Here is a 72,089-nt window from a genome sequence, read left to right on the forward strand (position 1 = left end):
TTAAAATATTTAAAAGGTTCAGAAAAGACAAAAAAATTAGCTGAAATTGAGTACAGATAAGGTGGACACTAGGGTAATACTATATTTAAATAAAAATGTGTCAATAATTTTATTACACACAAATGACTAATTTCCAAATTCTAAGTATGGTATAAATAATTATTATTGAGCTTTAAAAACCCATTACTACCACTTTTAGCTGTGCAAACATGGGGAGGTTATTTAAAGGTTAAAGAACTAAATATCAACTTTTTAATCTGATCTCAACTTTAAAATGAATGATTGCTGTATTAAACAAAATTAATAATTAAACAACTGCGTATATTAAAGCTCCCATTACAGTGCTTTGCACCTATACACATTTAAAAATTGTCACTGAATAATAGAATCAAAGGCTGGAAAGTGGCATCCATATTTTGCCACTTGATCTGTAGTTTCTCAGAGCTTTTTGCTGCCAAGTAATGGCAGATTATCCTCTCAATCAGGGGTCAGAGTTGAGCATGTTAGAACATCTTTTATGTGATTTGGAGATTTCTAATCATGGGCTTCCAAAGATATTTCTTCTCCCTTTGTACCATAATCACGGTACATATATTTTTGCACAGTACTGTTCATAAGGGTGTTGCTACTTTTAAAAACTGTAATCTCTTTGTTAACAATAAGCCTAATTTGAGTGAGAATTACAGTTATAATTCTATATAAATAGAAGAAAAATATTAGAAAACAGGAAACGCAACTTCAGTCCTAAGCATTTCTGTCTTACATTATCTGCACAGTGGTCTTGAGCAAAGAATTTTTTTTTTTTACGTTGTTTAATGGCTTGAATGGGGATCACTGACTAGGTTGATAGAAAGACATGGTTTTATCTTGACATTACATAGAATTTTCTGGTGACTCAAGCTGCGAGACAATAGAATGAGCTGTGTTAGTATTTAATAATTTCTTTGCCAGTGGACTCTTCTCAAGTATAATCTGGCACATTCTTTAAGACGAGATGGGAGGAAATATCAGTCACTGCTTTTTAGCCTGTGATATTCCACAACGTCATTCTCCCGTCTCTTCAAGGACAGTTTTGCTATATAGTTTTGGGTATTTAAAACAGAAATAAATATTTCAAGTTGATTGGATTCTAATGAAGTTAACATTATTTCAGTGATTACTATAAGCCAGAAGCCACATTGTAGGAGCTTTTACATTATTGTCACCCAGGCTGGAGTGCAGTGGCACCATCTCAGCTCACCGCAACCTCCACCTCCTGGGTTCAAGTGATTCTCTTCCTCAGCCTCCTGAGTAGCTGGGATTACAGGCGTGCACCACCATGCCAGGCTAATTTGTATATTTTTAGCAGAGACGGGGTTTCATCATGTTGGCCAGGCTGGTCTCAAATGCCTCAACTCCATGACCTGCCTGCCTCATCCTCCCAAAATGCTGGGATTACAGGCACGAGCCACCATGCTCGGTTAATTTCTGTATTTTTAGTAGAAATGGGGTTTCACCATATTGGCCAGGCTGGTCTCAAACTCCTGACCTCAGATGATCCAGCTGCCTTGGCTTCCCAAAGTTCTGGGATTACAGGCATGAGCCACCATGACCATCCTTTTACATTTATTTATTTAACACTTACAATAACCCAAAAGATATTATTTTCACAATTTTATAACTCAATGACTGCAAACACGTTCATGATGTAATGTTGAAAAAAACAATACAAAATATTATGTATGATATGTTTCCAATTATGGAAAACAGTGATTCATCACACCTACTCATCTGTGTGTCCACACTACACACACATACACAATCACCACACACAGAAAAATTGTCAAAATTGTACACACTAAAATGACCATTGTGGCTATCTCTAGTTTCCTAATTATGAAGACCTTGTAATTTCTTTCTTGGATTCTTCTGATTTTCTGCATCATCTACAATAACAAGAATTACTTTCATAATTAGAAAACAGCTACTAGATTAATGTTTATATAACTATTTAGAAAAATATATACTCAAGATGACAGAGAAAGTAACTGGCAGAATTCAGCAATGTTTCTTAATGTGGTAGTTGAAGGGAGGGAGTGCACTCTTACCTAAAGCCCAGAATTTTGAGTTGTTTTTTGTCCCATTATTTTCTTCTAGGCAAGTTTCACTGCCATTGCTATAGGGCAGGAGAAAGAATGGCCCATTTGTTTAGTGATGACAAATAGCAGCTTTGGTCCTCACCTGGGAGGCTGTGTTAACCTGGGCCTGCCTTTTGTGTGTGCCTATGGGCAGCAAGTAGGAATTCGGTGTGGTAGCTGGAACCTGGCTGGGCTCCAATTTGGCGTGTGTCTAACATTGTTTGGGGAACACTTTGTGCCTGCTGAGGCGCACTCCTCTCTCAGTGACTAGAGCTCAAAAAACAAAAGCTCCTAGTGCCAAGGCTACCGGCCTTATCTATAAATCACTTATTCTTTCTTCCTGTCTCTTCAAGGGTAGTTTGACCTTAGCTCAGTGCCTGTATAGGCACAACTCATCAATTTTCCACTGACAAGTTAAAAGACCAAGTGCAAATGGCTTCTCTGATTCCTGAAACAGTGTCAGTCTTACATATGAGTACCTTTTTTGACCTATGGGTGACTGGTACCTCCAAGAATATGTGTGTACGCATGTACATGCTTGTGTGTATGTGTTTACCACTCTGTATACATTACCATTAATCAAATGTATATAAGAATTCATTTTACTTTTTGTTTGTTTAAGAAATCAGAGTTTCAACAATAGCCAATTCATTCCTGTCTGTATCTCTGAATACCAGGATGAAATTTTGAAACAAAGAGAAAGAAGGATAATAGGACTTTTGTTTCTAATTTTGATTTTTAGTGGAGAAAGTCATTAGTGATTACATAGCTTTACTTATACACTTACAGAGGTAAAAATGAAGAACAGAGAACAAAAGAAGCACTTGAGGTCATAGAGCTAATTCACTGCAGAATACACTAACGCCTTAATCTCTTAAGTTTAACTGAGTACTCTTTACACTAAAATTTTCAGGGATGGTTATCTTGGTATCATGAAGCACTTGCAAAATGTGATTATATGATCCATCATTATTAGAATCATAACTTCCTTAGGAAAAATGACTGGAACCACTAACAAGGATTATCTTGTGGAGTAAGATTGCTGGTGATTTTATTACTTTTGCTGTTATCCGAATTTTCTAAAATTTCTATAGAAATATTTGTTACCTTGGTGATAATATACATTTGGCATTTATATTAGCCTTCATTTTCCGAGTATTCTGCTAGGCACTTCACATGGATCAGTTTTGTTGCTTAATTTTTATAAGCCATCTCAATAATAGGTTCTTGTAAATGTGTATTGAACATAACAGAATCCAAAAGTAACACGGCCAAAAGGTTACTCTAAAAATGTACCCTTTCTACTCCTACAATTCTTCTTGAGATGTCTGCTTGACTTCAAGTGCAATGTTCTCCTAGTAACAACAGGTGATTCCAGAGAGGGCTCAAACTTTAATGCTTTTCTAAGAAGCCACATTAAAATACGAAGAGGAAAGTTTCTATTCTGAATGGGTCTAGATTGCTCTCAGGTCACTGACCAGGAACATTTACCCCCCAGAGTCAGCAGAGAGGCAGCTGTTCTGGTTGTTTTTTAAATCTGTACAAATAAACAAAGACTTAAAATGATCAATTATATCTGTACCCATTAAAAACTAAACATGAAAGTCTTCAAAATGAATAGTGGAAGCGGAGGAATTTGGTGGTATGTTTTATGTCTCCTTTTATTTACTAAGATGCCCCCACCCTTTTTGGCTTGCTGTCTAACACAGGACTCAAAGTTGCAATTTAAACAATAGACATCAGCTATGCTTTGAGGACCCCCAGCTTGCAACCAGTGTTAATAACTAACCATGAAGACTAAGCATCACTCACACAGACCTTTAGAAGTAACTCTCTGTTTCTGCTCCAGCTCCTACTTTGCAGTAATGACTTTTGTGTCCAGCACTGGATGTGCCTTACATGTTTCTCATGAGTTAAAATCCCCAAACTCATCTTGAATGCCTTTCTGGAGCAGAATAAGATTTAAGGAAACCTACAGGTAGGAGGCTTCTCTTGTAGAATTTGCAGCTCTGGGCTTCAGGATGCTCACCCCTGAATGCACATGGAAGTTGCCAGCGTGTCTTTTGGCCTGCTTTTGTCTCCTATAGCTTTTGGGTCTAGAAACAGATATGGCTGTAGTCACTGAGAAATCAAAAAAGCTGTCCAGAGACACATGAGATAATTCGCTAAGCACTACACTCTGACCCTGTGTCTCCTCACTTTGGAGCCAGATCAGTGAGTGTTGTCTCTTGTACTCTTCCAGGAACTCAGAGTTATCTCCTGAGTGGGGAAGGCTGCTGACCATCACTAGCGTCTTCCCTGGACCTGCTCCCTGACAAATCCACATGCTCTCTGGATTTTGAGTGGCTAGCAAAAAATAAAATTCCACCTCTGCCCCCAAAGAATTCAAGTGTAATGTTAGAGTTAGCAGCCACTGCTATCATCACTGTCAGGAGTCAGAGGTGATAAGAGCTGTTTATGGTTCAGAACCAGATTTATGGATCCATAAACTCTCTGGTGTAGCCTAGAAAAAGTAAGGGAATACTTCTCACCTTTGATATGCAGCCGAAATCTCCAGTCCTTTATTTACTGAGGAGGGTGGCTATTTTTGACCACTAACACCATGACTCTGGCTTTGCTGCCTATGACGAGAGTTCCAGTTTCTACCTGTGCCCAGAGCCCTGATTACTGCTTGACCATCCCCTTCTTTGATCTTCATGACAACAAACCCTTATGCGGGTGGCTAGCATTTACCTGTCTCTGGACCCTGTTTTTAGCCTACTACTCTTTTTCTATTACATGTAACTGGCTTATCTTTCATGTCTACCTGTCTCCCGTGGACATCCAAATAACCATCTCTCTGTTTCACCCCTGGTGGAACAAACATGAAAATCCATGTTTGTGATCTATTATTTGTAAGTCAGAGAGTAGCTTTGCTACCATCAAATGCTATATTTTTATGATATTGACATCCTATAATCAGAATCATTCTTTGGAGCACAGATCAAAGAGAAAACAGAAAGCCACAACAGTTCCCAGTACTGTAATAACAAAACAAAATAAACAAGCAAAACATACGTTGGGAGTTTCATATATTGGGCTACCTGTTCAGTATCAATGTGATACCATGACTAAATTTTTGTTGTTTCTATTTTGGTCATCAATTTTCTTACCTATAAAAAAAGCCAATTGCACTTACTGTTCTCAAGAGTCCTTCTGAGCACAACTCACCTAAAACCCCCTTTTTAAAACATTAAACTGTATATTAACAGCTAACCTTAAAAGAGAAGACAGGAAAACCAAGTGTGTAACTGTGGCTTGGAGGACAGGATAAGGAGTTGCCCCAAACTGTCCTGTGCTTCCTGTCTGTAAAAGCTTCGGGTGAGTGCAGAAGAGACTGACTGTCTGTGAACACTCACATGGATGTTTTGATTACTTGGTGGTGAGCACACCTCTTTCAGGTAGGACAGGCTCTTTCTCTGAGTCACTGACCAGCCCTTGTTGACTGTAATCATCAGAGGAATGAGAATATTATCCACGGAAAAAGGGATTATTGTTTTTTCTGAGGATCGCAAAGAGACTTGTAAATAGTCTTTTAATTCCATTTGTCTCAACTCAAGAAGATATGACACTTGTAATTCCTGCCTGCAACACAGCTCAGATTGAATTGTCCTGAAAAGTGCCATCTGATTTCAGTAGCTAACCATGACTACTAGCGACACTCGTATGTGTTTAGCCCTTCACTGATGTTTTCACATTATCTCACTTTATTCACAGAATAGCACACCAAGGCAGGTGCAAGAGATATGAACATTTAACCGATAAGGAAACTGAGACTTACAGAAGTAAAGGCACTTGTCTGAGTCGCACAACTAAAATCCGGATTTTCTCACTCCAAATGGTGATTTTTCTTCACAATCTCAAATATGGAGATATTTTATGTTCTTCCTGATGTCACAGTGCCATCTGTATTCAGTAGCTATTGACCACATATTGTAAGTTCAGATATTATAGTCCATTACATGCCTCTAATAGTACACGCAAAAGCAAGTATGTCATCCCGGCGTTCCTCTTTATAATACAAAGCCACTCAGGTGCATCTCTAATAAACGGGATGGTTTCTCGCGGTGGCTTTTGCTACAATTTCCTAATATCATCTAGTCAGGGAAAAGGTATCCAGGGCAAGCACTAAACCTGTGCTTCCATTGGAAACAAGCCTAAATTTTTGTGCTCGTCCGCTATTGATTCCTAATTATCGCCAGGAGATGGCGCTGTGCATCAGTAAACATCCGGCTTACAGAAGTACAGGGTTTCAGGCAAAGAATCACTGGGGAAATGGTAAATGAGACAAATGTTTGTGAGGGAAAAAATGTTGAACAGCTGATGCAGGACAAAGGCACATTTGTGGGATTTAGAAGATGGAGTATAAAATTGTGACTTTTTAATAAGGCATGTAAAACAATTATTTCGCTGTTACTTAGAATATTGCTGGAGAGTCAAATCAAACACAAATTGTTCTATTCAACGCAATGGATAGGTGCTCAGTAATACAGGGGAGTGTTTGCAGTCTGTTGACATCAACCTAGCTCTAGAAATGTTAAATGATTATCCAGTTATTTCCCAATCCGAGAGTTCTTTCTTCTTTGTCCAAACTGCTTACTCCAAGCTGTTTCAGGTATGAAAGTAACCTTTGTCTCTTATGATCATCCTCTTCGTGCTTATTTTTATATGTAAAAAATTTTAGCCTCATAGTTTTTTAATGAATCTAAGAAAAAAATTTGTTCTTGTTTATGCTACTGTTTCAGTGAGAGTGAAGGGTTTTCACATCTTGCAGACTTGGAGCCCCCTCGATTTCATCAAGGTCTTGCAGTCTGAGGGTCTAGCAGTGTTGTAGTTTCAGTTTCAGATATACATCTAAGGTTTTTTGTTTTTGAAATCTTATAATCTTGCAGTATTCATTCGTAGGTTATTACTTAAAAGAAAGTCCCAAACAAGCGGCCGAGAAATTTAAAAGAAAGTTAAAATGAGTCTAATTAAAGTTGAAATTAATGAAAATTCTGATAACATCAAAATTTTAGCATTTTGGTGGCCCAAAGTATTCGGGGACTGGGCCAAAAAGAAAAGAGACAACTACTTTGATTCCTAGTGATTCCATTCTAAGCCCTGACAGATAGATTAAAGTCACAACATCTCTACAAACATTTCAAATTCTGCTTGAAGCAACAAACTGATCAGTCCTTTACTCTAGCTAATGGAGGAAAACAGGAAAGTGGATCATTTCTTAGAGAAAAAGAAACAAATAAAACTACATATATAAAAATATATGCAGTATATATATATTATGTATAATATGTATTTTATATATATTTATATATTATATAGTATATATACTATCTTACATATATGCTATATATAATAGTATGTAGTACATACAGTATATATGTAGTATAGTATATATACTACATATACTATATATAATATATATACTATGTATTACTTTAGTATTTCCTTTTATACAGTATATTAGCATAAAATGAAAATTATAAAACATGAATAAGTAGGAGAATATGACCTATGACAAGGAAATATTCAGTAAATAAAAAGACATTTAACAACCAAATGTTTGAATTATTAGACAAGAACTTTGAAACAATCATATAACTATATTAAAAAATTTACAGGAAAGGACAGATATGATGAGTGAGAAAATAGGACATTTCAGGAGAAACTTGAAAGCAATTAAGAAAATAGAAAATCTAGAACTAATAAATACAGTATCAGAAATAAAATTATTGAATGTGATTAAAAGCAGATTGAACATAACAGAAGAATGTATCAGTGAACTATTTGTTGAGTCAATAGAAATCATCCAATATAAAGCACCCAGAGAAAGAAAATATAGAAGAAAATGGACAAAGTCTCAAGCACTTCTGAGAAACTATAAATTAGTCAAACATATGTATAAATGGAGGGCTGGGAGGACAGAAGAGAGGACACTGAACAAAGCAACATTTGAAGAAATAATGGATACAAGTGTTCAAATATGATTTTTAAAAACACAGTTTATAGATCCTGGAAGCTCCAAAGACAAACTCCAAAGACAGTGAGTGCAACAAACAGAAAAAACTATACTTAAAAATTTTCTAGGAAAGCTGCTGCAAACTAAATGTTAAAATAATACAGTCATGCATCACTTCACCATGGAGATACATTCTGAGAGATGTGTTGTTAGGTGATATTGTCGTCATGCGGACCTCGTAGAGTGTACTTACACAAACCTAGATGGTATGTCTACTATACACCTAGGCTATATGGTGTAGCCTGTTGTTCCTAGGCTGCAAACCTGTACAGCATGTTACTGAACTGAATACTGTAGGCATTTGTAACATAATGGCAATTATTTCTGTCTCTAAACATATTTAAACCTGTAAAAGGTACAGTAAAATACAGTGTAAAAGGTTAAAAAATGGCACACTATATAGGGCACTTGCCATGAATGGAGCTTGTAGAAGAACTGGAAGTTGCTCTGGGTGAGTCAGTGAGTCAGTAGTAAGTAAATGTGAAAGCATAGGACATTACTGCACACAAGTGTAGATTCATAAACACTGTACACTTAAGCCACACTAAATTTATTAAAAATGGTTTTCTTTCTTTGATAATAAATTAACCTTAGCTGACTATAACAGTTTTACATTACAAACTTTTTAGTTTTTTTAACTCTTTTGTAATAACACTGAGTTTAAAAAACAAACACATTGTGTAGCTATATACAAATATTTTCTTTCTTTATATCCTCACTCTTTGTTTCTACTTTTAAATTTTCTTTTTTAAAACTTTGTTTTTGTTCAAAACAAAAAATAAACACATATATTAGTCTAGGCCCACACAGGCTCAGGATCATTATACCACTGTTGTCTATCTCCACATCTTGTTACACCGGACCGTCTTTAAAGGCAGTAACATGCATGAAGCTGTCATCTATGATAACAGTGCCTTCTTCTGGAATATCACCTGAAGAACCTGCCTGAGACTGTCTCACAGGTAACTCTGTCTATATATCTCTATATCTCTATATCTCTATATCTCTATATCTCTATATCTATCTATCTATCTATCTATCTATCTATCTATCTATCTATCATATCTATCTATCTTCTATCATATCTATCTATCTATCTATCTATCTATCTATCATCTATCTATCTATCTTCTAATTAGAAGGACTACACTCTAAAGTAACGGTAAGTGTAGTATGGGCCAGGCGCTGTGGTTCGTGCCTGTAATCCCAGCATTTTGGGAGGTAGAGGTGGGTGGATCACGAGGTCAGGAGATCGAGACTATCCTGGCTAACAAGGTGAAACCCCATCTCTACTAAAAATGCAAAACATTAGCCTGGCATGGTGGCACGCACCTGTAGTTCCAGCTACTTGGGAGGCTGAGGTAGGAGAATCACTTGAACCTGGGAGGTGGAGATTGCAGTGAGCTGAGATCACACCACCACACTCCAGCCTGGGTGACAGAGCGAGACTCTGTTAAAAAATAAAATGTAGTATGATAAATACATAAACTGCTACGTAGTCACTTATTATCATTTTCAAGTGTTATGTAGTGTACAAAATTGTGTATGCTGTATACCTGGAAGCAGAGTTGTCTTCATTACCCTAGCATCACCACAAACACAGAAGCATAGTATTGTGCTGTCGTGTTACAATGGCTATAAGGGTTGGTCAATAAGTGATAAAAATTTTTCAGTTCTATTGTAACCTTATGAAACCATCATTTTATATGTGGTTTGTTCTTGACAAAAACATTGTTATATGGCACATGACTATATTTTAAAAGAAACTAGAGAAAAAGAGACATTTATATAGTAGAACAATAATAAGAATGACAAAATCTCATTAGAAACAGTGGAGGTTAGAAGACAATGACAAAAATATTTAAAGTGCTGAAAGAAAAAAAGAACTGTCAAACTCAATCTCTATGTACAGAAAAAATAATTTTATAGATAAAGTTGAGGCATTTCACACAAAGAAAACCTGAGAGAGGCCGGGCACAGTGGCTCACACCTGTAATCCCAGCACTTTGGGAGGCTGAGGCGGGCGGATCACGAGTTCAAGAGATTGAGACCATCCTGGCCAACACGGTGAAACCCCGTCTCTACTAAAAATACAACAAGTAGCTGGGCATGGTGGTGCACGCCTGTAGTCCCAGCTACTCAAGAGGCTGAGGCAGGAGAATTGCTTGAATCCAGGAGGTGGAGGTTGCAGTGAGCTGAGATCGTGCCACTGCACTCCAGCCTGGTGACAGTATGAGACTTTGTCTCAAAAAAAAAAAAAAGAAAAGAAAACCCGAGAGAATATACTGCAGTAAAACTAACACAGGAACATAAAAAGAAATTCTTCAAGCTGAAGAAAAATTATATTCAGATGAAAGTCCAGTTCTGTAGAAATATATGAAAATAACCAGAAAGTATACATATGTAGATAAATAAATCTTTTAACTCTATCTAAACACACACACACTTTTTATAATACCTATGTTTATGCAAAAGTTATTTAGGAGTCTATAACATATAGAATTGAAATACATGTTAACAACAGCACAAAAAATATGAGGGGCAATGAAATTATATTACTGTAGGGTTTTTAAAGTGTTTATGAAATAGTATGACATTATTTGAGGGTAGCAGTGATCAGTTAAAATTTAGAAATCTATACCAAAACAAGTCATGATTCACCATAAAGAAGACTGGACATCAGGATCAGACATATTCAGAAAACAGGTGAAATACTTTTTAAAAATCCAAGATGGTTAAGATGGTAGACTTAAAAAATATGCTGTGGTTTGAATATTCTGTGTGAGAGGCAAAGATTGTTAAACTGAATATGGAATCAAGGACAGTGATACGTTGCTTAGAGAAATTACCTTTTAAATACAAATGCAGAGGCAGGTTAAAAGGAAAAGTATGAGAGATAATATACCATACATATTCAAATATTTTAAAAGGTGGCATTTCCATATTAATATCAACCAAAATAAATTTTAGAACAAGAAGTATTACCAAAATTAAGGAAAGATATTTCATAGTGATGAAAGAATCAATTCATCAAGAAGACAAAACTGGCAAAACTGAAGAGAAAAATAATCTATCATCATAATTGAAGATTTGAACATCATTTTTAGTAATTAATAGAATAAGTCTAGAATTAATAGAGCAACACTTTTAATCAACTTAATCCTGCTGAAATGTATATGGAGCTTCATCAAATAATAGTAAAACACACATTTATTTTACAGTTACTCTAGTTATTTTAAAGTCAATACTTGTGTGGTGTAGACAGCCTTCAAAGATGTGTACACATTCTAGTACCTTGAACCTGTGAATGTGTTATGTTGCATGGCAAAGAGTTATTAATGTTGTTAATCATCAGAACTTAAAGTAGGGATATTATCCTGTATTATCTGAGTGGGCTCAAATATAACCACAAATGTTCTTAAAAGTGAAAGAGGGAGACGGAAGATTTAGTGTCAGAAAAGGAGTGACAATAAAAGCAAGATTGAAGTGGTGTAGGTTAAGGACTTAACCTGCTATTTCTGCCTTTGAAGGGAGAAGGGAGACATGAGCCAAGAAATATGGGTGCCTCAAGAAATAGGAAAAGACAAGGAAATGGATATCCCCCTAGAACCTGCAGAAGGAACTTAGTTATCATTTAGAGTTATGAAAATAAGGAAAAATACATTATGCGTATCATTTTATTTGTTTTATTTCTAGTACTCTTTGTTTTTGTGTCTATGTGAATATCCAGTTTTCTGATTCTATATTTCTTCTGTCTGAAGAATTTTCTTTAGCATTTCTTGACAGCATGCCAGGAATCTTGACAATCAATTCTCTCAGTTTTGGTTTCACTGAGTAAGTCTTTATCCATTTTAAAAGAAATTTGCTTGAAGTATAGAATTCTTGGTTGATAATGATTTTCTTTCAGTGCTATTAAGACGACACTCTATTGTCTTCTGATTTGCACAGCTTCTAATGGTACATCTACTGTAATTCTTGTCTTTGTTTCTCTCTATATAATGTGTCTTTCATTCTTTAGTTGTCTTAAAAATGTTCTTTTTCCCTTTGGCTTTCAGAATTTTGTGTCTGGACTGTTTAAGGTTATATGAGTTTGTGTGGTGGTTCTACTATTCTTGCAGCTCAATTACATATATAGTTTGTCGTTGTTGTTGTTGGATTTTGTTTTGTTTTTTGAGACAGGGTCTTGGTCTGTCACCTAGTCTGGAGTGAAATAGTGCAAATATAGCTTACTGTAAACTTGCGCTCTTGGGCTCAAGCAATCCTCCTGCCTCATTCTTCCAAGTAGCTAGGAATACAGGTGCACACCAACACATCTATTTAATTTTTAAAAACAATTTTTGTAGAGGGGGGTCGAACTCCTGTCCTCAAACAATCCTCCCACATAGGCATCTCAAAGTGCTGAGATTATAGGCATGAGCCACCGTGCTCAGCTCAATTACATATATGGTAAACCTTTAGATGGTTCCCACAAATTCTGAGAGGCTCCATCATGTTCTTTATTTAAGCAAGCAAACAAAACCAAAAGGTTTTATTTTCTCTCTTTGCTTTTCAGCTTGTGTAATTTCTGTTAACATACCTTAAAGTTCATTGATTCTTTTTTTGACCATGTTAAGTTTACTGATAAGTCCATTGAATAAATCCATTATATCTGTTACTGTGTGTTTTACTTACAGCATTTCCATTTTATTCTTTCTTTTGTTTTCATCTATCTGCTGAAATTACACATCTGATTGTGCATAGTGCAAACCTTTCTATTACAGTCTTCAGTAGAATAATCATGTTATTTTTTCTGTCTGATAGTTCCAACATCTGTGTACTATTTGAGTTTGGTTTGTTGATTGCTTTGCTTTGTAACAGTGTGTTGTTCTTTCTTGTTTATTTGTACACCTCTTATTTTTGTTTTTAGGCTAGACATTTTTGCAGAGCACTAGAGACTGAATTAAGTTGTTTTCATGCCTGGAAATGGGCATGGTTCTCCACCTTTTCAGCTTTTGATTACTCAACCTGGTGAGAAGTAGATTTGCTTTTGGGTTTTTCAGTTGCTATGGCTACTCTTAGTGCAATACAGGCTTTAAATTCCTCCAGTGTTACTTTTCATTTAGAATGGAGATGAGTTTTCCAGAGGGTTTTCTTAATATCTATTCTACTCTGAGCTTTGTCTTTTTTTGGGCGGGGGGTGGTTACTGTACGTCAGAGAATGCCTTCATTCATGCTCTTTCCCTCTCCCAACAGTAGACAGCAGTTACTTGTTATCCAACTCTTACTAGCCTGGTTTAGAGGAGGTTTGAAAATATTCTCTGTTTTTAATTTCCCTTAGTCTTAGGCACTGTGTTTCTGGGTCTTATTAGAGGTGCTATCTTCTCAGTGGTTGTAAGTGCATTATAAATCATAGGTTTGACCTCACTAAGTATTTATGACCTTCTCTCAATGAGAAATAGATTTTTTTCTTGTGCCCTTATCCAGCTACAATAAGTTTCCACCAATGTCTTAAGCTTAACAGAATATATTATCTTTCTAACAGTGGTATAAGTATTTTGTTCCATAGTAGAGTTAGAGGAGAAGAATCTAGGTGGGCTTTGTGCTTTCCCTGCAACACCTGTAATCACCCTTCCCCATATCTGCATCCACCCTTCCCCATATCTTCATCATATGGAATGATTTCTCATATTCCTTGCCCTGCTCCAATCTTTCTTGCTAAGCACCCACTTAGGTCTGTGGAAAAGAGCCTGTGAGTGAGTATTAAATTTCTTCACAGGTTTTATTTTTTTATGTTTTGCTACCTCACACTCAGCCTTTAGCAAATTTATGTTAACGAATTTAGCCAAATTTTTCTCACTATGGCCAGGAAGATTCTGCCTCAGGTGATCTCTGTTGCTGCTCAACTTTTCTTATATTTTTGGTTAGTTGTTTGTCCTAACACATGAACTGTCTGATGTGTTTAAACAAAGTTGGGAATTTGAAAATTGGCCACTTTTTGCTATTCTTATCAGTGTAGGAGTAATACCCTTTTAAGCTTTTTACTTCCCTAGCAGAAGCTGAGATTTTTATGTATTTATTTAAAGTGCACATGAAGCATCTATCAACATTGATGATAAACTGGGTCATAAAACAAATCTTACTAAATTTGAAAAGATTGCAGTCATATAGAATATGTTCTTTGATCACAACAGAACTAAGTTATGAAGTAATAATAACAAAATATCTATAAAAGCACCCAATACTTAGAAATTTAACAACAAAACAACTCACCACTACCAACAATAAAAACACACACAAATAAATGAAATAATAATTTAAACCAAACCATGATAAAAATTTAACACATCGATATTTATGAGGTGCACATAAAGAATGTCAAAGGAAAATTTATAGCATTAAATACTTACATCAGAAAGTAAAAAGTATTAAGGCCATAAAATAAGGTTGCAACATGGTTATATAAAAACAAGAGTAAACTTACCTGCTTGATCCTGCTGGTAACAAAATAAAATAATTAAAAAAAATTAAAAAGAGTAAAAGAACACCAATCAATAAAGAAAAAGGCGGATTTTTTTAAAATATTAATAATATTGATAAATATCTAGAGGGACTGCTCAAGGGGAAAAAAGACAAAATACTTACTACTAATAAAGAAATGAAAATAAGACATAAGTACAGATCTTACAGACATTGAAAATATAAAAATATTATGAACATGTTTACATATATAAATTTTACAACTTGGAAACAATGAACAAATTTTCTGAAAAACACAATTTACCCAATCTGACATTATTAGTTTTCTAATTCTGCATTAAAAAATATCCACAAGTGCAGAGGCTTAGAATGAGGTTGTCTAACATGTCTGTAGATCACCAGTCCAGGCATACCTCAGCTAGGTTCTCTGCTCATGGTCTCACAAGGCTGAAACCAAGGTGTTATATAGCTGGTGTTCTTATCTGATGCTCAGAGTCCTCTTCCAATTCTTCCAGTTCTGGTAGAATTGAGGATATTAGGTCCTTTAGGTCATTCAGTACTCCCTGAATCTCTACAACATGAAAATTTTCATTTTTTAAATCAACAGGAGAATCTCTCTTTTCAACAAGAGGCAGAATCCCTGTTTTAAGTGCTCCCTGATTAGGCCGGGTCTATCAGCAAGAATCCTACTTTTGATGAACTCACACTCATCTCCTTAATTACATAATCATATGATAAAATGCCATCATATGGGATTTTACAAGTCCTGGTATATTCTCTTTGAAAGTGGAATGGGCATAATAAGGTGTTATGAGTAGAAAAGAAAAAGAAAAAGAAAAAGGTAGCTCACGCCTATAATCCCAGCACTTTGGGAAGCCGAGGTTGGTGGATCAGTTGAGGTCAGGAATTCAAGACCGTCTGGCCAACGTATTTATTCATTTATTTATTACTAAAATAAATAACTGAATAAATATTTTTTTAATTTGACTACTCATAACACATTACAAGTTCATCCCACATTCAAGGAGAATATACCAGGCATGCACATTAGAAGGAAGGAATCTTGAAGGCTATCTCAGAATTCTTCCTAGCATATTGACCAATAAAAGAATCAAATCTGAATATTTCCATATTTATTAAATAAATTAAATGCATAGTTTTTAAAAATTCTATTAATACATTTTAAGCTTAGCCTTACTGGTTGCTATACAAAATATTTAGGAAGAATTAAACTAGTCTTACATAACTCATTCAGAAGATAAGAAAGAGGGAACAAGTCTAGACTTGCTTTAGGAAGTTGGAGTAATCTAGATGCGAAACTCTAGTAAGTACAATACAAGAAAAAAATTAGACCAATCTTCCTCATGAACATAGACATAAAATTCATCAACAAATTATTAGCAAGTCAAATTCAACAATATCTGAAAGAGACAATACACAATGATCAAGTAGATTTTATCCCAGCAATACAAGTTTGACTTAACATTAAAAATTAGCCAATATAACACATCTTAATGAGCAGTAGAAAATAACATAATTATCTCATGATGTGCAGAAAAATATTTCAACAAAATTCACATCTTTTCATGGCAGAAATGACCAAGAAATAAGAAATAGAAAGCAGTTTCCTCAATCTAATAAACAGCATCATAACAAAATGAAACTCACATTGTGCATGCATCATATGTAATGGTGAAATGTAGAAATTTTCCCCACTAAATTCAAGTAAAAGAAAAGGATGTCTTTTAAATAGAAGATGTCAAAACCTCTATTTAACTTTTTTCTAGGACTCCTAGGCAATACGATGAGTCAATAAAAATAAATAAAAGTCATAAATAAATCAAAGTGAGATTTAGTTTAAACAAAACCACCCCAATACCTATTATAGTCAAACTATCAAAAATCAGACAAAGAATATTCTGAAAGCAGCAAGAGAATGAAGCAAATAACATATAAGGGAATTCCAATGTGACTAACAGCTGAATTCTCAGCAGAAATCTTACAAGCTAGGCGAAAGGGAGATGACACTCAAAATTCTGAAGGAAAAAACTCCCAACAAATAATACTGCACTTGGCAAAACCGTTCTTCAGCAATAAAAGAGAGAAAAAGATTTCCAAGACAAAGATGTAGAGAGTATCACCAGCAGGCCTTTTTATAAGAAATGCTGAGGGGAGTTATTCAAGCTGAAAGAAAAGGACACTACAGGTATACCCACAAAATACTGTGGGTTCAGTTTCAGACCACCACAATAAAAGCAAATATTGTAATAAAGTGAGTCACACTGGTTTTTTTTTTTGTTTTTCAGTGCATATAATGGTATTTTTACACTATACTGTAGTCTATTAAGCGTGCAACAGCATTATGTCTGTAAGAATAATATGCATATCTTAATTTAAACAGAGTTGATCATTTGAGCTCAGGAGTTCTGGGCTGTATTATGCTGTGCTGGTTGGGTGTCCACGCTAAGTTAACATCAATATGGTGATTTCACAAAGCAGAGGACCACCAGGTTGCTTAAGGATGGTTGAGCCAACCCAGGTCAGAAATGCAACAGGATAAAACTTTCATGCTGATTAATATTAGGTCCAGAGATAGCCAGCCCAGAGATTCTGGACAGGCCATCTGATATGGTACTAAGCAGAATTCCTGCTGGAGTCTTTGGGTTGGCTGGCCTGGAGCCTGGGTCAGCAAGTAGGTGAGCCTGAAGCCTGGTTACACTTGGGTGAACGTATTGATTTGGTCTGCTAGGGTAGGCCTGGAGTCTATATTCCTAGATCCTCCAGAGCTTCCCTGGTTCTGGGGCAAGACTGAAGCCTGCTGCCACTACAGTTGGTCTAATTGTGATCTGAACCTGAACCCCAGGGTTGCTAAGTTGAGTTGGTGAAGGGGCAATCCTGGAAATGCTATGGCAGGTCTAGCATTGTAGTGGGTCCACTAATAGCCTGTGAGTAGCCACTGCACTCTAGCTTGAGCACCACAGTGAAACTTCATCTCTTAAAAAAAATAGAAGGAACTATAAAGGATCATAAAGGTCTACAACTGCCTATTGGAAAACATAGGGAATAGGGGGCACCGATCCACTGCACAGTCAAAAATCTATATTTAACTTTTGGCATCCCAAAAACTTAACTACTGATAGCCTATAGCCTACCATTGATTAGACACCTCACCAATACTGTAAACAGTTGATCAGCATGTATTTTATATGCTATATGTATTATATATTGTATTCTTACAATAAAGTAAGCTATAGAAAAGAAAATATTATTAAAAAATCATAAGGAGGGTAAAATATATTTACTATTCATTAAGAGGAAGTGTGTCATCATGAAGGTATTTTCCTCTTGTCTTCATGTTGAGTAGGCTGAGGAGGAGAAGGCAGAAAAGAGGTTAATCTTCGTGTCTCAGGGGTGGCAGAGGCAGAAGAGATGGATGAGGTGGAATGAAAGGCAGGCACACTTGGTGTAATATTTATTTTTTAAAGATCCATGTATAAGTGGATCCCCACAGTTCAAACCCATGTTGTTTGAGGGTCAACTGTATTATAAATAATTATATGCTAACAAATTGAATAATGTAAAAGAAATGCATAAATCCCCAGATAAATGCAACCTGCCAAGATAAAATCACAAAGAGGTAGGCAATCTGAACAGACCAATAACAAGTAAGGAGATTGAATCAGTAATCAATAGTCTTCAATCAAAGAAAAGCCCAGTACCTGATGGCTTCACTTCTGAATTCCCGCCCCCAGCAACTTAAAGAATAATGAATAATGAATACCAATCCTTCTCAAACTCTTCCAAAAAAATGGAAGTGCAGAGAAAACTTCTGAACTCATTTTACAAGGCTAGCGTTATCCTGATACGAGAATCAGTAAAGGACGTGACAAAAAAAGAAAACTATTAAATAGTAGCCAGTATACCTAATTAGAGGAGCAAGACTCCTCAAGAAAATATTAGGAAACCAAATTCAACACTGCCCTTCGAACAGAAAAAGAAAAAATATACTTCTCCTTTGTTGCCTTTTTCCATGTTGCTCTCCCCTTTTCTTTATAGTTTTGTGATAACAAGATATGTCTTAAGTTTCTGTGCATGTGGAATAAAAAGACACTCACCTAGGATTTAGGAGACCTGTATTCTCCCATCCCCACTTCCTTTCTGCGTCATGATGGTCTTCCCTTTTTTAAAGAGGGAATCTGACCAGACAGAGATATATTCTCATATAATCCTTTTCTACTGTAATTGATTTCAAATTCAGGCTGCGTTGTTAGTATATCAAGGTTTAGCATATAGGATGCCACCCACATACTGTGGGGTCATATGTGCTACTTGAATATATATAAAATAAGCAAAACCAAAAATGAAATCAAATGGATGATTTCTGTGATGATAAATGTACTGGTTGAACTTCAGATGCCATCATGCCATTATATATTTCCCTATTATTCATGTACAGAAAATATTTTTAATCTATGAACTCCATATAGGTGTTTGACATATTCAATAAGCTTGGTAAAGCAAATAGACTTAGAAGTATATAATCCTTATACATGTTTCATATTAGTAGTAACAAAAAAAGAGGGCCAAATATGGTGGTTCATGCCTGTTATTCTAGCATTTTGGGAGGCCGAGGCAGAAGGATTGCTGTGCCCAGGTGTTCAAGACCAGTCTGGATAACATAGCGAGACTCTGTCTCTACAAAAAATGAAAAAATATACACAGCAGAGTGCGGTGGCACGTGCCTGTAGTTGCAACTACTCAGGAAATCCCTTGAGCCAGAGAGGATGAGGCTGTAGTGAACTGTGATTGCGCCACTGCACTCCAGCTTTTGTGACAGAGCAAGACCCTGTCAAAAACAAACAGACAAAACAAAACAAACAGAAAAAAAGGCTTGGAGCAGTAGGCAACATTAAAAGTAAACATTAGAAAGTGAATCAAATATGAATCAAATATGGCATTACAATGATGCGGGAAAAAATCGAAAAATCAATTTTCCACATCAAAGCAAGCACAGGGTGTAAAAATACTTTCAGTCCCAGCATTCTAAACTTAGTTGCTTCCTGAGGTCTGCTACAGCTCTGCCATTCTGTATTTCCAAGCTTCTTTTCCGCATGTTCACTTTTCCTTTTCCATCAAGTCATGTTTGCGGGTTACTAGAAGAGTCTGGGTGATTCAGTCTATGGAGAGAAGTTAGAATGAAGATCCTGCGGTCAGATTGTCTGAATTCGAATATTGCATCCACCCTTTCCTAACTGTGAACTCTTGGGCAATTCACTTGTCTGTCTGGGACCTACTTTCTCATCTGTAAAAGGGCAGTATAGTAGTGACGACTTCATTGTGTGACTGTGCAATTACATTCATTAATATATGGTAAGCTTTTGGATGTGCGACTCACCTGTGGTAAAACAGTCAATCAAGAGTTGCTATTACTATTTTAGTTCAATTTGTAACTGCTAAAGAGAGATACTTTATGTAGTTTTGTCTGCTTCTCTTCCTTCCTTTTCTTTTTTCCACTTTCCTTTCCTTTCCTCTCCTCTCCTCTTTCCTCTTTCTCCTTCCTTCCTTCCTTCCTTCCTTCCTTCCTTCCTTCCTTCCTTCCTTCCTTCCTTCCTTCCTTCCTTCTCTTTTCCTTGTTTCTTCATCACCTCTGTCTGTACCACCTTATGGTCTTAGCTGTGTCTTAGGAGACCTTCACTTAGTTACCACATGCTTTGGGCACATCCTTCTTGGTCAAGAAGGCCAGATACCAGATAGCTTGCTGAGCCTGTCTAGTGTCCAGGCTATGCTTATTGTAAGCTCCTTCAAGCTGCAGAGAGTGCCAGACACGGATTTCATTAATCCTACCATCAGTAGGTCTAAATTCGTTGCAACTAATACAATACTTGTTTCTCTAACCATGCCAACATTTTCTTGACATTGTGTGTGACCCCCTGTTATTTCTCAACAAAAGCTGGCAAGCACAACCTGGCTGGGGAAGTAAACCAGCCCAGCGGGCCACAAACTGCTGCTGAGTGCATCCATGCTTAAATGAATAGCACATTCCAAAGAGATCCAGAGAAGCTCAACTCAGAAGGAAAAAAAAAAATGCAGAATCCCTTACAGGAGAGAGTAATCCTCTAGGCCACTAGACTTCCATATTTATATTTCCTACATTGAAAACCAGAGTGACTTCTACTAAAAAATCCTTGACCATTCCTATTGTACTACCATGCTTTGAAATGTCATTCTTACCTTTCCCCATCAGAATTCACCCTCACAAAAATAATCACAAATGTCCTCTTGATGGCACAAGTCTCTAAAACCTTCGAAGTCTCTGCCAGCAACACCAAAAGAGAAAGCAGCCTGCCATATGTGTGAGTAGGTTTAGTTACAGCTCAGCTTGGGCTGAAATCGCACTGGGAAGACTGCTACATAGGATCGGGTTGGTGCAAAAGTAACTGTGATTTTTGCAATTAAAAGTAATGTGCAAGGAAAGGTGGACTTTGTTTAATTTCAAACACTTTAACTTTTCCTTTATGATTTCCGTGAAAACCTGGTATTTTAAACCAATTTGTCTGTTCTATATCAAACTTTTCTATGAGCGCAAGGTGAAGTTTTTGTTTGCTTCTAAAATATCCGGTTTTCCTTGAAGTCTTCTCTGACAGAATGATGCAAGGAATGTTAATGGAAAGAAAGACCATTGACACGAACATTTTAGATGTCCCACAGTCTTTTAAGACATAGTTGTTGAACAGTACTCTTTCTAATCACTATCATAAGACCGAGGGAGAAAGATGAATAATATCAAGAATTTCCCTGCTCTCAAGGAACTCACACTCTAGTGAAAGTAATAGACATTAAACAAATTGATAACTATATAATGTAGGAATTGCTGTTAAGAAAATGTTCCAGGTTTTGTGAGAGAGAAAAACATGAGAATCTCATATAATTTGAGTGGCATTAAAAAAAAGATATAAGGAATTTCAGAGGAAAAGGTCATGTCTAGTTGCAATCTATAAAAAAAGTAAGTCTAAAAACTAAAACTGCCATATGGCATTATTAATACATTTATGTAAGAGTATAACATCCACATATTTCTAAATAAAACTAGCTTAGGAGAGGATCAGGAAAAATAACTAATGGGTACTAGGCTTATTATCTGGGTGATGAAATAATTCACACTGCAAATCCCTATGACACACGTCTACCTAGGTAACAAACCTGTACACGTACCCCTGAATGTAAAATTAAAGTTTTTTTAAAGACTATCATTTAAAGAAAAGCTAGTTTAAAAGAGGATGTAGTTTAATGTGTTTAGATTTAGTCTTCTGAAGGATCAGAGGCATGTCTTGCTGTTTACTGAGCTACCGAAAAATAACTACTGACTATTCTCATCAAGTCTGCAGAGGCCAAGCTGTTATTTTAAATTTTAATCTCTCCTGGTATTCCTCACTGTATTTAGCATAGACTTCAACATAGAGTAGGTATTAACAAATATCTGAAGATAGTGAGGACCAGTTACAAATGCTTGCACAAAGCTAGGAAAATAAGTTTAAAAATAAGAAGTGACATAAGTTGGCTCAGATGAAAAAGGATTCATCTATGAACTGATGATAAGGCTTGAAAAGGAACTTTTCTTGAAAACTAATTCCTGGATCTGAGCATTCACGTTTTCTTGCATTCTGTAGCCACAGAAGGAAAACTTGGGTATCTGGCCCTTGTTCCTTTCGTGAATACAAAACACTCACAGAGGTCTGTAATGAATATTAATATAGGGGAAGTTAAGGCTTTCAGTGAAATGTTAAAATATGATGTTTATAATAAAATGTTCTCACTAAAGGATAATGGATTTAAACATATAAAATACTATGAGTCATAAGGCATTCATAAGCATGATAAAAATGATAAATAATGATAATGTTGCAACCTGCGTCTGGAAAACTAGGTCTGTAGCTGTGCGCTTTGGTCAAATAACTTAATTTTCAAAGTTGAAGCTTGTTCATCTCTAATTGAAACTTCTAACATTTGAATTGTTTTTATACATCACTTTGTACACGCAGTTCCTCACTTAATTCTTGCAGCAATGCTTATGACAGATTTTTACCTACCTCATTTATGGATACAGAAAATGAAGACCCAGACTATTTCCTTGTTCAAGTTCATCTAAACAGAAAAAATGACAAAGACAGCACTCAAATTTTTGTCTTCCGATTCTAAATTTCATTCACATCCCAGTATAGCATACATCTTCTGAATATCAGTTATATTGAATGTATTTGAAAGTGTTTGCTAAATGGTGATATGTTGTATACATAAGAGGGACTATGTAATCACTGAAAATCCATTTCATAATTAATTAGTATATTGATTTTTCCTTTAGCAGTCCTTTTCTAAATGCCACTAAATGTTTTCATCACTAACCAAGGTACTAGAGGAATATGAGGAACTGCTTACAAGTGCCTCCTTATTTCACTGTTACATTTGATTGCACCCATTCGAATAAAAGTAGATCGCTGTACACCGGTGTGCACTGACCTGGTTAATATCCATGTAAATGACAGCTTTTTCAATGGAGTCGTTTAAAGATAAGCAGCAAATATTTATATTCCTTTAAAGTATTGTTCCAAAAACAGCACCAACAATTCACAAAAATAAGGCAGTTATTTGAGTTTAAAGCTTTGTTTTATTACCTGGAGTGCATATAACTATAAGTTCACTCTTTGATGTATTTGCAATACTACAGAGTCTGTTGAAGAACTCCGAGGGAAGGTGTTTGTTTGCATATGGGCGGTAAAACTTTTCTATCCAATAAAATCTGACACAGAGCTTTTAAGTAACAAGCACACTGTTGATTAGGTTGGTTTGATTTTCTAATGATTACCAGTCCTATATTTGGACTAAACTCTGAAGTGTATTTAATGGTTAAAAATGATCTGAATTAGCTGTCTATGTTGAAAGTAAACAGCATTATTTTACAATTGATGTAATCAGTCTCCAAAAAGAAATATTTAATTATTTAGTATCAAATGTGAAGCAGTTACTTCTAGCTCTTTGCTTATACACTTTGCTTGCCAGCCTAATTTATTAAGCACTTTCACAGATATTTTTCCATAAAAGTACATTACATGCCTATTTAGATAGATAAAATTATATAAAACTGAGAATATTAGACCATATTTATCTTATATAAATTTTAAATGGTTCAGCTTGATAAATAATCCTGCTAATGGGAGATTTGAAATGCACTCTTCCCTTTTCTACATTTAATCAAATCAATGTTCCCATATTTTCAGGTGTCCTTATCAAACTTTTATACGAACTCATCCTTCTAACTAATTCATGCAACAAAAAATATTTTTTGAAGGGAGATTGTGCTGAGATGACAACATCAATTTCCTATAAAATGTAGTAATGGATAATAATATAGAAGACTCTACCCTACAAGATTAAGTATAACAGATAAAAATTCCAAATTATAAAAGACAAAGATACATTCAAATAGTTACTTAGATTTCATTAAAATGCAGTATTTTGGTCCGATTATCAGCAGTATTGTGAACCCCCAAAGACCCTGACAGTCAAAAAAATAAGCTTAGAGATGCCTAGAAGATACTACTAATTAGTAGTATTGACTTTAGTATTTGCCTTTTTAATATCTTGTCATATTTAATTTTATTTATTTCATTTTCAAAAGCTATGTTGAAGTTGGCAATGTTTCTCATCTCTGCTATGATTATTTTCCTCCTATGACTATATTATTAATATTTCGTGAGGCTGTAGTCTGGCCTAAGTAAGTTAGATCCCAAAGAATTCCAGTCTTGATAGAGCAATTTTTCTGCCCTTCTCTGCCGATCTTATTTCTGGCAGCATAGGGCTATTTCATCTTAGATAGATCGGGCTTAGTATAATGGGTAATGTTCATGAACTAAAATGGAAGTCACTGGACCAGGGCTGGAAAAGATGATCCATGACCAGACTGTTCTGACCTTCCGGAGTACTGTCTGCTGACCTACTTGGCAAGTTGAATTCACTCTTCTCATTCATGCATAGCTGCGGTCACTTAAACATTAAAGGGTTGGAACTCATTTCCTTCTCATTTTTTGACCTGAGTCAAAACTCTGTTGTTATTCCTTGATCCGGAATGAGGGAGGATATGTGGGTAAATACATCAGTATAAACTGGTGTGTGTATACATATGCATGCCTGAAGTTGTGTGCATTTTAAGTGATGATTTATTTTATTTTATTTTATTTTATTTTTTTGAGACAAAGTCTCACTCTTGTCTCCCAGGCTGGAGTGCGATGGTGTGATCTCAGCTTACTGCAACCTCCGCCTCCTGGGTTCAAGCCATTCTCCTGCCTCAGCCTCCCATGTAGCTGGGATTACAGGTGCCTGCCACCATGCCTGGCTAATTTTTGTATTTTTAGTACAGACAGAGTTTCACCGTCTTGGTCAGGCTGGTCTTGAACTCCTGACCTCAGGTGATCCGCCTGCCTCAGCCTCCCCAAAGTGCTGGGATTACAGGCATGAACCACCGTGCCTGGCCAAGCAGTGATCTATTTTTAAAAATGGGGCCCAGTTCCATGTTTCTTTTTCCCACGTTCTATAAGGACATATGAAAATGGGGAATATCAGCTTAACCTACAATCAATAAGCACATATTAAGTCTTAACAGATATTTAGCACTTGTATATCCTCTTTCTAAGCCTTGAATGCCTTGTGTCTACCTTTAAAATATTCATAAGGAGCTGGAGCGGGAAAGGCTGGTGAGAAGGAATGGAAAGAGGAAGGTTGGAGAGAGAGAGGTTAGAAAGGGAAAGGCTAGAGAGGAAGCGACCGGAACAAGAACAGCTGGAGAGACAGAGAGAGAGACAAGAACAGAAACAGCAAACTCCTGAATCTGGAGAGGCAAGAAAGACAAGAAAGAGAGGCTGGAGAGACTGAAACGGGAGAGGCAAGAGAGGGAGCGACAAGAACAGTTAGAAAGGGCACAGCTGGAATGGGAGAGAGAGCTCAGAATATCAAATGCTGCTGCCCCTGCCTCTGTTGAGACGCCTCTAAACTCTGTGCTGGGAGACTCTTCTGCTTCTGAGCCAGGCTTGCAGGCAGCCTCTCAGCCGGCCGAGACTCCAGCCCGTCAGGGCACTGTCTCCTCCACCAGTCCCACCAAGGCCTGCCCAGGCTTCAGTAGCACTCCCTCCTCTTCCAGGACCCCCTCCACCTCCTCCACTCCCATCCACTGGGCCTCCCCCCTCCTCCCCCTCCTCTCCCTAATCAACTACCACCTCCTACTGCCCCGCCCCTCCCTGCATCTGGATTCTTTTGGGGATCCATGTCAGAAGACAATCGCCCTTTAACTGGACCTGCAGCTGCAGTTGCAGGAGCAAAACTTAGAAAAGCGTCACGGATGGAGGATGCCTCTTTCCCACGCAGGGGGAGTGCTATTGGTGTGAACTCAGCCTCATCTAAAACAGACACAGGCCGTGGAAATGGACCCCTTCCTTTAGGTGGTAGTGGTCTAGTGAAATAAATGAGTGCCCTGCTGCCAGGAGGAGAAGAATTGCTGAAAAGGGATCAACGATAGAAACAGAAGAAAAAGAGGACAAAGGTGAAGATTCAAAGTTTGTAACTTTTTTTTTTTTTTTTTTTTTTTTTTTTGAGACGGAGTCTTGCTCCGTCGCCCAGGCTGGAGTGCAGTGGTGCAATCTCGGCTCACTGCAAGCTCCGCCTCCCGGGTTCACGCCATTCTCCTGCCTCAGCCTCTCCGAGTAGCTGGGACTACAGGCGCCCGCCACCACGCCCGGCTAATTTTTTGTATTTTTAGTAGAGACGGGGTTTCATCGTGGTCTCGATCTCCTGACCTCGTGATCCGCCCGCCTCGGCTTCCCAAAGTGCTGGGATTACAAGCCTGAGCCACTGTGCCCGGCAAAGTTTGTAACTTCTAAGGCCTCTTCAACAAGTACACTTGAACCAACAAGGAAACCTTGGGAAAGAACAAATACAATGAATGGCAGCAAATCACATGTTATCTCCAGACCAAAATCCACAGCCTTATTACAGCCCAGTGGCAATGGAGTCCAGACAGAAGGACTTGACTACCACAGGCTGAAGCAGGACATCTTAGATGAAATGAAAAATGAATGAACAAAGCTAAAAGAAGAGCTCATTGATGTAATCAGGCAGACACTGAGAAAGTCAAATACTGCATAGAGAAACAGACTAAGGTGAGACAGGACTTTAATCTGGAGGAAAAAACAAATCCTACTAACAACTGTTCACAACAGCAAACCTCTACATTTTATGAGCTGTAAGAAGAAAATGGAGACAAACAGAAGGAGGGAGAAATCAAGCACTCTGAAAGTCTTCAGACATTATGAGTCTGGCGATAAGCTCTTTCCCTCACAGTTGGCTGCTTTTTTCTGGCCTTTACAACAGAATGGAAGAGAATCATATAAGAATTCCTGTAACAGTTACGCAGAAAATACTGAAGCCCATCAGGCGAGATCACTGCACATTGAAATATTTTCATGTCAAGATAAAATTGTACATTTTCCACAATTCATTGCTAAAATAAAGAGGAGGAAGGTTTAGAAAGTTTTTTTGGCAGAGAGTGCTGACAAAGAATTGAGCAAGTTTGCTATTATATTGTAATGTTTCTCTCAGGTTTGTTCTTCCTATCATGTCTGATATCATCAATAATTGAGATCAGCTCTATGTAAGTTAAGATCATAATATGTGGAACAAATGGAATTGTTAGTGCTTTCAAAGGGTAATATTTATAAGAAAGTGTCCTAAATTTCTTCAGCTTGAGGGATTTTAGAATGATGGGAAGTCTGTTGAGTTAGCCTTCGTGCAATTTTGTAGATTAAGACATAAATTTTGGATCGAGACCACGGTGAAACCCCATCTCTACTAAAAATACAAAAAAATTAGCCGGGCGTGGTGGCGGGCGCCTGTAGTCCCAGCTACTCGGAGAGGCTGAGGCAGGAGAATGGCGTGAACCCGGGAGGCGGAGCTTGCAGTGAGCCGAGATCGCGCCACTGCACTCCAGCCTGGGCGACAGAGCGAGACTCCATCTCAAAAAAAAAAAAAAAAAAAAAAAAAAAAAAAAAAAAAAAACATAAATTTTGTCCAGAATTTAAAGATTTAGACGCCTTCCTAAATTGTTACAATGCATTACCACATTTAAAGACTTCTACGTAACACAAACCAGTGGTCAAATGTAAACACTATATTGTAGACTTACTGTAGGTTTTCCACCTTTTAGATTTATGCATGTGGACATTTTTATAATGTAATTACAATCACCACGAAGTTAGCTTTTTAAATTGCAGACAGTAATGCATGTGACACTAATACGTAGTGACCTTTTCAAGGCCTAGTCCCAGGGAAAACATTTTGAAGAGTATGGGGGGTGGGAAGAAGTGAAGAAATAGTTTTTTATTTAAAGTTGATTTTTGCTCTTTTTCTCGATTACTTGCATGAATAATAATGAGGAATATTTTGTGACTTTAATTGGTAAATATGTTGCAAAACCAAGTACTTAATCTTTTACTTCGTGTCTTCAGCTATTAGTGTTTTATTTATTTATTTATTTATTTATTTATTCTTTTTTTTTTTTTTTTTTTTTTTTGAGACGGAGTCCCGCTCTGTCGCGGAGGCTGGAGTGCAGTGGCGCGATCTTGGCTCACTGCAACCTCCACCTCCACCTCCCGGGTTCACACCATTCTCCTGCCTCAATTTCAATCCTCTGAAACATGATTTTGAGCTTCACATAATATCTTACTATGGAACTCAAAAGTTTGATCACTGAACATGGCAGTTATTACCTAGGCACCCTTGCCGTTACACAGGTGTTTAGACACAGGTTCCTGAATGAAGCTGCTTTTGAATTTTGTTATGTTGAAATAAAAAAAAATAGCAAGATGGCAGCAATTAAGGCCACAGAAATCATTAGGTAAAGGAAAACCAATGAGGAGTTCTGCAATTTTCTTTTAATGAGTAAAGTGAGACTTGGGTTGTGGGAAGAAAGAATTAGACACTCTGCCTGCCACCCTGCGTGTGTGTGCACTTGTGCACGTGCTGTCTATATGGAAGTCACACCCTTTTCCTTTGAAACTGGTAAGGTTAAAATAGGGGAGAAATCCTATATGTTGCAATGATAACTTTTTGGAAAATTTAAGAAATCAAACTCTCTGGCTGGGCGCGGTGGCTCACACCTGTAATCACAGCACTTTGGGAGGCCGAGACGGGCGGATCATGAGGTCAGGAGAGCGAGAACATCCTGGCTAACACAGTGAAACCCCGTCTCTACTAAAAATACAAAAAAAAAAAAATATTAGCCGGGAATGGTGGCGGATGCCTGTAGTCCCAGCTACTCAGGAGGCTGAGGCAGGAGAATGGCGTGAACCCTGGAGGCGGAGCTTGCAGTGAGCCCAGATCGTGCCACTGCACTCCAGCCAGGGTGACAGAGCAAGACTCCATTTCAAAAAAAAACACAATAAATCAAACTCTCCATGCTCTCCATCTTGATCTATGCTTGAGTTATGTGCCATATTTGCTTTGAACTCTGATTGAGAAGTTTTATTACAATTTTGAAGAAATAATTCACTTTCATCTGCTTTCTGGATTTGTACATCTCAGTTCATAAAGCAAAGCTTGTCAATAGTGCAGTTTTCTAAATGCTGAAGATTTGCAGCCATTACCACTACAAAGAAGTTTGGAGAAGGGATTTTTTTTCTCTGTTAAAATGGTTCCTGTTTCTGTAGAAATTTCATTTTTAGATCAAACTGTGATGGATGAGCTATCACAATTCAAGGAAACATTTCTTTTTTCCTATCAGATATTCATTGTCATGCAGTAGTAGTAAAAACATCAAAGATGCAGCAAGCTTATGAAGTACTATTTTCTAAAAGATATAGGAGGCATTTTCATCTTTATTATTGTACTTTCAGTTATGCAAACATTTTGATAATATAAACAGTCATGTCCCCTATAAATCGGGTCTTTTGATTTTGTTGAGTAAGTTAAATAGTAGGTACAGCACTGGGTACAAGTGGTCCAAACTAAGATAAGAGACTAAAATAAAATTCTAAATCTTAAAAGAAACTGGGTTTATGCACTAAACATTTTGTGCCTTCATCTAATATTAACATGATGTCTGTGTAAAATGACAAAAAGAACCAGTGTTGAATCATGCTATATTTTCCATCATCCCAGATTGCTAAATGTATTCTTTCCAAGAAGTCTGAATGAATTATTATATACATTTGCTGTCATGTATACATGGCAGTTGTGTCATTGTTAGAGATTTCAGGAATTAAAAATGGGAAACAGAACCTTGAGTTATTTTCCTTATCAAAACTATGTTCCTTGGAACCACATTATTATGATGATTTTTGTTCTCTTGTACATTGGTTGTCTTAAACTGAGTACGGTTTAAGGGAGCCTTTCTAATTACAGGAATACCTTCCTGTATGCTTTCCTCAACACTGTGATTTGACCTGTGACAAATCTGTACTATCCGCTATGTACATGGCTCCCAAGTCAATTGCAAACAAACTGAATGGTGCTGGTGCTGAAATATCTTCAGAATAGTCATCATGATTTAAAAGTTGGTTTAAAAACTTGAGGGACTGTTGAAGGGCATGATTGTGTTTTCAATGTGAGGACATGAGATTTGGGAGGGGCCAGGGCAGAATGATATGGTTTGGCTCTGTGTCCCCACTCAAATCTTGCCTTGAATTGTAATTCCCATAATCCCTAAGTGTCAAGGGCAGGACCAGGTGGAGGTAATTGAATCATTGGGATGGTTTCTCCCATCCTGTTCTCATGATAATGAGTGAGTCTCAGAAGATCTGATGGTTTTATAAGGGTCTGTCATTTCCCCTGCTGGTGCACTCGTTCTCTCTCCTACTGCCCTGCGAAGAGGTGCCTTCTGCCATGATTGTAAGTTTCCTGAGGGCTCCTCAGCCATGCAGAACTGTGAGTTAATTAAACCTCTTTTCTTTATAAATTACCAGTCTTGGGTATTTCTTTTAACAGTGTGAGAACAAACTGATACAAGTGGGGAAGATAAAGTGAAAAGTTCTGGTTCTGTTCTTCATCCACGTTCCTAGACAAGATAATACACCAAAACCTCCCTACGGGAGTGGGCATGAAATGTGAACGTTTGTGGGATTATTTTTTTTTGTATTACAAGTTAACACTCATCAGAGGATTTAAATCTACCATTGTCGCAGTCCCATCGACACTGCAGTGCAGCACAATGGGCTCATAAGTGGAGTAGGCCTGATGGTGGAGATGGAAACTTAAACTATCATAAACCCAGCAATATGGGCTTCAAATTTCTAGCTGTTGCTTAATATCAACCTGCTATCAACAGAGACCATATGACCCTGCTCCATTTCTTAAGCAGATCAATCAGTTATTTTCTTTTAAGATGTTTACATTGAACCCCTCACATCAGAAAGGAACAGCAACTCATTTTGACTGAAATAGACAAATATTGAAGAATAGGCCTGCCTTCCGGTTCTCAGGGTTTTGATCAGCACCACTGTTTAAGAATTTATAGAGTTTTGATGTATCACTTATGATTCTGCATAATACCATCTCAGAACAAGGAAGCTACCTTATGCCAAAAAAAAAAAAGCGTATGGAAGTGGGCATATCACATGCCTTCCCATCCTAAATCTGCCAACTTGATAGAGTAGATGCAAATAAGGCACCAACTTGGAGATGATAGCCTACAAAGATGACATGCTATCCTCCACGATGGGGTTTACACCCTAAATCAATGACCATTTTATGGTACTACGCTTCCATTACATAGAATATGTAAGTCCCGTATCAAAAATGGGAGATAAGAGTGGCCACACTTACTCTCACTCCATTAACTCACCGGGAGGATTTGTGCCTTAGTCTCTGTTGGCCTAGCTGCCCTATTCCTGGGGAGAAACTCCTTTACCAGCACCACAGTAACAGTCCCATAGAACTTTAAGCTAAAGTTGCCACCAAGTCATTTGGGCTCTTTATGCTAACAGTGTAGCAGATAAGGGAAGGGATCATTACTTTGGCATGAGTAGTTGATCCTGGTCATCAGGAGGAGGATTGGCTACTGTTACATAACAGTTATAAGGAGGAAATGCTTGGCATTTCTTTGGCCCACTGGAGCAATTCTTGGTACCTTTTTGCACAATTTGATGGTAAATGAACAAGTGCATAAGACATAGCCTGAAAAGATCATGGTGACCAGGGCCTCAGATTACAACAGGGTTATTACTTGTGTCACTACCACATAAGTTACCCAGACAAACAGAGGTGTTAGTTGAAATTAAGTGTACCTAGAATGGATTATGAACAAAAATAATAACTATCACTTGCAGTCTCAAGATGAAAGGCCTGTGGGCCCTGAAAATTGTCACATTAAAATTATTCTTGCCAGGCGTGGTGGCTCACGCCTGTAATCCCAGCACTTTGGGAGGCCGAGGTGGGTGGATCACGAGGTCAGGAGATCGAGACCATCTTGGCTAACACAGTGAAACCTGGTCTCTACTAAAAATACAAAAATAAAAATTAGCTGGGCGTGGTGGCAGGCGCCTGTAGTCCCAGCTACTCGGGAGGCTGAGGCAGGAGAATGGCGTGAACCCGGGAGGTGGAGGTTGCAGTGAACGGAGATGCCACCACTGCACTCCAGCCTGGGTGACAGAGCAAGACTCTGTCTCAAAAAAATAAATAAAATAAAATAAAATAAAATAAAATAATTCTTACAGGTTTCTCCAGAAAAAAAACAAAGATCAACCAAAATACTGCAAGAGTTGCTCCCAGGTGGGATGAACTTACCAATGAAGCAAGTAGAGCTGAGAAGCTCACAGAGTACACAGGAATATTGTGTTACACCACCTAGAACCCGTTTCATGATGAAGGTACTTACTCCCTCAGATGCCAGGTGTATAGACTCCTGAGCTCTTCCTCAGGAACCCACTTCAGTTTAAGAGAGCTGCCCCCCTCAAGGTTAATCCCACTTCCAAAGTCAGGGTCCAAATCCTGGCCCTTTGCCTCAATTCCGAAGAGCCATCTCAGTTTCAGAACTCTCCATGGAGTTGGCTGAGGACTTTGTTTTGGCTGTATCATTGATCAATTTTTCTCTTTTCTAAACTTGCCCATATTCCTTTAGATATGCTGTTCCTGAGAGCACGCCTCTGAAAATCTCTTGCATGTGTATCTGTCTATCTGAATCATTTTTCCTAAAGAAGATAACTTAGGACACAAGGTCGCACAGAATATAAATGACAACCAGAATTAGAACTCGGACCTACACACTCTCACAACAAAATTCTTTTCTCTACATCATACTGCTAAATTCTCTCAATATGTTTCTTATTTATGCTACTATAGGATGAGATGTGAATTATCTGTTCGTATGTCTGTGTCCCAAACTAGAATATAAACTCCTTGAAGACAATGACATGTGTTATGAACATATTTATTTCCTAAGCTGAAAATATTGAGTATCTCATATTAAGAACCCAATTAACATTATACTTAAATAACTACAATGATAGATAAATAATTTTAGCTTATTTGAAAGTTATGATTATTATGAATTAATTTCTTTACAGAAATTAGAGGAGTTGTAGACAAGGCCATACTGCCTTTTCTGACTTTCCTCTTTATTACTTCGGCCAGTGCAGGGTATTCATAAAACCCCCTATTCCACTTCCTTCTCATTGCCATTCTCCATTTATTACTATCTTTATCTTCCTGAAAAATAATTGCAAGTAGGTAAGTCTTTTGTTCATAAGTCTATATGCATTCCTGTTTTCTAAAGATGAGTTTAAATGAAGTAATTTTTTTTTCTGAATGAATGGAAGTCTCTGTGTAATTTATTAACACCAAATTTTTCAATTTTATTTACCATTTATTTATTTAACCCACCCTAAATTTCTTCTGTATTATTTTGATCTCACTATTTTCTTTCATCTCAAATGTTTTTCTAGGTTCCATTATTCAAAATTTTAAGAATCCTTCAGGGCCCAGATCAATTGCTACATTTTCAGTCTTCATATTTTTCTAATGACTACCTCTCCCATGCTAAAAGTAAGCCCTTTCTACATTAAATCTTCATGCTTCTATTCTTAATTCTCTTCTGGTATGTATCATTTAAAAACATGTATATTATGCACATTTGTAGTTGTCTTTTCCGCAATACTCATTTTTTTTGTTGGTTTTCCCAGCAATGTGGCCTTGTACATGGTAGTTTCTAAGTAACTTTTACTGCGTGGATGAGATACAAATGGATGTTGACAATATATTAGTTGAATGACCAGCCATGGAACTGATTTGTGTTCCTTAAGATATATGTGTCAAATACATTTAATTACAGATGGTAAGCCAAGTAAATATGAGGGGAGACATTAGGGATAGAAAATATTTCAATATTTTTGATTAATATTGATGTAAAAATCCTCAATAAAATACTGGTAAACTGAGTACAGCAGCACATCAACAAGCTTAGCCACCATGATTAACTAGGCTTTATCCCTGGGATGCAAGGTTCAACACACACATATCAATAAATGTGATTCACCAAACAGAACTGAAGACAAAAACCATATGATTATCTTAATAAACAAAGAAAAGGCTTTTGATAAAATTCAACAAACATTCATGTTAATAGCTCCCAATAAACTAGGTATTGAAGGATTATACCTCAAAATAATAAGAGCCATATATGACAAACCCACAGCCAATATCATTCTGAATTGGCAAAAGCTGGAAGCATTCTCCGGGAAAACTGACAAAGACAAGGTTGCCCTTTCTCGCTACTCCTATTCAACGTAGTACTGGAACTTTTGGCCAAGGTAATCAGGCAAGAGAAAGAAATAAAGGACATCCAAATAGGTAGAGAGGAAGTCAAGCTATCTCTGTTTGCAGAAAACATTATCCTATAGCTATGACACCCCATAGACTCAGCCCAAAACCTTCTAAATGTGATAAATAACTTCAGTAAAGTCTCAGGATACAAAATAAATATGCAAAAATCACTAGCATTTCTATACACCAACAATAATCAAGCCAAGAGCCAAGTCAGAATGACCTCTCATTCCCAATTGCTACAAGAATAAAAAAATACCTAGAAATACGGCTAACTAGGGAGGTGAGAGATCGCTACAAGGAGAACTACAAACCACTACTCAAAAAAATCAGAGAAGACACAAAAAAATGGAAAAAAAAATTCATGCTCATGGATAGGGAAAATCAATATCATTAAAATGGCCATGCTTCCCAAAGCAATTTAAAGATTCAATGCTATGCCTATTAAACTACCGTCGACATTCTTCAAAGAACTAGAAAAAACTATTTAAAAATTTGTATGGAACCAAAAAAGAGCCCTAGTATTTTTAAACAGGCTACAATGTCATTTTAGTGATTAGTGTTAGCTATAATTTTTGTTATAGATGCCTACCTTTTACGGGTGTAGAAATGTTAAGACACATTTTTGGTATCATGATATGTATTTTATTTGAGTGTAATTAAAAATACAATGGAAAACAATTAGTACTTACTTAAGTGATTTAATACTTGGAATGCAATTTTGGGGACGGATTTCAGCACCGTGGCCAGAGCAATGTGATGGGGGATGTTTTTGTTCACTTTGTGCACCTTGGATTCAACAGGACAATTATTGCTTCCTCATACCAATAAATATATGTTCAAGAATGAATCGCCAGGAGGCTGAGACAGAAGAATAGCTTGACCCCGAGAGGCGGAGGTTGCAGTGAGCTGAGATGGCATCATTGCACTCCAGCCTAGGCGACAAGAGCAAAACTTCATCTCAAAAGAAAAAAAAAAAATGAGTGGCAAAAATATGTAACAGCCAACTATAATCATTTTGCAAATATCCACCAAAGTCTTCAAACAGTTTTACTTTAATAACCATCCTTTTTAAATAACTAATCAACCATAGAGCCTTAGAACTGAAGAGAACATTAAAAATTTACCTAATCCCAAACTCCTTTCTCCTGTTGCCCAGGGACAAATACCTGTGCTGAAGTAATTTTTTTCCGATTACAAATTTGCCCATAAATTAAAGTTCTTTTTATCATTGCAAATATGCTTGTTAAACATGACATTTTCTTATACAATAGGTTATTTAGTAGAAATTATCAGGAGACCAATGTTCTATATCTAGTTTTTTCATGTAAATTGGACTAAGTAACACTAAAATTCTGGATCTAAGATTTTTGAAACAAAGAGTTGTAATGATACTGATGGTACTATAGTTGCATGTATATTATTCTTTTATGAAAGTAATGTGATCAAAGTATGATTAGGACTCACAATCTGTTAAACTGCTTACAAAGGCATACCCTTCATAATTGAAATGACTTAGGATCCTTCCTGAAAAGTGAGGTTATTCTCAATGTTAATAAACCAGAGAAGAAATGTGCCTCCTTGGACAGGATACTTTAATGCTTTCCAGTTTGCAGATAAAAATAAGTTATTTTTAATCTTACTCACATAAGAGTTAAAATGTTTAGGAGGGAATTTCTGAATGGTACATGTTAAAGTGGTTCCATTCACGTAGAAATACAACATTAGTGCTAGGATTAAGTAATCTAGTCTATGCAAAAATAAAAGACAGTGGAGTGCCTTTCTTTTCTCTCACTATCATATCCTCCATCTTTCCCTTATTTCCAGATTTATATATTAATAATACATTAAAATGCAACATGCACTAGAAATATTGAAAAAACACAACCACAGAAAGGTAAGAAATATGTGTGCTGTAAGCCAAGTTATTTTACTCTTCTTTGTGTTTATTTTCTTCTATCTTGGGATTGTCAACAATGTTAAGAGTTACAATGTATAATAAAATACCACACAATGCAGCCATAAAATAATAATAGTTATATATGCTGATATGAAAACATGCATAATGAATTCACATATTCAAAAACTAGTCAATTCTGCACAACAAATGGCCAGTTTAACAAATCAATGCTGTATAGAAAAGTATTAAATAAGTTCGGCTGTTATAGAATAAAAGAGTGTTACAAAATAAAAGTTTTACTAAGAAGTAAATATTAAACTATATTAAGTAATTAATATTAATTTTGTTAGACGTGATAAGGGTCTAGTGGTTACTTAATAACTGAACATGTATATTACAGTGATTTGGGTGAAATGGCATATCTTATACCTGTTTTTAAAAACTCAAAATGGTGATCATAATACAGTAGTAGTTCTGAACAGATCAAACAAGATGTGAAAATGTTGATAATCGTTGAACTACATGGGGCTCATAAAGGATTTTCCCTATTTTTACACGTTTGAAAATTTATACAACAAAAAGAAAAAAATCAGCAGTTCCCAAAGTCACTATGCCCATTTCAGTATACTTCTCACCTTTTCTTCTTATTTAAAAAATACTTCTCATCTTTGCTTCTACACATAAATGTGTATTTTTTTTGCTCTATGTATATTGCTCTATGTGTTTAGTTTTGTTTTCTAATATCTATCATATAAGCATATGTGATTAAAAAGTACACTAATGTTTTGTAAAAATAAATGATTATCTTTCTGTCACAATGCTAAGGGAATAAGAGTCTTATCAGAGATCATATATTGAAGTAAAGAACATGCCTTATGGGTCCAATATATATTGATGGCAACAATAATTACAGGGAAAGAGATCAATTCAAGAGCAAAATGATACCGTGTTGAAGAGTCATCATAACTTGATTGGCCGCAAATTTCCACTCTCAGAGTCTCTATCACTTGCTGAACTACCTACTTTCTGATTGCGCTTTTCACAGGAGCTATATTCAATTGATCTATGTGGTTTAGAAAATCTTTTCCAATTCTCATAATTTGCATTTCCAAGCTTTCTTATTCTACCTTGATGTGTTTCTTTACAGATGATTATAATAGTAGTGATTATAAAAATTAACATTTCTGCATCTTACCTAGTATGTGTCAGGACTAGTTCTAAATATTTCAATGTAACTCATTCAATCATTGTGTCAAAATTCTAGTTAAGCACTATAGTGTTGCCAATATTAAAAATGAGGCAAAGTTCTAAAGAGGTTAAATAATCTGCACAAAGCCATGTAACTGTTAAGTAGAAAATTAGCATCTATTCTAATTAGTGTAGATATGAGCCTTTTGGGGGAACTTAACAACTGATTATCTTACATTTGGGTTGAGTCTAGGCATAATAGGAAGTCTGCTTTAACCAGCCTTTGTAAAGTTGAGGACTAAATGCTTCTAAAATCATTCAATATGTCAGCATTCCTCAAAATGTTGGTTATAATAGACTCCAAAGCCTATTGATTAAATTTAAAATCCATGGATAAAAAGATTGGAATAAACATATTCTTAGTTATTTCATATTTAATAAGATTAATATTTATATGGTAAAAATGCTTTTTTCTTTCATCTTTTATGTATATGCCTTTGTACCTAGACAAGCTGAGCCATCCATCTCTCACGTGGTGGTGGGGTTAAAACTGTTACAGTAGTCATACAATGGAAAAAAGTGTTAAAATTCAGCTGTGATGTTGAACACGGTATTACAGTTATATAATAATTATCACATTTCATAGGGATAAAATTATATCCTAGATGGGGTTGTAGAACTCGATCATAAACAAGCTAGAAGAGAGAAAGCAGTTTGTCATATATTTGCTATATTCTCCTCTCTATTTTGGTTAAAGCCTTGGACAGCAGGGGCACCTTAAAAAGAGTAAGATGAGTGGCAATGACATAATGGCACAAAAGTTTCTGCCCTGCTTTCCCTTTATGATTCTGGAAGGAAATTGTGTCCCAGGCTCCCTCTCACACAGTAAACTCCACTCCTTCTCCCTTCACAAAGTTGTATCCTACATTTTTTTATCCACACAAAATTGTTCTCATAGGTACACACATAGATATTCAATCATTGTGTATTATAGACACTGACTTCTTTTTTGCTTCATTCAATTAGATGTACATTATTGCATTTCCTACAGCAAAGTATAAAAGGACATCTTTCGCCACATTTCTTGATAATGTTTCTCCACATTCCTGTACATTATCATCCTTAACTTTTGTTAGTTTGAAAAGATTTAAAACTCAATAAATAAAAGTCTCAATTAATTTACGTAGTGTTTTATTTTATTCAAAAATAGTGAAGAATTAATACTACATAACTAGGCAATTAATAGAAGGATTTGAATAAATAAGAATCCAGAATGGTTACTTCTCATAGTTTAAATATCATCATTCCATTTAGAAATAAAATGTCTTGAGTGTTTGTTGCTTAAAAATGTCTAACATAGTCATATAATGTTTTTTCTCTTTCCATTGCACATATTTGACAATTCATTGCTTTAGGAGGATAGAAATTCATCACAGATTCATCACCATGACTTCTGGTAATTACCTTTGGTTATTATGTCTCTTTAGCTTTTCTCCAAATTGTTTTGATTTTGATATTAGCAAAAATATAAATGACAGGGAAAAAATGTCATCCCAAATTCTCTTTTTTCTATTGCTCCCCACCCCAAACGTTTTTTGTTTATCTAGTTTTTGTCTTTTGCTTTGTCTATATATACACATTTTAAAATTAAATCATTTCATACAATGAAGGTGCAACTGTGTTTTTAAATAATTTAATACATATTTAATAATTGATTCCTTATATATAAGAATATATAAAATTCCTAAACTTATATGCATATTTCAGAATACAATATGTTCTCAGGGAAAAATATGTCATTAGGGAATCCTTTATAAAACCATAATTTAAGAATGATTGACAATATCAGAAAAAAGTATTTATCAATATTTTGCATAAAAGTAATTTTTTGACAGTCTCTATTTTGCCAAAATTATATTTAAAAAAGCTGCCCATGATGATGGAATGAGCATCAGGGAAAATAGAGATTGCATCAGATTTCTAGATGAGCAATAACTTTATGATCTTATAAGCAAATAGAGAAAGCAGAAAGAGAAATATTAAAGTATTCAAATATATAAAATAAATTTGAATACCCTTAACAGAAATCACTGCTGTTTGCATTTTCCAATTATTTGGAGGAAAAAAGAGGAAAAGGAAGGATTGATAAATTAGCTTACTTTGTTATCTGCAATATGTAGGAGATTCTCTCTTCCTTTGATAATAAATTACCCTAAAAAATATGATCCTTGGATAAAATGAGTATAGATTATATCTATAATGAGAAAATCACGTACATTATTTACAAAATAAACCACTCAACTCAAAATTCAAGACTCTCATCAATTGACAGAATTGACCAGAGAGCTTAGGAGACTCAATGACAATTTTTTCACAAAAAAAAAAAAAAAAAATTAGGTGTTAGTCCTGTTGATTGCAGTAATTTTATTAACTTAAACTTCCAAATCAACCCTGAAAATTCATATGTCCACCAGAATTTTCTTGAGTTTTATTTTCAGAATTTTCTTGGGTTTTATTTCAATACATGAGAGCTATACCAAATTTAGGTTTGCAGATATGTTAATATCAATGTAAGATTTTGCAACACGAGGCAACAAATTATTTAAAGGCAGTGCATTAGTCAGCTCTCACACTGGTATAAAGAACTACCTAAGACTAGGTAATTGCAGAACTGTGAGTCAATTAAACCTCTTCTGTTCATAAATTAGAAGTCGCAGGTAGTTCTTTATAGCAGTGTGGAAACAAATTACGAAAAGAATGATAAGGTCTAGGGCATTTTTTTCTTTTGCTATTTATTTCGAAACTGTTTTTTTTTTTTTTTGAGACTGAGTCTCGCTCTATCCCCCAGACTGGAGTGCAGTGGTGTGCTCCCTGCTCACTGCAACCTCTGCCTCCCGGGTTCAAGCGATTCTCATACCTGAGTAGCTGGGATTACAGGCATGTGTCACCGCGCCTGGCTAATTTTTGTATTTTTAGTAAGGACATGGTTTCACCATGTTGGCCAGGCTGGTCTGGAACTCCTGACAGGTGATCCGCCCGCCTCGGCCTCCCAAAGTGTTGGGATTACAGATGTGAGCCACGGCACTGGTCCTCAAACCTCTTAAAAGTGTAAATACTTTTTTAAACAACTACAGTTTCAGGAAATAAGCAGTGAAAACGTGTAGCCACAAGAGGTTCCCACATTATACATATATATATATAGTTACATTACATATAATAAAGAATGTTGGGCTGGGCACTGTGGCTCATGCCTGTAATCCCAGCACTTTGGGAGGCCAAGGCAGATGAATTGCCTGAGCTCAGGAGATGGAGACAAGCCTGGGCAACATGGAGAAAGCCAGCCTCTTCCAAAAATACACAAATTTAGCCAGGTGTGATGGCATGCACCTGTGATCCCAGCTACTTGGGAGGCTGAGGTGGGAGGATCACTTGAACCCAGGAGGTGGAGGTTGCAGTGAGCCAAGATTGCATCACTGCAATCCAACCTGGGTGACAGAGTGAGACCACATCTCAACTAAAAAAAAAAAAAAAAAAAAAGAAAAAGAAAAGAAAGACAGAAAAGAAAAAAGAAAATCGGAAGTAACCTTCATATGAAGAGGTAATTAGTTAAATATGTTATAGTACATTCACAAAATAGCCATACCATGCATTAATTGAAAATCATATTGCAGAAAAATTTTAATAACCTGAAAATATGATAGTTTTTTATGAAAAAGTAATTATAAACTTACTGTTTGATATATATATACAGATTCACATATACATATGTGTGTATATAAAATTTATTACACATTTTAACACTGTTTTACTAAAAATATGTAAATTCATATATTCATATGCAAATATCTTAGCTGAAGTAATTTGTGGAAATTGAAAGTTGTAGGCTTTGACATATTTCTTTGGTAATTTATGACTTGCTGATAAGCGCCTAATGATTGCCGAAGAGAAGTTCATAGAAGCTCAAATTTGTTTTACTGTACATTTGCACTCCAGTTCATCTCAAAAAGCCTACTCTATTTATTTGTCCAACTAATATTTCACTCTCAACAGCCACTTGTGAGTCCATTTATTGGGAGACCTCAATTCACTGGAATATTAAGAAAAATTACCTTTATTTTTCCCTGTGGCTGATTTTAGCTTTGCTATATTGAATTATACTTTCTATTTTGAGGTAAATATCATAAATATTAGGTCGCTTTTGTCCGTGAAACTGAGTCCATGTGGTTTAAACTTCAATCTTATAACTGGTTGGACTGATAATATTATAACTGATCTCCCTCTTCCAATGTGGGTTAAACGTGTGGTCCAAGGCACTTAAGAATGGAGAGGAAGATCCATTCTTGACATACTTTGTTTTCGTCTCTTATAATTTGGATTCATATGTAGCAAATAAAATGAAGTTTAGCCTATTCTTACTCATAGTTGCTGCTTCCCTGGATAACATGACTAGCTATTGGTGTCCTTTATCTGGCAGAAATAAAAATGCTGTTTTTTTCCCCACATATTGTGGACATATGTCTTGGTTTGGTGACAGTAACCTAGGGTTATATCTATTGCCCCAACATAGCTTCCAGTTTAGTATTTGTCACTCTAGAAATGTCATAGTTTGGACAATAAATTATATGGTTATGCTCCTGGTGTGATATATTTGTGGGGTCTTTCTAGGGACCTGAAAAACTTCTACATAGCTTTGCCTTGACCATTTCTCACAGCTCCTTCTCCTAACTTCAGCTCACACTGTCAGTTGTCTAATCTACAGTCTCTTGCCGCTCAGATCATTGCCTGGGAGATGGGTGGGGAACATAAAGTTAAGATGTCTCAAGTTTATTGAACAGAAGCTTCTGCTGAACTTCTGCAGTGTTTCATCAACCACCACAGTAATGATTTTGTCTTGAAAAATGTTGGGAATCCAGGTTACTCTGCTGTCTCCTCTTTCATTGCCCTGGATCCAGGTCATGTTGCTGCAGCCAGTGGCTATATAAGGAAAAAAGATTACATTCCCTTTCTTGTCATCATTCTTCATCTTCATATGACTCTCTTGCATACCTGCATTTGCCTGCAAAAGGGAAGTTTCCTCCCCCTCTTCTTCTAATGGGGGAAAGGTTAGGAGGGTTAGGATAGGCTCTTTTCTCATTGTATGTTCTAGAAAGATGATGCCCACTACCATATACTCTCCCTAGTGCTCATGTTATATGTGCAGTACACTTAAGATCTTTACGGAAATATAGGAATATCATGTTTAAAAAATGACCTATAATTTTGAAACAAAACTGGTGGATATGCAGCAAGAACAGCTGGTAATTTTCACTACCTACATTCCCATAATTTTGTCTATAAAGGGTAGGCCTGCCTCAGTCCTGAAAAATTGAAAACATTTAAAAAGGACATCTATGAAAATTGGATACCTTTAACAGTTACCATACTGATACCAATGTCAATCAACATGAAAAGTGATACTTTAAGGTTGCAAATAACATATCTAAGCTATTGTCTTGACTCTTTTGGGTTTGATATACAGTACTTCCCTTTTATTATTGATAAAACATTCATAGAAGCTCTGTGTTTCATTGTACGGAAGAGTCTGCTGCATTTCAAGAATATATACACCATTTCATAAAAACCTACCCTGCAGTCAACTGGAAAAGTTACCATTCTCTACGTAGTCCCCATACTTTGTGCTGTTGAGCTTTTTATTCTACCTCTACCTCTACTTGTTGTGATTCTAACTTTATATCCAAAGAATGTTTCTGATGTCATGCCTTCAATGAATCCTTTCCTAGTTTCCCTCCACTTACCAACTGGTAAACTCTTTTAAGACATGAACTATAGTGCCTAGAACATAAAATTTCACTTTGAAGACAATAGGAAAACAGTGGGCATTTGTTAAATTGAATCAGTAAAAATATCTCTAACTGATTTAATAGTGTTGCATTTTATGAAGTGTGAAGCTTTTCATTTGAGAATTAAATTGAAATGGATTTTTACTCTACGCGAAGGTGAAGATTGAGGATGTATGACAGAAATTTAACATATACACAGTCCTTAAAAGTTATAAGATTATCTCACAAAACTGGTAAACATATAGGGCAAACACTATTATCTCCGTTTTACATGTGGATACACTGGGACTGAGAAAAGTTAAATTAATTTCCAAGAATGACAGTTATGAGTGGAGGAACCTACTTTTTATACTGCAGTCTTTCTTTGTCCATAATATCACTGCACTGTAGGAAAGGGAGTGGGAATCTCTGTATTCGGATCAACTGACATAAATAAATTCTAATAATTACTATAGATATTAAACGGTCTTCTAGAAGCCCATTGCAAGGTCATTGAAAGGATATTTCCATTCATCATCTAGGGCTGTTCTGAGTCACCAGCCATTTTTACTCTCGTAGTTAACAGGATGGCTCCCAAGAAACCTGATTCATCCCTTATCATTTCCAAAGGAAGCAGCATGCTAATTACAACTATTGTCGAAATTTGGAGGGAGGACAACAGCATGGGCTAGGTGGGACTAGTCATGGTTCTGAAAAACAGTAGAAGAAAAGGCTACGGCTCTGGCAATATGGTGCTCTAATTCCCCAAGGAGGCTGAGATTCCTGGGGTGCACACACGGCTCTATTCATGGGTGGGGCCACCTGGCACTGTGCAGATGCCACTTCCAGGTTCCACTCAAGACTCCCTGTGGGCCAGGGGGTGGAAGAAGAATAACTCTGTGGCTTCTGGAAGATGGCAAATCCTAGGAGAGCAAAATGAAAGGAAGGTGTGTTTTGCCTTTTCCCTGATTATAACAAGGGATTCTGAATTCTCAGGGCATACTCATTACAGAGCTTTTCTTGCTGTCAACTTCACAGCAACTGGAGGGCCCTGAGGGAATCTTTTTAAAGCTCCTGAGATAGTTGGGCCTTATCCCTGAGGGACTAGTCATTTGGTATTAAGGACTCTCTTGAAATGAGAAATTACCTAGAAATAACCTTTCTATGCCTTATTATTTCAGATTATAAACTTGGCGTAGAAATAAGAAACAACAACAAAAACATCAATCATGTTCCTGAGAAGGTATCAATTAACCACTGATTTCCAAAGTGTGAAGATAGACTGCCTCCAGTTGAGTCAGCTTATAAATATGACTATTCACTGTTTTACTTTCCCTTTGAGTTATACTGAAAAGGAATGACAGTAAAGTTAGTAATGCTATTACCTGAACAGGTATAAAATTTATTTTCTGTATTAAAGGAAGAAGAGAAAGATTTTCATAAGGATCATTTATACACTGCTACTTTAGGCTTTAATATTAGTAATAGTAATTGAGAAACAGATTTATTTCCCTTTATTTGAATTTTTTGATTAAGAATCATATTAATACTTTTGAACCATGATAGCCCACCTTTTCCATCCTACTCTCCTCATCCAAATTTCTGAAATGGTTTTCAATGTATACACTTCTCTCTTTTGAAACGATAGAGGATGAATTAGGTCTCTTGTGAACAAACCCTGTTAGCAATAATGAGATTCTTCAGCACCAGAATATCCTTCTGTTGAAAGTAAGCAAAGGTTTAAGAGTTCCTCCATACTTTACACTTCTATCTCTGAGGTTTGTAATAGTCTCTTAACAGTCTGTTGACTGTAAGCGTATTTGCTAGTGCCAAATATTATCATTATGTATGATAGTGATAGAGACAGGAGACAGCCAAGTGTCCCCAGTGAAACCCTGCCTTCAAGCCTAAAACAGCCTGGAGGCTGAAAAGCCCGCCTGCTGGTTCCGGATGAAGCAGTCCAGATGACTGGATGAAGCAGTCAGTTTCCCGACTGAGTCTGTCCAAATAATGCCCACCTGTGCACTGGGAAGATAGTGAAGAGCCTGAAGAAATTTGCGTCCGTTCGCAGGAGTGAGGAGCCTGGCCTCTCCTGTTCCTATGTGTTGACCTGGGATTTCAATATGTAAGGCAGGAAACCTGCCTGCAGGACTCTTTGCTGAAAGTTATTTTTCCTTTTTCTTTTTCACCTGATAAATTCCACTCCTCACCCTTCTGTGTGTCCGCAAGCCTAATCTTTCCTATTCATGTGACAAAAAACTGGTTTTAGCTGAACAAAGGAGAAAGTTCCGCAACAATAGTAGAAAGGGTATTAGACCTAACATCAGCACCAGGGTTTATCTTGGGCCTCAACTATTATAATGTGGCCCATATAACACTTAGAACCAGTTTTCTCGTCTTTAAAATAGAAATAAAGACATGAAACACATTGTGATAATATGTTTGAAATAACTTACATCAATCACATCCCTATTCAAGGATTACTTAAAGTGAGTGAAGTTTATTCATAGTTTTCTCCAAGGAAAAAAATACCACTGTAAGAAAACTAAATAAAATCCAGGTTATCCATGACTGATAACAAGATAATCTCCATGTAGTGACAGGTTACTGCCCTGAGATTCAAGTCTCAAATCATTGTCTCTTGATATTAATCTTTCCCTGAGGAAAATATGGCTATATACCTATATAGTGGCCTCAAGATAATCCTGCTCAGAATTTTCATATGCGGATACCCTAATCTTTTCACAATTCCTCATGGTATAACTAAAATCAATCTGGAACATTTAACTGAGGCTTTAGTCATTGGAGGTGGAATGTCACAAAACTAGAGAATATTTTGTGAGATGTCGATTGCTCTTTAAGCTCACAGATCTTATCCCATGTTGGTTTCTGTCATGCTTTTGTAAGGTGAGTGTTATCTTAACACCATTCAATAATCTATTCCTAATCATAGCCTTGCTTGAAATCCCAAACCAGATTGCTGACATTTTTTGAGCACATAGATCCAACGATACTGGAAATATAAACATCAATGATGAGAGCCAATTATTCCCTTGCTTTGATTAAGCATATTTAAATTATGTTTCTCTCATTTATAGCTAAGTTAGTTTTAACACATATTTCGTCCGTATATCCTCAGCTGAGCCTGAACCAGAGGCTGTATCTCAGCTGAGGCTATATCTGTTGAATAAATACCTCCATTATTAATCATACTACTATTTCATACATTTGAAAATTGACATGCTTTTTTTTCTGTGACAAAATTTACAGAATAAATGGGCGCAGAAAACTTTTTCTTGGTTCGTTGCTCCATTTGCTAAAAAATGTTTCCAAAATAAGGGCCAAAAGTAGGATTAAGTTTTTGTCATTATTTATTAGCCATAAATTAATTACAAAATTGACTCTTACATATAATTAGAAATATTTCAAATTATATAGAAATCATATTATTTAAAATATTAAGTGTTAAATTGTATTTAACAATTGCAGGATATTTGATACAAGAATTAAAACTGGATGTCTGGTTATGTTTATAGAACAAAAAATACAGATAAAAATATGAAAAATAAGTTGAAAAACATACACTATATATTTGTAGCTTGAAAACCAATTCTATTTGGTTTAGTGAAATATAAAGAAAAATATCAGAATTTAATATTTAATCTTATGTGAATCTTTTGGTAAACTGAAACACAGGTAAAATTATATACCCTGACCTTACAAGCAAGATGTAATATTTATCAAAAACTTATCACTGGATATATTAACGCTATACTTTTCTCCACATCTATGCTACAGGTGAGTTAAATCCATTTGTCATACTTTCTTTAAAAAAGTCATTTTTTTGAATTAAATCAAATAATTTTTTCCATTAATTCATATTGTTCCTTTTCCTCAAATTTTTCAAACTTACAGTTTAGCATCACTGAAGTCTTAAATAATCTCATTTATTTAATGTCACCTTCATAGCTGAAGCTTAACAACATCCTTTTTTTCCAGATACTAGTGAGATATGAGTATGATTTATTTTTCAGGTGATCAGAGGACATTGGAAAATTTAACAAATTGATACTGGATTCTAATTTTTATTTGTGGCTAGTTAAGAGAGTAGTGTACCCAGAAGGCACTGGACTCTAAGCCACTTAACATTTGACAGCCTCATTAATGTGCCCTAGAGAAGGGAAAGAACCATCAAGCCCTAAATGCTGAAGACATTAGTCTGGCCATAGACATCATACAAAGAAGTGCAAATACACAGGATTATGGTTACAAACCAGGAGAAGAAAATCTGCTATTAGGGAATGTTAAGCATGGTGTAAAAATAGTTATCACAATCACAAAAGACTTAGTTTTTATTTCCCACTATAGCTTAAAATATTAACTGTGGTTTACTAGAGAGACACAGTGAAGCCATATAAGTAAAACATATACTCAGGTGAAAGAAATTTTTAATTTCTCAAACTTGAACAAAATAATTTTCTATACATAATTTAAATGGATATTAAATATTTATAGACATGATTTCAAGAACGTGGCAATTGTCTTCCATAATATCATCCATGACATAAGCCAGGAAAACATCACATTTTATCCCAAATGGTCTGTAATATCTTTAAACTGGGCCAAAATTAAGTTTCATTTAAAAGCTATCAAAAGCTATGACATTTTATGTGGTTTTGTTTTATATACCAAATGCATTGTACTAAGCCTGGGTGTATCCTCATGGTACTTAACATATGATAAGGCACACAAAGAATGCAAAATAAATATTTGTTAACGGATACATTTCCTTTAACAGCTTGATTATTAGACGTTCAAAATTAGTTATATTACTTTCTCAATTCCTAGTGTCGTAAAGTACAATAATTCGAATTCTTAAATCTCTTATTCTAAAAAGAGACAAATTTCACCAACCAGGGGCACAGACACTAGAATGTAAAAGGCACAGTTATTTATTTTATTTTATTTTTTAGAAAATGGAATGTGTTCTACTTATTAAAGTACTCCAGAGAGTAATACTAATTACTATATTGGATTTTCTTCATAAATTATTTTTAAAAGTGGGTGGTAACAAAACTTTATAAAACAGACCTTTTGCTTACATCACCAAAATAAAGCAACAACCAAACAGAAACACCAGTGAAAGGCATGTCTTTGTTACAAAGAATCCTAACCAACACAGTTGACCTACGAGATATTGATTGTGCAAGATGACTTACTGAGATGCGGAAAAGAGAAAAATGAGAACAGGTTTCAACATGAAAGATTTCATCATTAATTGAAGTTTGTCCAAAAAACATAGGTGCACATGCAGGACGTGCAAATTATTCTGGGAATGATAGGGGTCTTGAAAGATGGGAAAGAAGAAAACTAGCACAAGCACTAAAAATACATTGTTTCAAATTTAGAAATATGAAGTCCTTGATAGCAATATTTATATGTAATCTATCCACACTTATTTAAAAATTAATACATATCTATTTTTAGATGCAAATTATTCTTACACAGTTACACTGAGTTAACTGCAAAATGGGCTCTAGAAAAAGAGTACTGTGATCAGAGCAATGATTTCTAATGTTAACTTCAAATGACTTATATTTTTGAATTTTATTAATTGTACATAAAGTTTACCCTACATAATACTTGCAGTGCCTATCTAAAGACTTCTCTTTAGTTTCTTCAGTGACCTGAAATTGCCATGTTGGAGTAAATCTGATAGGACCCAGCCTCAATTCATAGAATATTAGTAAGTATCTAGTCCAACTTCTGTATTCTACAGCTGGGAAACTGAACCTTCACAAAAGGGAAGTCGTTTTCTCAAAGTCATAGCAGATGAGTAGGCTAAGTCTCATGATGGTGGCCATAGTGTCTAAATTGCTTGTATTTTATCACCATCACATAGCATAGCACCTGGTACAAAGTAGGCATTAGGTATTCTGCAGATATCTTGGGTGGACTGATGAATGAAAAAACGAATATGTGAATGAATGAATGAACGAGACAATGGCTGAGCTAGGTTAGTCTATTTTCAGCAATAGGAATTTGTCAGCATCTGGGTAGTTGCAGATGATGACTAGTTTTGTTACCACAGTCCCTCAAAATGTTCTTCTTGGAGTCATGTTGGTTAAAGAAACCATGCTGGGTACCTATAGAAGCTGATACATCATAAGGCATTTAAAAATAATTTAAATTCCTTGTAATTTTAAAACTTATCTGTGATATTGATTATTAGTGGAGTTACAGTTGTTTTAAGAGACCTTGTCAATGCCACCATGGGGCACTGAACTTTTTGAACTGCCATGAACATAGCACTACACACACCCATATTATGTCTTCAGGAGTAGTGGTGATGGGCAAAGACACTTGTCCCTACCCCACCCTCAGCTACTTGAACATGCAGTAGCAAGTACTTGAAGCAAAAATAAGGCTCATTCTAAAGGCGTTTTCAGAAATGACAAAGGGAGAAAAGTAAAAGGGCCGTGAATATTTCAACCACTTAAAAGAGGAAAATCTGTTAAACTGGTTATAACTGGAAAAATGTATCTAGGTCTTAAAGGAATATAGAAGTGAGTGGAAAATACTTTTTCAAGTATAGGGCAAAGAGAGGACGTCAATAGCAGGTATTGGTGTGTAAACAAGTCAAATTTAGGTGAAAGAAGCGCGGACATGTTTCATTATGGATGCTTGGAAGCCATTCCCTGCAGATTTAAGTGGGTAATTGAGAGCGACATTTAAAGTGGCAGGAGACAGTCTAAGCAATAGCTTCTGTGTTCCACATAGTCAAATTCAAGTGCAAGAGAGGTCTTTGTAAACAGAGTTCATGGCAGTGCTTTGTGATAAAAGAGGGGTCACTAAGACTGCTTAGGGACCCAGGTAAACTTCCAGCCTCCCTCCTCATCTCGACACACAAAGGCTTGTCCCTGGTGGAAGGAATGAGTTTTCACATTACAATGAGGGCTCAGGGATGTGGAAAATGCCATCTCTGTCTTGTTGGGTGACACATTAGCAGTATGGTAAGGAAGAGTTTTCAGCCCCACTGGGGGATTTGAAAGTTGAGCAAGGATGTGGAAATCTTCTCCATGAGTGGCAGTGCTGTGCAAGGGGGTTGTTCTGTCACCTCTATAGTCAATTGGCATATCCTCTCTGGGGATATTTTTATAATCAACTGCATCATCCGGACACTGGGAAAATGTGCTGGCGACTCTTCTGGGACGAGATGCGAGGGCACTGTAGTTAGCTGATAAGGTGTCATCGATAGTGTCAAGGTCTTTTAACCCAAGTGTTTGAAGGACCCAGGGATCCACAGGGGGCCCAGCTTGTTCTTCACAGTTAGCAAATTCACTAGAGAGGTTTCTTTTGGCATTTTTGGGATGGGGAATCTCAGCAGGAGAGTATCTTTGCTCTTTGGATTTTCTCTTCCCCTTCCTGAATTTTCCACATGCTTTGGAGAACTCATCAGATGAGAGCAATTTCTAGGGAAGTGATATTTGAAAGTTATACTTTTTTCATATATTTACTAGTTAACTAAATTATTTCAAAAAAATGATTAAGTTTCTCTTCACACACAAGTAAGATGGATTGGATTAGCTTGTTTGTAAAGTAAAATCTGTGATGACAAGTTACTGCCTAAAAACTCTAAATCATATTTTTTACTCAATTGTTTTAAATGTTGAAAGGACCAGATGATATTTTTAAGATCTCAGCACAGGCAAGTTATTATTATTATAGCAATAATAGCACTATCATTTTTTAAGTTATCTTTTGTAAAGAAACTATTATTTATTTATTTATTTATTTATTTATTTTTTTTGAGACGGAGTCTTGCTCTGTCGCCCAGGCTGGAGTGCAGTGGCGCGATCTCGGCTCACTGCAAGCTCCGCCTCCAGGGTTCACGCCATTCTCCTGCCTCAGCCTCTCCGAGTAGCTGGGACTACAGGCGCCCGCCACCACGCCCGGCTAATTTTTTGTATTTTTAGTAGAGACGGGGTTTCACCGTGGTCTCGATCTCCTGACCTCGTGATCCGCCCGCCTCGGCCTCCCAAAGTGCTGGGATTACAAGCGTGAGCCACTGCGCCTGGCCATTTATTTATCAATAATATTTATATTTATTTATAAATATTTATAAATAATATATTTATATTTATATAAATATATTATTTATATTAAATAAATAATATATTTATATTAATAAATTAATATATACTATATTATATATATATACTATATAATAATTATATATACTATATATATATTATATAGTATATATAATATACTATATATTATAATTATAATAATAATTATATATATATACTTATATATATACTTATATATACTTATATATATACTTATATATATACTATAATATATATAAAAATAAAATATAATATATATATTTATTTAATATAAATATATATTATTTATATTAAATAAATATAAATATTTATAAATAATATTTATATATAAATATATTATTTATAAATATTTATAAATAATATTTATATTTATTTAATATTTACAAATAATATTTATATGATTTATAAATATACATTTATATAAGTAAATATTCATAAATTTATATGAATAAATATTTATAAATAAATATAAACATTTATATTTATTTATAAACAATATTCTTTATACAGAATAGGTTTTTCATTTATAAATGAACTATCATTTACTATAATTTATAAATCACTGATTACATGTATTATCTCCTGGGATATAGATGTTATTAAAATCTTCATTAATGAGGAAACTAAAGCACAGACATATTGATGACTTGCTGAGAATGATTTAGCTTGGACATAAACCTAAGCCACCCAAATCTAGACAGATCCTCTGATTACACATTATACAACACTGCTTCTTCTTATTTCATTAACTTTCAAAGCACTTCCGAGATATATTATTATATTATTCTAAATATTGGAAAATTATTCAGACTGACAGATAAAACTGCCTAGTTATTACCACTTAATAATATAGTAAGTGTCCTTTTATGGAATGGTGGCTGGAGTTAGGAGCCCAGGCAAATAACTAAGATGTATTCTCTTTTTAACAAAGGCAACTGAACTGTAAAGAAATCAAATCTAGTGTCTTCTATTCTCTGAATTGCTCTATTTAGTAAGAGTAGCAAGAAGCACCATCAATTTAGATCAAATAATACCAAATAATGTAGCTTGTCTAGAAGTATGGAAAAGATTGATGATGAAAGCATTAATGATAACATAATGGCAAATAGATAATAAAAAATTGAAAGGCAAAGAATTGAGCATGAACAAAAAAAGACCATAAGTAAATTATTTATCCCTGAGTTAGAAATAGCTCATTTTAAAAGTGGAGAAAAAATGAAAAGCAAAGAATTCAGCATGAACAAAAAAAGACCATAAGTAAATTATTTATCCTTGAGTTAGAAATAGCTCATTTTAAAAGTGGAGAAAAAATGTGAATTAAATGATAATGTACTTGTATATGCCTAATTGCCTAATGGAATTTGTAAATGCCAAATCAAGAGATTTGGGCTCCAGCAATATTCACAGCATTTTAGATCTAGCAGAATTTTTAAAAGATATTTTAGACCATCCATTACAGATGAAGTTAAGTGAGGATCTAAGTAAGAATGATTTGCCTAAAGTCAAACAGATCATTAAAAGAAGTGTTTTTTAGATCTGCTTCCCATACCAGTATTCCATCCATCTAATTCCGCCTTTTGATTAACCCTGATTGTCTCAGCAACCCCCACCCTCAACTGGCTTTTGATTTTTAAGCAACTTCTTTTGTAATATAAGACTGACATCTGCAATCCAGGTACTTCAGAGAAATGATAGATAAAAATTCTTGTGAAAGAGCCATATTTCCTTAAGAGAAACCATCCATCTTATAAATGCATATCAAGATACACTGTTGAATCAAGGAGTTTTACTTAAATCATTTCCTTTCTCAAATCACTGCTTTGTTCTTATAAAGTAGATACATACATCATACATACCTTCGCCTTTTCTTCAAGACATTTAACCAAAGCAGAATTCAGGTATTGTCTGAGGTGATTATTCTCTTCGTGTAACCTAGCGAGTTCTTCTTCCTTCTGCACCAGGGTATCTTGCAGCTACAAAAAGCAGACAGTGTTGAAGGCTGCTCCACTATATTGACTTTGTAACCTTATAATAATGCCACTGCTCCTTAACTGCCTTAAACTTGATGCTTGTTTGTTGTATGAGCACAAGAACAGGGAGCCCTCATCCTGAGAGGCTTAAATTAAATCTACATCCCCTGAACACCTAGTTGTTCAGCTTTGTGCTCTGAATTTTCATTCACTGCAAAGCGTTTGGAGAGATTATAATAGACTTTTAAAATTGTAACCACAAGGGAATCAGGTAGATATGAGGGAAAATGAGCTGCATGCAACTGTTTAAATATAGAAAATGATGTTTAAGAAGATGTTGCTGGACTCCTTCCTTGCACTTTTAAATAAATAAATAAAAATAGAGGTGGGTCGGCTTTTTGCAGCCTCAGATTGACCTGTCTGTATGTCCAGTAGATTAAATATTGAAAATGATGTTTAGGAAGATTTTGCTGGACTCCTCCCATGCATATTTAAATAAATAAATAAATAAATAAATAAATAAATAAATAAATAAAAATAGAGGTGGGTCGGCTTCTTTCAGCCTCAGATTGATCTGTCTGTATGTCCACTAGATTCAATTACCCATCAGGGGCAAAACTAATACAACATGGAAAAAAGCAATCTTAGGAAAATATTTTATAATCATTCTCTCTTCTCCAAGTATTAGCTATGCGTATGGTTTAAAAGCACTGTCACACTCATTATATCATTTGATCTTTTCAAATGCCCTCTGAGATAGACAGTACAAGGATTACAATTCCATAAATGAGGAAAAGGAAAAGGATTCAAGGTCATACGGCTAAAATGCATAAAGTGAGAGCTTGACTGCAGACCTTTCTAGAGTGTCTTCGTTGTTTTTCTTTTCTCTGACATTGATCATCTAACTTTGATCTCTCTGTGGACACAGCAGTCACTTTGGTTCTAAACTGAGTCAGCATGAATTTCAAAAGGGAAAAGAAGCAAGATATTAACAGTGGGGAATGGACCACACAGAACATGGCCAGTCTCAATGTTCTGACTTACACATACCTGCTTATTTCTGTAGAGCTGAGAGGAAAGCTGAGCCTCTTCCCATGAGCACAAGTCCGGAAGAGGAAAATTTGAGTCACTGAATGATTCTGTGAAAATACAAATCGATAACTGAGAAAATAATCTTGCAGTTTCTGTGTAATAAAGAAACTTATCAAATCAAATCAGAAAGTTTAATAGGTTCAATTATTTTTCTTAAACAGCTATTGCTAGGCCGGGCGCGGTGGCTCACGCTTGTAATCCCAGCACTTTGGGAGGCCGAGGCGGGCGGATCACGAGGTCAGGAGATCGAGACCACGGTGAAACCCCATCTCTACTAAAAATACAAAAAAAATTAGCCGGGCGTGGTGGCGGGCGCCTGTAGTCCCAGCTACTCTGAGAGGCTGAGGCAGGAGAATGGCGTGAACCCGGGAGGCGGAGCTTGCAGTGAGCCGAGATTGTGCCACTGCACTCCAGCCTGGGTGACAGAGTGAGACTCCGTCTCAAAAAAAAAAAAAAAAAAAAAACAGCTATTGCTGACATATGGGAAAACAAGACATTTAAAGTTTTTTAAAAAAGGCAAGCAAGCTGTGAGAGACAAATATTTATACACTGTAAGACATAGCAGTTAAAGAGGTAAATTTTTTATGCAGTAAGGGGTCACATTCTTGCCTAACATATGTATTCCTGCTGGATAAATTAATAAAGACTGTCCAGTCTTTGTCATTAATTTATGCAAATACTTATTGATCTCCCCCCAAACTCGGCATAACATTGCAATTCCATTAGGTTTTTCTAGTTTTTATCTTATTTTCTAAGCTTTAGCACTTGATAATATACTGTTTGGCTCTATAATTAAATTCTAGTCTGTAATGCTACTAGTTTCTCTGCCTGTCTGCCTGCCTGTCTGCCTGCCTGTTTTAATCTAACGGACTGTATTTATTTGGAATTTTATGTGGTAACACTTTCTACTTTAAAACAATTTGGACCTTGCTTCTTTGAAGGTCTTAATGAAAATCTCAAAACTGTGCCCAGACCTTATCTGTTTCAACTGTTCTAATCTGTATATTTTATAAATGTTTTTTCAAAGTGACTTTTCCCCCCATATTTGACAGTTAGCTCTATCTATCAATAAAAAACTATGGTTGGGCATACTAACTGGGTCTACTTTTACTTTCTTTTCTTCAGCTCCTACGGTTTAGACTCTTATCCTTCTCTGGTTATACTGTTGATACTGAAATATTTTTGATTAAAGTGAAATGATGAGTAAGGAGATAGGAATAAAATGGCATAAGTAGTTTGGGTTCACATTCTTGGGCATTTTGCTTTTACTGTTGCTTGTAGTGGAAAGCTAATATTCAACAACGTCCTCCCTGACATTTAAGTGTGCTTTTAATATTTGGGGTTCCTTTGTGTCTTTTTAAAAAATAAAACGAATCATGTGGCAGAACCAACAGTACGGATATTTAATTCTGGAGTGTCTGAGAATTCTTTAAGAATCTTGAGTGCTTAACACAGACATTTCTTTAATATTTATAAATATTTCTCATATGCCACAGATCAAAATTAATATGTCATTTTACGTCAATGCTATACTTCTCTCCAAAGTTGAAGCTTTTTTTGTGTGTAAAAGGGAATCCTTTTTCTACTTCTAACACACTATCCATGGAACTTCCTCTATGAAATAAAAATTAAGTTAGTATTTCTTGCTTTTCTCTCAAACTCAGGGAAACTTTCCGGAATTCCAAAAGAAGCGTTCCAACTGGTATCCTCATTCTAAAGAGATGCTGCTAGTCTTTAGAATGTGATAGTGAGATAGGACTCTCCAAGAACTGTACATTATAGGGAGAAATACATGCTATCCAGTGGGCAAGGTAAAGAATCCCATTTTCACTATTTGGCAAGTGTAAAGCAGCAGCTTTATGACTGTAAAAATCAGGAGTCCATGGGTTTAAATTTTTCATATCGTCCCTTATTCTAGAGTCTTAGCCCATGATGCTCTGCAGCCACGGGTATGGAAAAGAGCTCCAGATCTATCAGGGAAGCAGAAGAGCAGAACTTACCCTGTGCCTGTGGTGCTTGTTGGAGCTCTCTGTTGTCCAGGAGACCAGCAGGCCAGAAAGAGACCCAAGTCTCCGTGGAAACGTCAACACTAGATTCTGACGTTGTAGTGGAATACGGGCAATTATAGCTCTGGCCTCCTACAAAGTACTGGTCTTGGCAAGGCAGAATGGTGTTCTGTGAAATTCAGTATGGGGGGAGTGAGGGGTCCCAAAAGATGGGGTGATGGAGATTTAGAAGGGGGAAAGGGTGGGAGAAATACCGAAATTACATGCAGTGAAATATAAAGAAAAAAATCAGAAAAGGTGTTAAGTATAGATCCATATTAATTTGGGGGTGGTGAAATTATAACTACTAAAAGGGAATGAGTTTCTTGGTTTACCCAGAATTTCTCTTAGGCCCTCAGAGCAAAAGAGCAGACTAGCATTGAATGGGTGAAATCTGTACATATCCAGGAGGATTCTCTGTTGCAACGTCCAGCCCATCTAATAGTCTACCCAGATCTAAATAAAGAGAATTCTACTTAATGATTCAAAACCATAAGAACTATTTGGTTCTTTCTAGCAAATACCTTAATTATATTTCTAAAACTCCTGAAGGACAAAGAACGCAGAATGCTAAAGCCGAAATGGATATGATATAATATAGACTAACCTCTTCATTTTTGTTTCTGAATCATACTTGCCTCATTCCTTCCTTTTTCCTCCCTCTGATCTAACATACTGCTGGCTCATAGTCCATCAATCTATCTGTCTGTCTATCTATCATCTATCTATCTATCTATCTATCTATCTATCTGTCTATCTATCTAATCTATCTCTGTCCCAGAGATAATTAAAACATTTTGCTCCCAACGCTAAGCACAGGAGCATAAAGTCGCTCCAAGTAAACGTATAATCAAAGCTGAAAGAAGTTCGTTAGCAAAGACAGCAGGCTCTAGTTCTGTCCATCACTAGGGCTCAATGTCCCTCCAAAGTTATCTTGCCACTAACTGGCATGTACTCTCCACTGTGTTCTGATCCAGTGAACACTCTCCTGCCCTCCACTTCTTGAACCTCAAACACACAGTCTTTCCAAAAGTCCAGGCAGGGGCAGGTATGCAGCTTTCCTGGGTTAATTTGTACAACACCAAATTTAAATTATTTGTCAATGTTTAATCAGGTAAAAGCCATTCATTTTAGCAGAGCCCAGCTTTGGAAAAACTCTTTTTGACTACTACAGGGCTTCTTTGGGCATTAACATAAGCAGAGAGAAAACAAATAAGAAGAAAAAAGAGAAAAAAAAAGTTAAGTCAATTCAATCACACTTTGTTAATGTTCTCGGTAAATTAAGTTTTGAAAAATTCCAGTTCTGAAGCAAGTCCAGCTTGGGCAGTGCAGACCAAAGAAATTCAACCAAAAGTTTATCAAGTGCAATTTTCTCTTATTTTAAAAGCACGTTTGCAGACTTCTTCCCTGAGGTTTTTTTTTTTTTTTTCTTTTGGAATCAGAGCTCGGCTATTATGCAATTGATACCTGAGAAGAAAACAAACTTCAAATATCCCTAGACAAGGTCATGTCCAAGTGTTTGCAAATATATGTATAATCTAGAGGAAGAGGTAGAATGAAAAGTGAGTGCAGGTGGAGGGGGAAGTTGGGGAGAAAGTAAGGGAAGTAGTAATAACAGAGAAAGAGAGAGACAGGGCGAGAGAGAGAAAGGAGAGAAAGAAGAGGGAGAGAGGGCGAGAGAGAGAGAGAGAAAGCGGATAGAGGATACTAAAAGAGAGACAGGGCAGCAGAGAGGATCTGTTTTAATTGGCGGGTAGCAGAGAAATCTTGCTCCCAAGGTGGAATAAATTCTAAATGCAAAGCTTATTAACTTTCAGAGACCCAAGTTTGCCAGCGGACTAGCTAACGCCAGTTCCTCACTTACCATCTTGCAGTGGAAGAAAGCGCTGCAGAAACTGAGCCCACTCAATTTTTCAGTAAAACCCGTGGGAGCTTTAAATGAGACTGAGGGGAGGAGCTAGGAGAGGCGAGTTCTAATCTGCGGGAGCTCCCGGTGACGCCCAGAGCTCCCGGCGAGCGCCGCTCTCTGATTTGGTGAGAGGCTGTCAAACTGGTGACGTGAGCCAGGAGTCACCCAGCAGAAGACAAAGTCACTCGCGCTCTGGGCGACCACCGCGCCGGGACCAGGGACCTGCCGATCTGGCCACCGGCCGTGGTGCAAAGGCAGGACCCCTGGCCCTCCCGCTCCGGGTGCGCGGCGCTGCTTCAAACCCGGCCCCAGTGTGGACTCGCCGCGGGCGGGGAGACGGGCGGCGGAGGCTGGCGGCGACCCCGCAGCCGGGACCGAGGCGAGGGCCGGGCTCCCTCCCGCTCCACGCGCAGCGCGGGGCAGGGCCGAGCCGGACCGGGCGGGAAGATGGTCCGGGTGCCTGGACGTGGGGTAAGAAAAGCCCAAACCGGCATCACAGGGGTCAAGGGACCCTTTAGGGAAGCCCATCTAACTGGCCGCAGAGTTAGTATGCTTCCTGTGTATTTTTTTCTGGCTACGCGATAACAATATTAACTTGCTGCATGACGTTGTCAATTGACTTTTTTTTTTTTTTTTTTCTGTTGGGTGTGTCTTACTTTCCCCTATTTCTGAAGTGAGTGTTAAATGTGGAGGTGATATATATCCATTCTGGAATGTAAGCTTCACTAGAATAGCAATTCCTGTTTATTTTGTTCCCTGCTGTCTCCAAAATACCAGGAAGGCTTTCTCACATGTAGTAAGTGCTCAACAAAGATTTGTAAAAAGAATTAATTAAGCTACAAATTTCGAAATCCAAGTATCTTTTTATATTGTACCTTTCTTCACATTATAATAAAATAAATTATTATAATTAAGAAAACTTGGTGTATGTTAATATCTTTCAATTAAAGCGTTTGATTTCGTCTGTCTTTTACCTTTTGTTCTCACAGTTCCTATTATATCTAGAGGAGAAAGAGGAGTAGCATCATCTTTAAAATCACTTAGCCACCACTAATAGCCAACTTTTATTTCAACTTACTAACATAATGGATATAAAGCAATTTACATTAACCCTGGGAGGCAAGTACTCTTATTGTCTGGTTTAACAGGTTGTCCGATGAAGCACTAACATTAAGAAATTTCACCAGTTATTATACAATTAAGAAGTAGCAGACTTGGGATTTGAACCCAAGCTGGCTGAAGCATCCATGCTCCTAGCTCCATGCATGTGGTATCTGACCCACCCTGGCCTATGTCCACTGCACATTATGGACATTTATGTAATGGTTACTCTTATGGGTGGGTTGTGTTTGGACCAAATTCATATGTTAAACCCCTAATCCCAAAGTTACTGTATTTGGAGATAAGGCCTTTAAAGAGGGAATTAAGTATAGATAAAGTCATATGTGACCCTAATCCAATAAAACTGGTGCCCTTATGAGGGACACCAGGGGTGGCACACATACAGTAAAGGCCATGTAGGGGCACCGTGAGAAGGCACCTGTCTCCAAGCCAAGAGGAGATGGCTCAGGGGAAACCAACAACCCAGCCAACACCGTGCTCTCGAAATTTCAGCCTCCAGAATTTTTGGGGTAAAAAAAATTCTGTTGTTCGAGCTATCCCGTCTGTGGTATTTTGTTACGGTAACCCTAGCAAACTAACACCAGACAGGGAGTAGGAATTGAGAAAACTTCTGATCCTGTTCTGCACAGCTCTTTCTCTAAAATAGTTTTGACTGTTATTTATATTTCCTCGAACTATACTTATGACCCAAAGCACCCAGCAAAGTGACTAGCACAGGGCAGATACTAAGTGCTCTGCATCCGAATTTAAGAAAAGAATAGACGATGAAGAGGAAGAAGGTGCCAGACTTGCTGGGGCCCTTTCCTCCTGTTCCAATACCGTTTATTTGCAAGCTTTTTTTTTTTTTTTTTTTTTTTTTAGCCGAAGTTTTGCTCTGTCCTCTCTCACCAGGCTGGAGTGCAGCGGCGTGATCTTGGTTCACTGCAACCTCTGCCTCCCAGGTTCAAGCGATTCTCCTATTTGTAAGCATTTTTAAGTGAACAGTACCAGGTTTGGGTGTCACTGCCTGTAAAATAGGTGAACTGGCTTATTCTACATGGACTCATTTCAGAGAGTGACATGAGTGGTCCCCTCTCTGCCGTCACTGCATATTGGGCAAGGATGCACTGGCAGTATCACCCTGACATCAGAAGAGGAAACCGATCAAAACCCATTTAAGTTGTAAGAATCAGTGATTTTGCTCAGGGCAAAGAACTCATGTTTGTAGTCCTCCCAACATAGAGTCTGTTTGGCAAAACCCCAGTTAGTTTTGTGATGAGCACCAGGAGCAGAAAGAGGAGGATCCAGTTGTTTTACCTTTTTGGAAGCTGTCACAAATGAGACATGAGCCTCTAACAGATATAATTTCTTGGGCCCGAAAATGATACAAAATGGGCAATTGAGCAAACACAGTATGAAAACAAAGACCATAGGCTTTCGATACAAATGTACCTGGATTCCAATTTCTTCTCTACTCTCTGAAATTGAATCACCTGGAATTATATTATCAAAGACTCTAAATCCTCAGTTAACTCATCTGGCAAATTAGGAAAGCAATACATACCCAAAAGGTTTATTAAAAAGCTGACCACTAATGCTTATAAAATTACTATTTTACTGTCTAAATTATGTATTCATGATAGTAGCTGTTTTTACTATTAGATATAGGGAATTCTGCCTTTGATCATATGCATGCTGCTGTGCTTTTTTTTTGTTAAAAGTAACTATAAATGAAAGGTACATTTGTAAAATAAGGTTTTTTTTTTTTTGAGGGCTAGACATATTTTTCAAGAGTCTTTGATGACCTTTAAGCACACAAGTGTTTTACAAATCATTAACTACTCTAGCTTAGTAGGAGTGGGAGTATAGATAGTGATTCAGAAACCCTAAAGTTAAACAGTGAAGAAGTATTAACAACTGAACATAAATCAGAAGATACAGCTTTCTTAAAATCATAACAGATGGAAAATATTTTAAATTTTTCAAATTTGATTTATGTACATCTTAAGTATAAGCCTTATTATTATTATTATTATTGTTGGTTTGAGAATTTTTTTTTGAAAAGTGCATCAAGTAAACAATAATGTAAAATCTTTTGGCAGTTTTGTTTTCATGTATATGGACGAAGTGCATCTTTCTTAGTGTGTAGATGTAACCCATATAGATGATTTTCTTCTGCGAACAATATGATCAGTTGAATACTGCCTTTTGTATTGTGTCTAAAGGGATGGTGTTAAGGGGGAGGTGACTAGTAACAACCTAGTTGTTGAGTCATCGTACTGCCCCCGCCAGGGCAAAAATATATTTAAAAAATGGGAGGTAATTTGACCTGCACGCAAACCAAGTCTGCAGACGGGAAAGCTCAGAGTGTGATCAGAGGTAGACTGAGGAGATAAATAGATTGGCATATGGACTGTTCTTTCATTTCACCCCTGGAGAACACTTTATTTGATTACCCCATTAGGGGATTCTGTAACATATATAACAAAGAACAATTTTTAATTTATCTTTACAAACATAGCTTTTTCTCATAGCTTCAATAGCTGACCCTCCATGCAAAACACAAAAACAAAAACACAAAAACAAACAAAAAACCACAGCATTTCTGTTTTCACTTGTAGGTGAAGAAAAATGTATCCTTAGAGAAAATTCAGTGCAGTAGATGGTTTTCATTGGAAGATTTAGCATTTGTGTTGTTTAGAATATCTGGAGAACCATGACAGATTCAGTTTGTTGACCCATAGTTATTAAATGTACCCCACCAAAGTGATACGCAGAAATCAGTCATGTTGATATTAGTAGAGACTTGTCTACTACCTACTATTACCTGCAAGTAACATAGCTTTCTGGTAGCCTTCATATGTGTACTTATTTATGCAGTGGTAAAAAATTGTTTCTATATGAACAAAAGGCATAGAAAAGCAAGTCAACTGTTAATTCTGGCATTAGAAAAAGTCAAGAAAACTATATTAGGTTATTAGCCAGGAAACAGAAAGACCTTAGGTAACCTAAAAAGTGAAATGTTCCATTTGGGCGTAATTCAGATGAGCTCTATATGGAAATGTGATGTGTGTATGTGGAGATTTATAATACTGTTTTATTGGATGTTTCAGTGAGAATGCATTTTAATAACTTTAAAACTATCCAGTCCTTTATTTATTGACTCATTAAGTGATAGTTTAATTTTTCAGTTATATTTTATTGCATTTTATTAAGGAAAATTACATACTAGAGTGATATTCACAACTTTCAAGATTCTCAGTCTAGCTCATGTATTTTAAATATCACCTACCCACTTTATATTTTTCTGGAAAACGGATACAGATCTATATTCATTGTGCAAAATGAAGCAAACCTTTGTAGCATTGCTTTATGGCTTTTCTCATAAGATAACACTTCAGAATAATATTTGCAGGCAAGTTGGAGTAAATAGTTGAGGATTTTCCTGCCTGTTGACAGTGATGTGAATCCCCCAAATCCTACCAGGCCAGCCCCAAGGACAGGAAGAATCAATATATCAAAGGCCTGTAATCTATTGTGCCTTACTGAATTAGTTGGGAAGCTCTTCTCTGTATAACCTATCTGGCCAGATGGGAAGAAAATAATCTCAATACTACTATGAAAATACATACAAAACAGTAAAATGTAGTTTGTATGGCCACAAGGTTAGAGATGTGGAAATGGAAATAAAAGAAATACAGTTCTACTTCCCTCACTTTAACCCAATTGCATTAGAAAATAATTAAAATAAGGCCAAGCCTGGTGGCTCATGCCTGTAATCCCAGCACTTTGGGAGGCCAAGGTGGGCAGACCACTTGAGACCAGGAGTTCAGGATCAGCCTGGACAACATAGTGAAATCTTATCTCTACCAAAAATTTTAAATATTAGCCAAGTACGGTGAGGCACACCTGTAGTTCTGGCTACTTAGGAGGCTGAAGTGGGAGGATCACTTGAGCCCAGGAGTTTGAAGCTACAGTGAGTTATGATTGCATCACTGCACTCCAGCCTGGGCAACAGAGCAAGACCCTTCCTCTAAATAATGATAATAATAGTTGTCATAATTAATATGCATCAGAGGTATGCTAGTCCAATTATAATTTGAAATAAAATGGATTTCTGCTTCCGGAGCACCAGTGTTCCCACAAAGTTGGTTTTTGTGCTTTCATTGCTCATGAAATGCATCTTAGTCTTAGGGATTTTTGATGGACAGACGAATGGATAGATTACTGACAAAGCATTAAAGGTCTGAAAGATACATTGGCACCGGACATGGCATCCAATTTTATTCTGAAGACGATAGAAATGAAAGGGTTACTGCCTAGTTCCTTAAAAAAACTTAAGGGTGTAATAGAAAAATAGGACAATTGGGACCTAATTTGTCTAGCCCTGAAATTATCAGAGAAACTGAAATAATGTGACTTCTCTCATGAAAAGAAGACAAAGAAATACATTTAAATATAAAATGTTAAGCTATACTGAAGCTATAATTTCATGGTTTTTAATCTATAAAATCTATGAGGTATTAACGGAATTTTTATTAACCTAATAATTAGTGGCAAAAGTATCTAATTTACCAACTAAAACAAATAAAAGAAATTTACTTAAAGATTGTATTAGATTGGTGAAACTTGATAATATCTCTGTTTTCTACATTTATTTTTCGCAAAATGAAAGCATAATGCCAACCTGTAGCCAGTGGAAGTATTTGTATATTCTAAAATAATATTAGAAAAATATATAATTGCTATGAAATTCATAATGCTAAATGTCATTAAGATGAATAAAAGTATCATAACAAAGTACTCTGTCAACAATAAAGTAAAACTCCAGAAACCTCCATGATGTTAGATAAAGAGGGCCATGATGAAAACAGTGCAAATAACTTTTTGTTTTTTTTATCCAACCAGCAGCTTTTCTGCTGCCACCTTTGGAATAATGGTATTAGCACTGCATAACCAAATCATAGCCAATAACGTTAAACTAACAAATGCATCTCAACAGCTTCATTTGTAGATAAGAGGGCCCCCAAAGACAGGCAAGCAAATTGACTAAGCTCTTTAAAAAATGGTTTATTGTCCTAGAACAAAACTGGGAAAAACTCAAATTGCGTATTATGGAATTGCATATTTTAAAACATTTTTATGAGCAGTTATTTTTGTGTACTCTTTATTATCAATTTATACATATCTCAATATGTATAAATATATGTGCTTATATATTTGCATGTATACATATGCATGTATATGGAGTAATCAGTGAAGTCCACTTGAAATATATACAGCTGGAAATGTACAGATGCTGGGAAACGAAGACTACTCTCCGCATCTAATTTTTCTATAAAGGGGTAACAATTCCTCGGAGAGCAGATTTATTTGATTGGCGAGATTAAAAGAAGAAAAGGAAGAATTTGTTTGCCATTTTAACGTAATTGTTTACACGGCACATGCTTTCTCTGCTTCTCCTGAAGAAAGCTTACAGAGTAGACTCTGACCCAACTGCAGTTGTGTGTGGCCACCCAGTGTCACCATGATAAAGTGATTAATCTATTTCCATTCAGAAATGCATATTAGGTAGCCTACGAAAACTATCTGTGTGTATATATATACATACTATAGTATATATATACATACCATATATATGTCTATATATACACACACATATATAGTATAGTATATATAGCATATGTATAAAATATATGTTATAGTAACTGCGTGTGTGTGTATACATTTAATAGGCTATCTTATACGCATGTGTGTGCCTGTATATAGTTTTAGTAGGCTACCTAATATGCATTTATAGATATGTTGTGTTTTACAGTCAAGCTTTTATTTAACGATGAAGATAACTTTTATTCCCAAGTATCCGTCTTTTGTGTCTATTGCTTTTTTCTTAGCTCAGGTGAGAAATAAGTGCTATGAGCGTGGGTTTTTTTTGTGTGTGTGTATGTATATATCTTTCTTTATATATGAAGAATCATATATTTTGTCATAAAACAAAATAATCAAGAGAAAAACATACATATAACATTCATCCATATGCAAATATATTTCAAAACTTTAAAATATCCATATCCTCTAAGCCACTAAGCACAAAATAATTTATAAAATTATAAAAATAATACATTTGAGCAAAAATAATGTACTTTATTGCACCATTATACTGAACATTTGTGAACATTTTAAAATGTTCAATAAGAAACTGTTTAAATAAATTACAATATATATCCATAGTACAAGTTGCATATTTACAGAAAATGTTTTTGAAAAAAATTAAAGACATAGAAAAATGACATTATGTTACTTATATTAAAATGTATGCAAATATATTCATACATATTAAAAAGCAAAGGGAAAATATACCAGCATGTTAATTTTATTGTTTTGTAAGAGAAATGTTGTGACAAAATTATTGAAGAGATTAAATAGAACTAGTTCCAATAGTTACAATTATCAAATTGCCGGATTTCAGTTTAAAACAAACATATTTGTAACACTCAGTACTACGTAAAGATAGAACTTGATACCCTGTAAGTGGTGAGCTCTTTGTCACTAGAGGAATTCACTAAGAGAGTGGATTACTGTTAGTCTCATATGGTTTATATTATACACTAATAGTGCCAAAAAGATATGCTCCTTAAAATTATTTCTAATTCTCAGAACTCACAATTTAATATGATTTTGAGATTAGAAGTCTGTCTTTGTAATTAATTTCCATGCATATCTTTAAACAGACAGGAGAACTTCTGACTCTTTTTTATATAGGGATAACTTTGCTGAGATTTAGTAGAACTTCCATGGCCGTGAAGGGTGATCAGGAAGACAGGAAGAAGCAGCCTTGAGTGAGTAGGCTGATAGTAGAGTAGAATCATTGCTAATCTCCACTACTATAGCATTCTTTCTTTCCTCCACTCTGAGTCCCTAGGTTCTCAGAACTCGTCATGAAAAGCAGGGAAGCACATTGAGTGAGAGGATTTATTGAGTCTATCCCAAATCTTGAGGGTTTAAGTTTTAGGAAAGCAAAAAAGAATTTTGAGTGCAGGACCTTCATGGGTCATGTTACACTAGGTCAGAACTTATCAGGGTTCAAGGGGAAGTTAAAAATCACCAGGTTGAACCTTCCTCCCACATTGATGTTTTAATTATGTCTTTGGGAACTTCGGAGTGTGAGCAGACTCAGATTTGAAGAAAACTGAAAAATACAGTTTAAAGGGGCCTGTAGGAGGGTGGAGAGTGGGAGGAAGGAAAGGAATCAGTAAATAACTAATGGGTACTAGGCTTAATACCTGGGTGATGAAATAATATGTACAACAAACCCCCATGACACAAGTTTACCTGCATAACAAACTTGCACATGTACCCCTGAACCTAAAATAAAATTCAAAAATATATATAATAAATAAAAACAAAGAATATGAAAGAAAATGCATCAAAAGGTGGACAATCAGAAGAAGAAAAGAATGTGAAGACAGCTTCGGTTAAATCTTTGTTTCACTGAGATTAGTAAACCACAAATGAAATATTATACTTTTGTTCTTTGGGGAACAATGTTTTGTTGTCTCATCTTTTGCCCTCCTCTAACTACCATTTCCCTGTAGGCATCAGCTTGCACTATTCCTTCTGCATTTGAAGTGTGATTATGTCCTAGATAAAAATGTATCTACTAAACAGAGAAAACGCTACATAGATGATAGAGCTCAAAAAGTACTTATTCTACATGAAATCAGAGTCTGAAACAAAAAACTCGAGGCAAAAATTATAGGGCCACAGATTGATGGTCAATAGTTGTAGCTAATGGAATTATCAAAAAATAAATAATTTTTCTTAAGTAGTAGGTTTTCCATTCCTGAAAGTGTTCCATCAAAGGCCAGATAGCAGACTTTAGTGAATACAAGCGGAATTCATTCAAAGAGTAACTGAGCTCTTCTTCAATTTTATTCTACATTATATAATTACTGTGGATAAAGCACTGAACAGAAGAGACATGGCTGTCTTGATGGTGTTTATACTTGAGGGAAAATATTACACATGTATATATGTAAATTAAAATAGTGATGAGTGCAATGAACAAGGAATTATAGGGTGCTGTGGATGTGTTGACCTGTGCTCCTACCCATTTGACCTGGAGGAAAGAAGCTGGGAGTAGACTGAGGTGTCAAGGTATATTTTTCTGACCAAATGACATTTTACCAAAACTTGAAGAAAGAGTAGGAATTAAACCAGTGGAGACGGAGAGGGAGAGAGAAACATACAACAGAGAGGACAAAACACATATGCAATAGTCCTGATACATATATCAGACATGAAAGCAGTGGTGAATAATAGGGCTGGAGTGATAGGTTAAGACTAGGTCACGCAGGTGCCATGCTCTATCCTATAAGCAATGGAAAGTTATTGAAGGGTTTTAACTAGGTACGTGAAGGCAGATTTGTTTTCAAAGCATCAAATACTTGGTGAAATAATGGTCTTTCAAATAAATATGAGAGTCTACAAAATTGAGGCATTTTTTCCAATCAAGTACTTTGGACAATACAGGTTCCCATACGCTTCTGCAAAACCAGCTGTCATTTAAAAACAAAAGAAAAAAGTCTTTTAAAATTGATCCTCTATTATTCCCAAGGATTTAGAACTTTGAATTCACAATTTTTAGAATAGAAGGGGACTTTCGAGATGATCCCATCTGATATTCTCTCATCTCTTGAGACCCACCTGGGAGGTTAATGGAGTTGCTAAGGACCAATTTTTAAGTGAAGAGCTAAACCAGAAACTGGATCTTCGAACTCCCATTTAATCTTGCCATTAATCAATGTTGTTCTTTTGTGGATAGTTAGCAATTTTAATAATTCTTCAGTGTTTATTAGATATTGTCATTTTAAATATGAGATCTTGGGATATTGTGTTTTTATTTTACAATAATTTAGAGCAATTAAAAAAGTCACTCTAATGTCTTTCTTTGGCTATTCTAAATATCATGGAAAGCATTTATCTAGTATTCTGAAATTAAATTCCAGTTGTAATAGCCCTATTGTTTCACCTGTTTAAGCATCATTACTCAGGATATGATATTCATATTATAAAAAATACCATATTCTTAGATGGAGAATAATACACAATAAAATAATTAATAAATGACTCAGGAAACTCTAAAAATTGCAATTTAAAAATCTGCAATGGACATGAATGCTCATGAAGAAAATTAATAGTTACCAACGTGTAAAATTGTTAACCTTACCAGGAATTTTAAATGTCTAGGTATAGTTATGGATAATTTCATAGAAAACATTTTTAAAATTTGTATCTCACATTGTTGCATCTATAGCAGATTATATTTTTCAAAAATGGCTACAGCAGTATTTCCATTCCCATATGTTCTTTCATAATCTTGCCACTTCCATCAAGAGGCAGAATCTATTTCCCTTTCTCTTGAAACTACAGGAGACTTTATAACTGCTTCAACCAAAAAAAAACAGACAGAACTCTGTAATTTCAGAGTCTGGTTTTTAAAGGCGATATGGCTTCTCTTTCCCCGAGTCCCACCCCTGCCTCCTTCCCCCACTGCCTCTCTCTCCCTCCCTCTCAAAGCTTAACCTTGGAACCTAGCCACATTGTTAAGGCAAAAACCAGGTCACATGGAGAGCCTTCATTTGTATAGTTGATCCAGTTGACAATTTTAAAAACTCATCCATAATGTCACACATGCAAACACACACACACACCTGAAAATACTTACAACTTAGCAGAGTGGAACTGGACCCATATGCAAGATATACACACACACACACACACGGACTCACATATATGTACATACACACATACTTATACTTATATAATCTGACATACATTATTTATTATATGAGTTATATATTATATATGGCATGTAATATATATGTGTATGTATGATCTTATGAGGAATATGAAATATTCTGAACAAATTTAAAAAGTTCTATGCTACTAGCTGAAATGTGAGGTATTGAGGACAATCTAAAAATAAGCGATCTGGCAAATAACATCTATTAAAATTATAAAACCTTTAACCTAGCAAATATTCTCCTGGAAAAATATTTCTAAGAAATAAATCACCACTACATAAAGATATGAATAGAAATATTTTATTATTTAATGTTTACAGAAACAAAAAGAATGGATATAATTTGAACATCCATTAAGATAAGAATTACAGGATATATTATGCAATATTATATAGCCAATATAAGATTTGAGCCAATGTATTATTTTATAACCAATAAGAGAAAATTGTTTAAAATTGTTCATTTATTTGATTTCTACAAGGTATTGAGTGAGAAAAGAAAGATTATATAGGCGAATCTACATATTATCTTTTCATACCTTTGTGAAATGATATTAAAAATAGTCCTATATGCAATGTATGCATGTATTAAGTATAAATGTTGTGTAGATATAATTATATGGGCTGGTTAAATTCCCTAAGTGGGGATGTTGGTGGAGATGATGTCCAGGGCAGGAAAAGACAAGGGTCACTGTAACTGCATAACAGATAATGCCAAAACTTATTGGCTTAAAACAGTAATTCTCAACTGGGAGTGATTTTGCCTACCAAGGTTATTTTTGATTTTCAGTACATATGTGGGGTTACTACTGGCAGGAGGCCAGGAATGCTCTTGAATCTCCTAAAATGCATAGGATAGCCATCTATAAAAAAGGATTGTCCTGTCCAAAAGGTCAGTAATACAATGCCAAGAAACCCTGGCTTAAATAAGTGACAATATTTATTTTGCTTCCAAATCTGCAATTTGGGCAGGGCAGGGCTGGTTGAGGACAGCTCAATTTTGCTGTGCTCAGTATCAGGCTAGAAGGCTGGGCCTGAAATCATGTGAAGGCTCTCACAGGTTTTCCTTTTAATATTGGTAGTTTCTTACCATTCTTATTTTATTTGGTGTTATTAGTAATGGCTACTGAATTTTATCAAATGCTTTTCCAATATCACCATCCGTACATTTTCTGATCACGAATATTCATCCCTTACTTTAATGTACCTGAAATACATACTTTTTATATATTTAATAAATGGAAATTACCTGTGAATATATCTGTTCCTTCAATACTTTTCTAAGTGATCATTTCAGATTTTCCACTTATTTTTCATGCAATTGTGGTAATTACATATTTTGCCAAAAAATCATTCATTTATTTTGGTTTTCAAATGGGTTGCCATACAATTGCATATCATAACATATATTATTCTGTAATTACTCTCTGTAGTTAAATATTCTTATATCTATTCTTTTATGTTTTACTCCCTTTCTTTTGTCCTTAATCAAGCATATGAAGGATTTGTCATTCTTATCGGATATGTCAAAAAAGTAACCTGTTGACTTATTTATCGTTTGTAGTTTTTCTCAATTGTAAATACAGATTATAATTGTGTTCAGTTCACAGAGTTATTATTGTGAGGATTAAATCAGTTAATTTTCATGACATGCTTAGATTTACTCAAATTTCAAAAGAAATGTATTAAATGTTCTTATTCAAATTATATTTTCATCAAGTTGCCAGTGTGACATGTAGTTCTTACTTTTTATATTGAGCTGCTGTAATGTGTCATGCAAAGCTCTATGACTGCAAATCTACTTCACGAAATGTGACTTTTATCAGTATATGTCGGCCTATTTTATATTCTGTTTAGTACTTTCAACCCTGAAGTCCACCTTCTAACATTAATATTGATATTCCTCCTTTCTCTCCTCCAACCTCTCTCTCTCTCGCATTTACTTTTAGATTTTCATGACTTTCTTTTTATTCTGATTCTTGTAAATAGTACAAACTAGATTCTTTTATTTTTGTTTACTTTTTAAATTTATGATTGACACCTAATAATTGTATATATTTATGGGGCACAATGTGATGTTTTGGTGCATATAGACATAATATAATGATCAAATTAGGGTATTTATCGTATCCATTACTTTAAACATTTATCATTTCTTTGTGGTAACAACATTAAAAATCTTCTCTTATAGCTGCCTTGAAATATATACTACACTGTTACTACTACAGTCACCCTACTGGGTAACAGAACACCAGAACATACTCTTCCTGTCTCTCTGTGTGGATTTTTCAAAGTCCGGTTTAAGAACATAAACCTTTTTTGTTTTTCATGGGAAATTATAGTCCATACCCAATCTCTGTAATGACTGATAAAACTTATCTATCTTTCATTTTGTCTTATGTTTTCATTTATCTGGGCTGTTATTTTTAGCACTTTTTACAGAATATATTTATTTTTTATATTGATCGACATGAGTCTTTCCCAAAATCAAAAAATCAGAAAAATTAGTCTTTATGTTCACTCAGCAACTTGCTTGTTCTGTGAAGTTAGCCATTCCTTTTTCTGTAATCCTTAAAACATAAATAATACCTGACTTTGATTACCTCTTAGAATTACTACAGTGATGAAATAATCTAGATTTAC

General features: G+C 35.9%; 1 protein-coding gene and 1 pseudogene across 1 annotated transcript; one reads left to right on the top strand and one right to left on the bottom strand.

Moving 5' to 3' along the window:
- Positions 1-25,386: 25,386 nt before the first annotated feature.
- On the top strand, positions 25,387-26,820 carry LOC100600875 (annotated as a pseudogene).
- Positions 26,821-47,678: 20,858 nt separating this feature from the next.
- GMNC (geminin coiled-coil domain containing) lies at positions 47,679-58,571 on the bottom strand. Its single transcript, XM_003256659.4, has 5 exons — positions 58,496-58,571; positions 56,587-56,761; positions 54,545-54,633; positions 53,381-53,497; positions 47,679-50,864 (listed from the first exon to the last, which is right to left on the bottom strand). Exons 1-5 carry the CDS (start codon positions 58,496-58,498, stop codon positions 50,244-50,246), a joined length of 1,005 nt encoding a protein of 334 aa, XP_003256707.1. The 5' UTR covers positions 58,499-58,571; the 3' UTR covers positions 47,679-50,243.
- Positions 58,572-72,089: the final 13,518 nt, after the last annotated feature.

The sequence above is a fragment of the Nomascus leucogenys genome, chromosome 11 (assembly GCF_006542625.1).
Source record: "Nomascus leucogenys isolate Asia chromosome 11, Asia_NLE_v1, whole genome shotgun sequence".
NCBI classification, from domain to species: Eukaryota; Metazoa; Chordata; class Mammalia; order Primates; family Hylobatidae; genus Nomascus; species Nomascus leucogenys.

Coding starts and splice junctions, on each gene's coding strand:
- GMNC (XM_003256659.4), bottom strand. Junction 53,498..54,544: donor AGCTCTACAGAAATAAGCAG/GTATGTGTAAGT, acceptor TGCTTTTTGTAG/CTGCAAGATACCCTGGTGCA. Junction 50,865..53,380: donor GTCTTGAAGAAAAGGCGAAG/GTATGTATGATG, acceptor TCACTTCCCTAG/AAATTGCTCTCATCTGATGA.